The sequence below is a fragment of the Panicum hallii genome, chromosome 3 (genome assembly GCF_002211085.1).
Source record: "Panicum hallii strain FIL2 chromosome 3, PHallii_v3.1, whole genome shotgun sequence".
Taxonomy (NCBI): domain Eukaryota; kingdom Viridiplantae; phylum Streptophyta; class Magnoliopsida; order Poales; family Poaceae; genus Panicum; species Panicum hallii.
Window position 1 is genome coordinate 22,481,558 of NC_038044.1, and position 71,224 is coordinate 22,552,781.

A 71,224-nucleotide genomic window follows, 5' to 3' on the forward strand; every position below is an offset into this window, starting at 1 on the left:
AAAACACGTCGCTTTTATTTGGTCCCATTCCACAAGGACAAGCAAGATCTCTACCTCCAGTGTCGTTATTATTTGTGGTCTCGTCACATCATTGATCGTGCACACGATCGAACACATGCAGCCGTGGTGGGGCAAGGCTTCGTGGCGATGAACATGACGTTCCGGAACACGGCGGGGCCGGCGAAGCACCAGGCGGTGGCGCTCCGTTCCGGCGCCGACCTGTCGGCGTTCTACGGCTGCAGCTTCGAGGCGTTCCAGGACACGCTCTACACGCACTCCCTCCGCCAGTTCTACCGCGGCTGCGACGTCTACGGCACCGTCGACTACGTCTTCGGCAACGCCGCCGTCGTGTTCCAGGGCTGCACCTTCTACTCCCGGCTGCCGATGCAGGGCCAGAGCAACACCGTCACGGCGCAGGGCCGCAGCGACCCCAACCAGAACACCGGCACCTCCATCCAGGGCTGCGCGCTTGTCCCGGCGCCCGAGCTCGCCGCCAACACCGCCTTCACCACGCTCACCTACCTCGGCCGGCCGTGGAAGAACTTCTCGCGCACGGTGGTCATGGAGTCGTACGTCGGCGGGCTCGTCGACCCCGCCGGTTGGATGCCGTGGTCCGGGGACTTCGCGCTCGACACGCTCTACTACGCCGAGTACAACAACACGGGGCCGGGCGCCGACACCAGCCGCCGGGTAGCGTGGCCGGGGTACCACGTCCTCGGCGACGGCACCGACGCCGGGAACTTCACCGTCACCAGCATGGTGCTCGGTGACAACTGGCTGCCGCAGACCGGCGTGCCATTCACCAGCGGCTTGCTTTCTTGAAGATCGAATGCGATGAGCAATCCTTACGTAATTAGCTCTATGCGTATCTGCAATAATTATTAGTTCAGTTAATTATAAGTGGGGAAACTGGAAATGTGGTGGTATGGAGAGAGATTCAGGAATATACGAAAGAATATGTGTACCTAACAAACATGTATTCTTGTTCTGTATCAGACATATGCCGTTACTGCATAAAAGAAGTGTGATAAAAGGGGTGTTTGGTTTGAAGAATGTGATGGTGCACCATCTTCTTACTCTTTCTTTTTAATTTGAAGTTGTGGAATGATATGAATAGATTGGCATTATTCACCCCTTGGACGAAACATTGCATTGGAAAACCAGAAATACCCATTGCATTGGAATGATATGACACTTATACTTTGAGCAAGATCCAGTCAATTCTTTGAGGCTTTGACCATCAATAGCATTCAAAATATTTAATTTGAAAGCATGGAAATAATATGTGTAGATTTATGCACTCCACTGCAACTGTTTTGATTCTACTAGATAATGTTTGTTTTTAGATCTCTTTAGTTTAATGCACTCCACTGCAATTGCTTTGATTTCTTTCTCAACTAGAATGTCTTACATACAACTCTTATTTTTTCAAAATCATTAAACATCATCACGTGCCTATATACATTCCAGGATGAAGGGAGTAATAGCGAAATACTCAAACAAATTAAATGGATTGTTAGATCATGATACTCAGCGCCAAAATAGTATCAGTTTTTATCCAAGATAACATTAGTTGTTTTAAAAAAACATGGCAATGGTACTTAAATCATTGTAATATAGATTGATAGGAACTGCTAATCATCAACTGTGTTCCTAAACTTGGTGAATAAGCGATTTCTTGTCGTTCAGAGATTTTTGTTTTGGATATAATATTCTGTTTAGTGTTTTTTTTATACCGTGTCGGAGCATATTTTTCATCAAGAGGAAGCATATTCTATTCAGGGTTAATAGGAAGATTCATCATTTTGATTTGATAGCAATCAGTTCTCACAGTGATGGCACAACCTGTGGAGGTCAACAAGACAACGCTCCATGCATCGGAAACAAAATAGCTCTGATATATATTGCTAAAACTTAACTAAACATGCATCAAAGACGAGATGAGGCCTCACATGAATTCAAGCGAAGTGGGTGCTGGCCGACTTGTTGATCAACCAGCCCTTGATCTCGCGCATCAACTGAATCTGCGTCCACATGGGCCCCTCGGCGAACTCGCACCACAGCTTGTCGACAGCCGGCGCGTTGCAGAGCAGGAACTTGCCCAGCACCTTCTGTTGGAATAAACCACGCCCTGGTGTTCATGGCCATGGCGGGGTGCGTCGAGTTCGCGAGTGTTCACGGCCGTAAGGGTCTTAGGGTAGATCGAGTCGGAACGCCGGTGTGGCCGCGTTCCAAGGCGGAACGACGTGTGTGCGCTCGTTCCAGCCAGACAGGGCAGCGGGAGGCTGAGCTTGTGGTGCTGTGCGATAACATACGCGAGTATGTGCTTGTGTAGGAGCGTGACGCAGGCGAAGATAGGACGGAACAGGTGCGGCCGTGTTTGGGTCCGTGTCGAGCCATGGCGAGCTCGTGTCCGGCGTGCCTGGCGGAAACAGAGGAGACCAAGTCATGCGGATTGGCAACAGCGGGAAGGGCGCCACTTGGTGATGGGCGAGGATCAAGACCGGGTCTCGCGCAGAGTTTGTTGCTCAAGTCATGGAGGAGGCTGGATCGCCAGGAGAGTGCGTGTGTGCGTGCGTGCGCGGCGAGCTCGGCGGAGTTGTGGTGTGAGTGCTGTTGGGCCTATAAATGGCGATGTAATCCCTCTGTAATTAGCGAGTTGAGTCCCTTGTTAGTTGAATTGAAGCCAACGTACAGGCCGTTGGAGCGGCCAGGGCGTTCGGCGCCAAATCGTGTGCGGGCATTATTCATCTTCCTCCTCCGGCCGGTGCGAGCGAGTGTGAGATTGAGGGCTCAATTCCAACAATTGGTATCAGGGCGAGGTTAGGGCGTTGCGCTGGTGTATGTTCTACGACGGCTCGGTCAGTCCACCTCGACAGCCGGCGTTGAAGAAGCGCAGGATCTCGCGCAAGAGTACGACGGCAACGGACATGGCGGGCGGCGACAAGAAGACCCCTCCAGGCTCTCCGAAGAAGCCGTTCGGCGGCAAGGGCGGCAAGGACGCCGGTGGCAGCGGCAAGGGGGACGTCGTGCGGGTCGTCCGGGAGATAGGCGGGTCGGCGAACTGGCCCATGCTGACCAAGACCAACTACACACAATGGTCGTTGCTCATGAAGCTGAAGATGAAGGCCCGTCATCTGTGGGAAGCAATCGAGCCCGGGAGAGTGGCGCCGCATGAGGATGGCATGGTGCTCGAGGCAATCGCGAGCGCCGTGCCGACGGAGATGGTGGCGTCACTGGCGGCGAAGGGGACTGCGTTGGAGGCGTGGAATGCGGTGAAGGAGCGGCGGGTCGGCAGCGACCAGGTGCAGAGGAGGTGCAGAGGACAGAGGCGCAGCGGCTCCTACGGGAGTTCGAGAACATGAGCTTCAACTCCGGCGAGGGCGTCGACGACTACACACTGCGGCTCCAAAACATCGTCGCTGCGCTCGAGACCGTGGGGGAGATGATCCTGCCACGGAGGGTCGTGGAGAAGTTGCTGCGCACCATCCCCAAGTCGCTCCGGCAGGTGGCCGTGGCGATCCAAGTGTCGGCAAACCTTGCCACGCTGACACTAGAGGATGCCACCGGGCAGCTGCGTGCGGCGGAGGAAGCCAAGGCTGAGGACGACGGTGCTCCGCCTCCAAGCGCCGACGGCAAGCTCCTCCTCACCATGGAGCAGTGGGACGCGTGCCGGCGGGAACACCGTGAGAGGGAGCGCGCGCATGGCGGCGACAGCCGTAAGAAGAAGGGAGGTTGTAGCGGCGGCCGTGACGATAGCAGCGACGACGACGACGACGGAGGCAACAACGTTCGTTCGGGCGCGAGCGGGCGTCGTCGGAGCTCGGGCAAGGGGAAGTGCTTCAACTGTGGCATTCGCAGCCACTTCTCCAGGGAGTGCCCCAAGCTGAGGAAGGAGGAGGCGCTGTACGCCAACGCCGAGGAGGAGGCGACACTTCTATAGGTCGGGAAGCGTTGTGATGTCGTGGTTTAGGGGGAGTTTGTTGGAATAAACCACGCCATGGTGTTCGTGGCCATGCCAGGGCGCGTCGAGTTCGCGAGTGTTCACGGCCGTAAGGGTCTTAGGGTAGATCGAGTCGGAACGCCGGTGTGGCCGCGTTCCAGGGAGGAACGACGCGTGTGCGCTCGTTCCAGCCAGACAGGGCAGCGGGAGGCTGAGCTTGTGGTGCTGTGCGATAACATACGCGAGTATGTGCTTGCGTAGGAGCATGATGCAGGCGAAGATAGGATGGAACAGGTGCGGCCGTGTTTGGGTCCGTGTCGAGCCATGGCGAGCTCGTGTCCGGCGTGCCCGGCGGAAACAGAGGAGACCAAGTCATGCGGATTGGCAACAGCGGGAAGGGCGCCACTTGGTGATGGGCGAGGATCAAGAACGGGTCTCGCGCAGAGTTTGTTGCTCAAGTCGTGGAGGAGGCCGGATCGCCAGGAGAGTGCGTGTGTGCGTGCGTGCGCAGCGAGCTCGGCGGAGTTGTGGCGTGAGTGCTGTTGGGCCTATAAATGGCGATGTAATCCCTCTGTAATTAGCGAGTTGAGTCCCTTGTTAGTTGAATTGAAGCCAACATACAGGCCGTTGGAGCGGCCGGGGCGTTCGAAGCCAAATCGTGTGCGGGCACTGTTCATCTTCCTCCTCCGGCCGGTGCGAGCGAGTGTGAGATTGAGGGCTCAATTCCAACACCCTCTGCACCCTGCCCTCCTGGTAATGCACCAGGTTGATCTCCCTCAACCGGCTCCTCAGGCAAGGGATCATGGCGCTCGGCGCGGCGAGGACCGAGTGCGGATTGTAGCCGAGATGGTGCGCGTCCAGTAGCTGCTCCGCGCAGATGCCAGAAATCTTGTGGTGGGGACCCCAGTCACGCTCGTGGTGGTGAAAGGCCAGCGATAGCGCCTCGAGGTTTGGGGCGTGCTCGAGGATCCTGCTCATGGCGTCGATAACGCCGGCGTCGTGGTCGGGCAGGCATCCCCTCACCTCGAGGTGGCGGAGGCTTGAGAAGGAAGCGGACCACGTCGGCACGTCCTTGCCGAAGCCTGAGCCGAGGCGAGCCGACTCCAGGTGCAGGTGCTTGGCATTCACGAACAGCTGCAGAAGCTGCCTCAGGTTGATGAGCTCCTCCTCCGAGGTGGCCTCCGCGCCGCAGATGTCGACCTTGCAGTAAGCGACCCTCCCGGAGCTGCCGTGCATGGTCAGGAACGAGGAGGCGCGTCTGGCACGGCGCCCCGATACTCGAAGGCTTGCAGCTCGGAGGAGTCGATGGCGACGGTGGCCAGCTTGTGGCAGCAACAGAGGGCCAGCCTTCGGAGCCGCGTGCCGCCGACGACGGTGAGCGCAGTCACCGCGTCGCAGGCCTCGAGCGTCAGGTCGGCGAGGCGCGGGAAGCCTGCGATGAGTCGCTCCACGTCGGCCCCGGGGTTGGGAATGTGGGACAGAAGCAGAGCCACGAGGGACGGCAGGCTGGCGGTGGCCGTCGGGGCAAGCTGGCAGGAGCCCAGGGAGAGCGATCGCAGCTCGGCGCAGGAGAAGAGGAGTCTCAGGACGGAGTACTCCGGCTGAACCCACTGCCACGGTAGGCGGCGATGGTGGAAGTCGCGCTCATCGTCAGCGGAGAAGGCGCTGCTGTTGTCGGAGTCGGACTCAGAGCGGACGTCGGCCGTCGACCTCCGTCTCTGTGCCGGCGGATTGTCTGCCACGTTTACTGGGGCCCTCTTAAACATTGGAGCTGGCGTTTCGAATCGCTGGTTGTTGCCGCGGCGGAGTTCGTAAGGACGCTGGCAGAGCAGGTGACGCTGGCAGAGGCGGAGGTCGAGGTCGAGGCCCTCGGGGGTGGCCTGCTGCACGGCATAGGAGACCCACTGGTCCACCGTGGAGGAGTCGCCACCGCGGTAGTCTTCCATGGCCACGCGGAGGGCGCGCAGGGGGGGCGCGCCTCGCCGTCGTTGGCGGGCGATGATCGCGGCGCTGACGACGCGAGTGAAGGGTGGCAGCACGATGGGCCCGCCTGCGGGCGGCACGACGGGGAGTCGCAGCCACGCCCATCGTCATCGGGGATCGGGCTCTCAGGCTCCTCGAGGGGGACGGTATGGACGGCGGTGAAGACGTGGCGCCACCGCAACAAGAGCAGCGCCCCGCGCGCCGCCTCCTTGGCCGGTAGGAAGGAGAGGATGTTGCCGAGGACCGGTCCTCCAGCTTGCTTCAGGCAGTCGCCGACGCTGGCGGAGGGCTCGGGTTGGAACTGAGAGCGATTCATCGCACCCGATTCCATGGGTCCCGAGGGCGCGGCGCCTTTCTCTATATGCAGCGGTTAGGGTTTGAGTCGGTTGTGTAAAAAACAAAAAAAAAGAGAGAGCAAAATCAGAGTCTTTGCCACCAGATGCACGGCACGTTCCGGCCATATAATCCGGTTTCCGTCAGATCGATCTCCATCGATCAGAGCCAGATAATCTGGTTATGAACGCTGCACAGCGACGCCGCCGACGTTGATCGATCAACGATGCACGGCCGGCGTATCCTCCACTTCGTCCCCTCCAAGGAGGTGGCGTCCACCAGTGTGCTCTCGCGGTGGTGGGGCTCGCTCTGGCGCTCCTCCGGCGCCGTCAACCTCACCGTGCGAATAAGCAAAGAAAACCCTCCTGGTCACGGACGATATCACCAATCCTCATCAGCGAGGGATGAGGCCGACGAGGCCTTCTTCTCCAGGCAGGAATCCTTCGCCCGCGCCACCGCCGAGGCCACCGTCACGAGGCCCACCTTGCGTATGGACACCGACGGCGATGACTACACCGCCATTGGCCAGTTCCTCCACCGCGGCAGGGGTTGGGACACAGATGTGGACGTGGTCGGGGCTGTACTCTCGCACCACAAGGCGCGCCACATCGAGGACCTCCGCGTCACCCTCGCCAACGCCTCCGACACCTTGGTTTTCCTGGACAGGGAGATCGGCTGGAGCCCGGGGATCCATAGTCCCATCTCCCTGCCGTCGTCCCTCCGCGTGCTGGACTTCACCAAGTGCGACCTCGCACCGTTGGCCTTGCCGCGGCTGGCGACGCTATGGCTATGGTTCTGCTCCGTGCTGCACAAGGATCTCCAGGCCCTGGTGGACGCCGCGCAGGAGCTCGCCACCGTGCACCTCGAGTCCGTCTTCTTCACGCAGCCTCCGGACTTAGATACCTCACAAGATTTGACCATTCCCGGTCCGTTCCCGACACGAAGGCATCCGCCCTGTGTATAGTTGGCCATTCGGACCGCCCGAAATAGCTCAGAAGTCCTACCTAAGTACTACACGGATAGTTTCCTTCTGTTTCTACTAGTCCTACTCGTGGCTAAGTAGTCTACATCAAGTATAAGGTATGTGATATGCCCAATCCCTTATTCTAGAATACTTATGCTATGTGCACAGTCCCGTGCCCCCAATTCCGACAAGCCCTCAAACTCTTCATAGCTGAGTACTGTAGCCTTCCGAGTACTTCTGAAGGTATCTTTGAGTTCTTCTGAAACTCCATCTTGAAGGTGTCTTCTGAATACTTTCTTGGCTGCCTCGAGGCTGTGAGATGCTCATGCCCCAAGTAGTCTTCTTTTGTATCGGGTGCGATGAAACTCGCACTCCATATGGAGTAGCCCCTAAGCCTTAGGTTGAATCGAAGAATCAGACGGAGGGTCAAATTAGTCTTGAATCTCCCGGTCTTTATCTTCAAAATGAATTCGAAAAATAAGCCATTGATGACACGTGTCCTGTAGCCCCTGAGTCTTGAATCCAAATCTCGAGGTTTGGAAAAAAAGGATCCAAAAAGTCGTGGCATGCATTGTAAAATAAGTTCTGACTTTGAATTGATGGTTAAAGTCGGCAAATTGGTTTAGAAATTCGAAAAACTCTTTTTTCGGGATGACATCCTTGAAAAAATAGTTAAATAAGTAACTTCCCCAAATGAGCCTTAAATTAACAATTGAATCCAATCTTATCCCGAGAAAAACTCTTCGGCTTCTGCATGGTGACCATTGGCCTTCTACAGTAGCGCCCGCTGGTTACTTAACCGCTCGGTAAATCTAGGGTTTTCACCCATTCACCTGTGGTTTCACTGCCTTGAGCCCTTCATCTTCCAACGTCTCGTAGCCGCCACCGCTTCCAGATTCAGATCTTCGCCATTCTCAGTTCCTCTTCTCGAGCTAGAAGTAGTCGTTGAGAGCTCCCTCCTCCTCCATAGCGCTTCTCTGCCACCTCAATTCTCAGCCCCTGAGCATATGCAAGTGAAACAACTCGTGACAACAAGGATGGCCGGCAAGAAGAGCGCCACCAAGGGTAAAGGGGAGGAATCCAAGCCTGCCACTTTGTTTGGTGATGGGTGGAAGACAAGTAAGTGTTCCGAAGCTGACCTCTATTCCCTGGTAGATCAGTGCCTCCTTCAATCCAACGAGATAATCCAATGGCGTGCTGCCACTGGTGATGCGAGGACGTATGACGGTGCTGAAGAAATAGTCATTTTTCAGCATTATGTCGAGCGAGGACTAGGCATCCCGACTTGCGATTTCCTTCGCGGACTTCTCTTTCACTACGGCATCCAGCTCCATCACCTCAATCCCAACTACGTTCTTCATATAGCCATCTTTGTCCACTTTTGTGAAGCCTTCTTAGGAATAGAGCCCAACTTTGTTCTCTTCTGTCACTTGTTCCATCTAAAGCCATAGCCCAATGACAGCAATATTTATGAAGTTGGTGGAGCCGGCATCCAGCCGAGGCAGGGGATGGAAAAGAAGTACATCCCCTACAAGTTCTCGACTAGTTCATCGGGGTGGAGGGAATGATGGTTTTACATCGAGAACCACCAGCCCTCACTTATAGAGAGGACTACTAGGGGGCCCAAAATTTTCGGCGCGTGGACATTCGGCACCTAAGACATGAGCCAGATCAACTATCTGCTTGACAAGTTCAAGGATCATAGGGATGCTGGAGTCACCGGAGCATTTGTGATGTACTCCTAGGTAGGCAGGAAGATTTAACTACTGCAGAAGCGTGCGTGATTTGGCTTCGAGTACCTTGGCGTCTCACATCCGTCTCGGTTTAATGTAGACAAGATCCATCAGGATGAAGCCTTAAGGCGTGTAAGCCGAGTACTGCTTGATGCCGAGGCAATGCCGTATTTTCCCAAGCTGTTCAATGTCAAGAATTCTCCCAAATAGGTAACTGGAAGTACCCCTTTGTTTCTGTCGAGCACTTGTCATCTGTTTGAATCTGGTTTATACTGATAGAACTTGTATTCTTATCGCAGGATGATGTGAATATGTACAGAAGTATGTCGCTAATGCCAGACATTGCTTGCCCGAACTACCTGGTGCCGTCGGTGTTCCAGGCGCCCAAAATCTCTTGACCCACTATCGATCCAATTAGTGGGGAGAAAGATAAGGGTACCGATGATGACCGCACCCTGGCGGAGGTGATGAAGAGCAAGAAGGCGAAGACCTCCCAAGAGGGCACAAGCTCTCTTGGTGGTGATCTTTTGCCAAGTCTCCCGAATAAGCCGAGTGTCGCCGCTCGGAAGCGCAAGGCTAGCGCCTCACCGAGTGGTGATGAAGACGAAACACCCAAGTAAGTGCTTTTCCTGAACTTGCGAGTGCTTTTATTTGCTGATTTTGATTGATTTCTCCCCTCATCTTGAATCTTCAATGCTTGTTCCCTGAACCCCAAGCGGTCAAAGCAAAGGGTCGGGGATGATGCTATGAAGGGGCAGGATGTGCCCTCTGTTACAGTGGGCCCATCGTCAGAGTTTGTTGGGGCCATGCTGGGACAAGTGCCGCCCTCAGCTGACCCCTAATTGATATCAATTCCATTGACTGCCACACCGAGACAAGCGGTGCCCTCGAGTGGCAAGTCAACGCTGTCAAGTGCTTTGGGTGCTGCTCAAGCGCCTAAAGCACTTAGGATAAAGAAGATCGGTTTTAAGAAATCTTCGTTGTAAGTAGTCAAGTACTTTTTCAGTCGTATTTTGTAGGTTCGTAATGGTATGTGTCGGGTTTTATCTAGCTGCCCACCGAGGGGTATACCCAAGGTGGTAGGTTTTGGGTGGGGATGCGCCGAGATCAGGAACTCGAAGGTGCAGACAACACAAGATTTAGACAGGTTCAGGCCGCAATATGCGTAATGCCCTACGTACTGTATGATGGTTTGTATTGCCTTGATGTTGATCTGGTGTTCTTGAGGGGGGTCCCTGCCCGCCCTTATATATCCGGGGGGATAGGGTTACATGAATCCTAGCCTGATACTAGCTTAGGAATCGTACTCAAGTAAACCTCGAGTTGTTTCCTTCTGTATCGACTAGTCCTACTCCGCATGCGGGTAGAATACAACATAAATAAGACACAGGACACGTCCTATCCCCTAGCCCAATATGGACTCTTTGATGTACACAGCCCCGTGGTTCCGGGTCTGACAAGCCCCCGAGCTCTTCGTAGCTGAGTACCGCAGACTCTTCGAGTACTTCTGAAGTAGTCTTCGACTTCTTTCGAAGCTCTGTGTTGAAATCCTCCTTCGAGTACTCCTTTGGCTGCATCGAAGCTATGAGGTGCTCATGCCCCGAATTCCTTTTTTTTTACATGGGGTGCGATGAATAATCGCACTCCATATGGAGTAGCCCCCGAGCCTTAGGTTGAATCGAAGAATCAGGCTGAGGGTCAAATTAGTCTTGAGTCTTCTTTTCTTCTTATCCTTCGAGTACTTTCGAAAAAATAAGTAGTCGATGCCACGTGTCTCACAGCCCCCGAGCCTTGAATCCAAATCTTTTGGAAAAAAGGATCCCAAAGGTCGTGGCAAAAATGTTCCCTTTTCAGAAAATATAGTCCAATGATGATGTAATTGGCAGAAATTGAGCTCGAAACTCAAAAACCTCTTTTTTCGGGTCGATTAACCCTGAAAAAATGGTTAATCAAGTAACTGCCAAAAAATCCACCAAAAAACTGCTCGTGTTTCAATTATTCACTTGGTGCGACGCTTCACCTTTCGCACAGTAAACCACTACCTGAGCGCTGGTTATTTAACCCCGCAGTCAGTTAGGGTTTTTTCTGTGCCTTCAGATCTTACACCCGCCGCTAGAGAAAAAACAAAACCCCAATTAGAGCTCATCCTGCCGCCGCCCTTCCACCGCCCTGCGTAGTCGAAAATCTTCGAGCCCGCCACCGTAGCCCCCGAGCGTTGTGCAAACAACTCGTGGCTTAGCAGATTTGCAATGGCGCCGAAGAAAACCGACCAGAAGGACTTGAAGGAAGCGCAAGCAGCAGCCGGCGAGTGGTCGATTAGTAAGTGTTCTCGCTACAATCTCGCAAATTTGGTGTTGGGGGGTCTTCTTCAGGAGAGGAATCTCATCAATTGGCGCCTTCCTTTTCGTGACCCGTTCCCCATGGAAAGCGTCGACGAAATCGTTTCTTTTTGCTCTTTTTCTGAACGGGGATTGGCCCTCCCCACTTGTTCGTTCTTCCGTGGCCTTCTCTATTTCTACGGGATTGAGCTGCAACACCTCAACCCGAACTCGATTTGTCACATCTCCATTTTCATTCACTTCTGTGAAGCCTTCCTCGGAATTGAGCCCCATTGGGCTCTTTTCCGCTATCTTTTCCGCGTGAAGCCCCAGCCCACCTCAAAAAATCCATCTGCGATAGGGGGCGCTGGCATCCAGCTTAGGCAACATGCTAGTGAAAAATACATATCTTACAAATTTCCTTCCATTGTCCCCGGGTGGAAACAGCAATGGTTCTACATTGCGAACCACGCCCCCCAACTCCCTGTGCGGTCAGGCAGGCCCCCTGTTCCGCGCGGCGAATGGGCATTGGAACCCGGTGAAGCCGAAATGGACCAAGTAAAAGAGCTGCTAGAGTTGATTGCCGCACACAAAGAGATGGGGGTAACTGGGGCATCTGTAATGTTATCATTCTTCAAACGCCGAATTCAACCCATCCAACAGCGCCATACCTTAGGATTCGAGTACATGGGTACTGAAGACCCATCCCGTATGTGCGCAGAAGAGCTTGGAGACGATGCTGCGCTTGTTCGCGTCAAGCGAATTCTGCTGGATGTGGATGCCGTCCCTTATGTTCCAGCGGGATTTACAGCCCAGAATCGACCACCATCGGTGAGTGTTCGACTTCTCGACTTCTCCTTTGATATGAAGAGTTAAGACTGATTGACTATCTTAACATAGGATTCAACGGCGTTGTATCGGAGTTACCCGCCGCAACCCGATCTGCCTCGCCCTTATCACATGTTGCCTAGCGCTGCAGCCAAAGCACAGAAAGAAAGAATTGCTGGCAGCGAGTCGACCGCGGGCAGCCAGGCAACCGGGGAGAGGGTGCAAGCAAACGACTCCTCCGGATCATCCGTGGAATTATTTGACGACGCACCTCAAATTCCCCAGCGGCGCCGGGAAATGCGGAAACGCAAAGCCAGCACCGCTGACCTCGCCGGGTAAGTACTTGTCAAACTATAAAGGTATCGAGTTGCTTTGCTGAATACTGATAACGATTCTGTTTTGCAGTCCTTCGTCTTCTTTGCCCAGCCCCCCAGCACCAGAGGGTAGCCGAAGTGCCCCCCACCGGGAATGATGCACCAGAAGCTAGACCCACAGAAACTGATAGGGTGGACCCGTCACCGTCTCGTGCAGATGATGTAACGATCACCGTGGCGGGCCCTGTATCGGAGCAGCCCGCACCCTCAACTGAAATAGCTCCACCGCCAGCAGTGGGTGCCGCAGTCATTGCCACGCCAGCGCTGCCAGCCCCCTCAACCTGTACATCTGCACCTCCGGGTACGAGTACTATGGTGAAGAAACCCTTGAAGCTGGTGTGGAGAAAACCAACAATGATCCGATCCCGAGTGTAAGTGACGCTCTGGACCCTGCCTTTAGCTATGCGTGGAAATTACAGTAAAGGTGTTGTGCTACTGTTTTAAACAGATCAACAGCCGGGGTGACGCCAGAACTCGAGTTGGCTCCACCAGCCCCCGAGCCTTCGTCAGAGCAAGCCAACGCACCGGAGCCAGCAGAAAGGGCAGATGTGGCCCTGCCTGACTCACCGCGGCCCGAGCTCCAGCACGCGGAACTCGAAGCCACTGGCGATGAACAAGTCGAGGCCGCCGTTACCGTACCCGCCTAAGTTGCAGGTAAATGACCCAGCTGCCTTCTACCGTAATCGTCGCTATGTTAAACACTTGTCCTTTGCAGAGACCACACAGCCGTCAGTCTTGGAGGGTGCGGGTGCTTCTAACGAAGCAACCGTGGTGCCAACTCCCGGAGGAGAGAACGACGACACACTCCAAATGATGCACCTTCCAAGGGACGACCTGAGCCGCATGCGTCAGATGATCAACATTGCGATCGATAAGTTTGCCCTGGTAAATCTCGTCTAAATTGCTGGTAACTGTACGCTCAATTCGTCTGTCTCTGACGTCCGGGAACGTGCAGGATATGAGCCAAAAAGCTGATGAGCGGGCAGTGAAGCTGGAGGAGTTCACCAAGCGTATCGACGAGCTGACGCAGGAGCGGGCCGGCTTCGAGCAGACCATCACCGAGCTCCAAGGCTGACTCAAGGAGCAGCGGAAAGCCCATCAAGGTATGTTGGATTCGATTCTCGAAATTGTACCCGCAATCGATAACTCCATGGTCTGAAACCTGCTTATCATCGCAGAACTTAAAAAACTCTTAAATTATAAGAGGGATTGCTTACTGATTTGAAGAACATGCTGTATCGCCGCGCAGATGAAGTCGAGAGTCTGCGGAAAGTGATGGCCGACACGGAGAGGCAGTTCGTCGACTGTCTCCAGCAGATCAAGACTTTGGGCGAGGAGAAAGAGCAGCGCCAGAAGGAACTCGATGATTTGAAAACAGCGGCCCAGGAACTTGTAGAGATGGTGGACCCTCGGGAGGACGGTGCTGAAGACGGGCCACCACTACTGGATCGACTTCGCGGGGTGCCGCAAAAGATCCTCAACTTTGTCACCGAGGCGGCCACATCATACGTAGGTCATGCTCTGGGCCTTTTGAAGTCCTTCTGGCCAAAGGCTCGGCTAGAAGTACTCGCGGAGGGTGCAGCTGCTGATTGTACTGATGAAAACTTCCGCGAATATTTGCTAGAGGTCCGGCCGGTAGCTGAAAAAATTGTGGAAAACATGGTCCAGGATTGAACCGTTAGTGTTTATGACTTTTGTAATATAAGAAACCACCTTTGTTGTCTTGTAGCCTTATATGAAGTCTAAGAGCCCCGTCTGCTCTGTAGTGGGGACATGCTACCTCTGAGAGCAGCGACTCAGAAAGTAGTCGATATAGCTCGTGAGCTCATCGGGTAGGCTAGATAAGATTCAACCGAGTGGACCCAACATGCCCGGAACGCGCGGTTTGTGGCGCGATGACTAGGATGCCTCGTAGCAAACAGTCGAGAACTACCCTGAGTGCGACGACTTCAGGAGTAGTCGATATGGCCCACCATGTGGACATGTTAGACAAGTTAGATAGAACCCGAACCGGACGGGCTTAACTAGTTTGACAGAAAACGATTGTTATCGCGTCGACCCATATGCCTGTAGCAAGTAGTCGATTTGTATAACACTTGAACGTGGCCAAAGCCTCCGCATTGTATTAAAAAATTTACATTTCGGGTCGTGTGGCACAAAGCCGCCATATTGACCCAGAAAAGAAGAATGTGCCCTTAGTGCGTACAGGAATTGAAAACGAGTCTGCTTAGGGGTAGAACCGTCGCAGGTGTTGGATATTCCATGAATTGGGTACATCCTGACCATCAGGGTGTTGTAGTCGGTAAGATCCTGGTCTTGTAACCCTCTTGACGATGAACGGTCCTTCCCATCTTGAGTTAAGCTTGTGCAAACCCGACTCATCCTGGACGCGACGAAGGACGAGGTCGCCTATGCTAAATGACCGTTCCTTAATGTTGCGATCATGATATCGCCGGATTCCCTGTAGGTAATGGGCTGACTGAACGAGAGCAGAGCAGCGAGCCTCTTCGACAGAGTCCAGCTCCAGCTGTCGTGCTTCGTCCGTCTCGCCTTCTTTATACATCTCGACCCGTGGGGATTTCCACATGATGTCTGCTGGGAGAATTACCTCGGAGCCATAGACAAGAAAGAACGGGGTCTGCCCTGTGGCCTTGGAAGGTTGAGTCCTGAGCCCCCAGACGACATGTGGCAACTCGTGAATCCACTTCCCGCCCTTCTTGCTATTGGCGTCGTAAAGTCTCTTCTTGAGGCCGTCAATAATCAAGCCGTTTGCCCGTTCGACTTGCCCATTTGCCCTTGGGTGTGCCACCGAAATATATTTGACCTCGATGGAAGAATTTTCATAGAATTCCCAGAATTGGTTGGCCGTGAAATTTGAACCCAAATCAATGATAATAGTGTTGGGAAAGCCAAACCGATGCAAGATATCGGAGATGAAGTCGACCACCCTGTCTGGAGTAAGCTTGGCGATCGGTTTGAACTCGATCCACTTGGTGAACTTGTCGATAGCCACCAAAACATGAGTAAAACCTCCTGGCGCCGTTGCGAAGGGCCCAATCATGTCGAGGCTCCAGCAAGCGAACGGCCAGGAAGGCGGTATAGTAATGAGGTTGTGGGCCGGGACATGAGTTTGCTTGCCAAAGAACTGGCAGTTCTGACATCTTCGCACCAGATCTTCGTCATCGGACACGGCGGTGGGCCACCAGAAGCCAGCTCGAAACGCTTTGCCTACTAGCGTGCGTGACGCTGCATGGTTACCGTATACTCCCTCGTGTATCTCTCGCAAAATATCCTGGCCTTCTTCTGTTGTGACGCACTTCATGAGCACACCAGATCGTGCGCTGCGCCGATAAAGTTTGTCTTCGACTAGGGCGAACCCTTTGCTCCGTTGCATGATGTGGGCAGCAGCAGTGCTCTTGGGATCCACCGCTGCCGGTAATATGAGATCTCGGATGAAGTGGATAAAGGGTCCTCTCCAGTCCTCGCCAACCAGCATAACCTCCCGTTCTGGCCATACAGAGCCAGTACCGATAGAGACCTGTGGTGAAGGGCTGATGGATGGTTGCTTCAACTCTTGTACGAATACCCCTGCTGGGACTTGTGCTCGGGTTGACCCCAGCTTAGATAAGGCATCCGCAGCAATGTTGTGCTCCCGTAGCACATGAAGAATTTCTAGGCCAGAGAATTTGTTTTCTAGCTTGCGTACCTCTTGTACATAGGCTTCCATGGTCTCCTTGTTGCAGTCCCACTCCTTGTTGACTTGCTGAATGACCAAAAGTGAATCGCCGTATACAAGTAGTCGCTTGATCCCTAGTGATATCGCCAAACGAAGCCCGTGAAGCAAGGCTTCATACTCGGCTTCATTGTTGGATACCTCCCAGAGGATTTGGAGGACGTACTTGAGTTGTTCGCCTCTTGGGGAAATGAATAAAACTCCAGCGCCGCCGCCATCGAGCTTGAGTGAACCATCGAAATACATGGTCCAATGCTCTGGCTTGTCAACTGGATTTGGAACTTGATTTTCCCTCCACTCTGCCATGAAGTCGACTAGAGTTTGGGACTTGATTGCGGTACGTGGCTTGAAGTCGATCGACAAAGCCCCCAGTTCTACTGCCCACTTTGAAATACGGCCCGTGGCGTCCTGGTTGTGTAGGATGTCGGCCAGCGGGTAGTCTGTGACCACAGTGATCTGGTACTCTTCAAAGTAGTGACGTAATTTCCTTGAAGTAATCAATATGCCATAGAGAAGCTTTTGGACCGCCGGGTACCGCACCTTTGACTCCGAGAGTACCTCACTGACAAAGTATACGGGCCTCTGCACGCCAAAAGCATGGCCCTCCTCGGATCGTTCGACAACAATGGCACTGCTAATAACATGGGTAGTTGCCGCAATGTAAAGTAAAAGGGTCTCACCCGGCAGTGGAGCTGTGAGGATCAGGGGCGACTGTAGGTGTTGCTTGAGATCCTGCAGGGCCCGCTCGGCTTCCTCTGTCCAGTGAAACTTGTCTTGACGCTTTAAGAGTCTGAAAAAAGGTAGTCCTCTCTCCCCGAGCCGGGAGATGAATCTGTTGAGAGCTGCCATGCACCCTGTAAGCTTCTGCACATCTTTGATTGTGGCAGGTGCCTCCATGTCGGTGATGGCGAAAATCTTTTTAGGGTTGGCCTCAATGCCCCAATTAATGACTATGAACCCGAGCAATTTGCCTGATGGAACACCGAAAACACACTTGGTCGGATTGAGCTTCCATCGGTACTTCCTTAGGCTGGCGAAAGTTTCCTCCAGATCCGCGATCAGGCCCTCGGGTCTTCTGGTCTTCACGACCACGTCGTCCACGTAGGCCTCCACGTTCCGGTGTAACTGATCAGCGAAACACATCTGAATTGCGCGCTGATAGGTAGCGCCTGCGTTCTTCAACCCGAAGGACATGGTTTTATATGCATAAGTTCCAAACGGGGTGATGAACGCGGTTTTGATCTGGTCTTCCTCCTTGAGAGCAATCTGGTGGTACCCTGAGTAACAATCAAGGAAACATAACAGTACGCAACCCGCGGTTGAGTCGACTACCTGATCGATGCGAGGGAGCCCAAAGTGATCTTTTGGGCAATGCTTGTTGAGATCGGTATAATCGACACACATTCTCCATTCTTTATGCTTTTTTAATACAAGAACCGGGTTAGCTACCCACTCTGGGTGGATTACTTCTTTAATGAATCCAGCCGCGAGGAGTTTAGCTATTTCCCGTTTGATAGCCTCCCATTTGTCAGGGGCAAAACGACGAAGTCATTGCTTCTTTGGTACAGCTTGCGGATATACATTAAGACTATGCTCGATCAGCTCCTTGGGCACCCCTGGCATATCCGATGGTTTCCATGCGAATATGTCTCGGTTAGCCCGCAGGAAACTGACGAGCGCGAGTTCCTATTTGTCATCCAAGCCTGCGCCGATAGTGGCTGTCTTGGATGAATCGCCTTCTTGGAGCTGGATCGTCTTGAGAGCCACATCGCCTGTCGACTTGACGCCCGATTGGCTCGCCTTCTTCGTCGGAATTTCCAGCTCGGCTTGAGAAAGTTGCTGTGCGGCTGCGAGTACTTCTTCGGAAGTATCTGGCACGCGGGAAGTCGATGCATACTGGATGGCCTCTTGGTTGCAATCATAGGACTTCTTCAAGTCGCCTCGGAGCGTGAGCACACCGCTGCGTCTTGGCATCTTGAGAAGTAAATAGACGTAATGCGCCACCACCATGAACTTAGCGAGCGCCGGCCTCCCCAGTATAGCATGGTAGGAAGATTCGAAGTTGGCCACCTCGAACTTGATGAACTCGGTTCGGTAATTCTCCCTCGTCCCAAAAGTGACTGGAAGAACGACCATTCCAAGCGGGTGCGCGGCATTGCCAGGGACAATACCATAAAAAGGAGCCTTGCTCGGTGTAAGCTTGTTGGTCAGGTCCAGACCCATCTTCTTTAGTGTACTGGCGAAGATAAGATTAAGTCCGCTCCCACCATCGATAAGAACCCGAGTGAGCTTAACTTCTGCGACCACGGGATCCAACACCAGTGGAAACTTCCCAGGCTCAGAAAAGCTGGTCCACTGGTCAGCACGGGAAAATGATATGGGGACCTCCGACCACCGAAGCGGTCATGGTACCGCTGGCTCAATGGATAGAATTTCCCGTAGCAGCAACTTCTGTTCCCGCCTAGAGCAAAAATCTTCATCACCACCAAAGATGACATTGACGGTCTTGGAGGCATCCTGGAACTTGGGCATCTCAGATTTGTCTTCCAGTTCCTCGTCTTCGGGCTCTTTGCCCGTCGACTTGTTCTTCTTGCCGTTTCCAGGAGAGCCAAAGGTGCGCTTGAGCTGAAAGCAGTCGATCGCTGCGTGTTTGGAGTTGACACACCATGGGCATTTCTTCTGCAGAAGTTTTTCAAACTGCTCCTGCGTAGTCGACTTCTGGCCCCACGAAGGACGATCCACAGCCGCAACAAGATCGTCTGGGTTGCGTTTCCGGGAAGAACCCGGAAAGTCCCGCTGGCCTTTGTCAGCCCGGTTGTTGTTGTTGCGCTTCTGGTTGAGGTCGGTGCGTCTCGGAAACCTCTCGCGCATCTTTTCCTCTTGCTCAGACCAATCGTGCATCATGTCGCGTAGTCCTGCAACTGTCTTCGGCCTGTTACGCCCAAAATCACGATATATACCTGGGTCGGTTAGGCCGTTGTAGAAGCAGTCGATGATGTCCTCCTCCGAGATGTTGGCGATGGTGGCCCGCACATCGAAGAAACGGCGGGTGTAGGATCGGAGGAGTTCATTACGCTCCTGCTTGCATTGGGCGAGGTCGTGCCGGGTTCCTGCTCGGGATATCGCCCCCTGGAAGTTGTCGATGAAAACCTTCTTGAGGCCCTCCCAGGAGTCGATGGAGTCGTTGGGGAGGCTTTCCAGCCAAGTCAATGGTGCAGGCTCCAAAGCCATCGGAAAGTAGACGACTTTGGTAGTGTTGGAGCCACTAGCCACCTCAATGGCAGTGGAGTAACAGCGGAGCCATTGTTGGGGGGCCTGCTTACCATCATACTTGGTGATACCAATCGGCTTGAAACCCTCCGGGTACTTATAGCTCTTGAATCTCGCAGTGAACGCAGGAAAACGATCGCTGCAGTCAGCATCATCCCGCTCGGCTACCTCGCGTTCCCGTCACCTCGAGTCGAGGATTGACCGGGCATCGCACCCCTCATTGATCTTCTGGCGAAGGTCTGGTTGTTGGCGTGGGGGGTTAGGTTGCCTCGGGTTGTTTGCTAGAGGTAGCTGCCGCCTCCCTCCGGTGACCTGACTCCCACCCACACCATCATTGTTATTGCTGCGTTGGGGTCGCGGGCGATTACCTGTTGTTCGACTTGGGCCTGGCTTCCGCTATCCCCGACGTGCTCGTGCCTAACGAGTGATGACGGAGCCTGCTGGTCCAGCTGGACCCACGCCCGTTGGGCGTAGAGGAGCGCTTGTCGAACGTTGGGGTCGTTACTTCGCTCGAGTAGTGCTGTTACCTGAGCGATGTTGGCCACAGGAGTCCTGAAGCCTCGTGCATCTGCCGCGGCGAATTCAGCGTCGAGTTCGCGCTGTGCAGAACGTATGCGCTCGTTGGCCCGCCTTCTACGAACCGCACGAGCTCTGTTCCTGGCATGTCGCGCGTCGCACTCGGCGTCATTCTCGTCCACAGCTTCAGCGGTGTCTTCGTCTTCTGATATCCCGTCAAGTGCGCCAATGGGGATGAGGGCATCATCATCCCCCTCCTCCGCCATCAGAACTTGGCGGGTTGCGAGTTCTTCAGAGGGGGCTTCGACTAGTTCAGTCGAGCCCGCGGTGATGGTAGCCAACGCTCTGCCCTCCTGAAAAGGCAAAGGCTCAAGGTGGGCTACCAAGCGGTCTTCATGTCCGAGTAGATCGGACAGATCCATCCCCTTCCAATGAACGATTCGTCCTTCGGAGGTGGTGGTGATCATCAACCCACAAGTGGCCAGGTGATCCTCAGCCCCCCGACATGCGGTGATGTCGGAGCTCCCAGCCTGGAGCAAAGAGTCCAAGTCCTTTTCCAACGCGGAAAAAGGAATAGTAGTAACAAACTCTGCCTCGGTTTCCCTGGCAGAATCAAAAAACGGCAACTCGTCGAGATTATCGACAAAGTCATCGAGCCTTGAGGCGAGTGCTTTTGGCTTGATGGAGTTGTCGACGATGTGCCGACGGAAACCGCCTGCGCCGTTGGCAACGCAGACCCACGAGCCAAAAACAAAGGTTGTGCCCTCTGGGAGCACGGGACTGGGGAACTTGAAAAGAGCCATCGAGTTCTCCAGCGGATCTCTGATGTGCACCCCTACCTGGCGCGCCAGCTGTCGGGTTTTATCCGGCTGCCCACCGAGGGGTATACCCAAGGTGGTAGGTTTTGGGTGGGGATGCGCCGAGATCACGAACTCGAAGGTGCAGACAACACAAGATTTAGACAGGTTCAGGCCGCAATATGCGTAACGCCCTACGTCCTGTATGATGGTTTGTATTGCCTTGATGTTGATCTGGTGTTCTTGAGGGGGTCCCTGCCCGCCCTTATATATCCGAGGGGACAGGGTTACATGAATCCTAGCCTGATACTAGCTCAGGAATCGTACTCAAGTACAACTCGAGTTGTTTTCTTCTGTATCGACTAGTCCTACTCCGCATGCGGGTAGAATACAACATAAATAAGGCACAGGACACGTCCTATCCCCTAGCCCAATATGGACTCCTTGACGTACACAGCCCCGTGGTCCCGGGTCGGACAGTATGTACCAATCAGACTGTCTGTTGTGTGAAGGAAATCTTTTGCTCTGGGCTTGGAACAACCTAGTAGCGCTGCAACTGGGCCAGCCCCCGAACCGGAATCTGATGCTCCAGTGTTAATTGCAGTAGCTGCTGCTACTCGTGTTGATTCTCCACCGCCACCTGCGATGTCTCCTGCACCCGATGTTACTGAAATCGAGAAAAATGTGGCGGATGCACAACGTGATGCAACAAAAAATCCTAGGCTAGTGGAACTAGCCCCCGAGATCCCATCAGGTAAGCCGATTGTGCCGCCTCCACCCGCGAGTACTTTTCTGCCAGAGGCGATACTAATTACCGCGGTTGATGTGGTAGGTACTCCGCAACAAAGGCCAAGTGTTGAAGAAGCTGGTGCTGCAAGTACTTCAGCGGGTGGAATTTTGGTCACACCACCTAAGTCCCGATATGCTGTCCCGACGGAGCTCGTCGATGATCCAATGCTAACTTCAGATGTCTTGAAATATTTTCAAGATACCTATAAGGAGCTGTACAAGTTCTCCACACTAAGCTTGCTGTCTTGTTGTGATGCACTTAGTTGAGTAGTTTGATTGTTTGACTGACCTCTTCTCTGTTTGATCAGACACTGGCCAATCAATCCAAAGAGAAATCGGACAAGCTGAGAGCTCTTAAGGATGGCCTTCGTCAATTGCAGGCCAAGGACCGCCAAATTGGGGAGCAGATCATGAAGAATGTCGAGTTGCAGAACCAGCTTGATGCAGTCAAGCTAGAGCGCACGAGAGGTCTAGCTCCTCAAAAAGGAGATTGAAAACCTGGAGGAAAAGAACAAATCCCTGGCCGAGGCACACTAAGGTAATAATCTCTCGAGTACTATATGAATTTGTACAAATACTTCTTGCCGTGGAAGGCCTTCTCGAAGCGTTCCTGCGAGCTGAGAGTTGTCTTGCCTCAAGCTAGTTGCTCCATCCTTGCATCAGGGGCGTCGGAAGAGTTTGACTTGTGCTTCCGGGTTTAGCTTAGGTAGTCTTGAGGAATGTGGTAGATTGTGGGGCTGTAGGCCTCCACTTTGACGCATTCTTGCTGCCAGGTGATGATGACGTTGTGGGCGTACCGGCCAACGTTTGCGGAGATCGGTCGTGTAGAGGTCGTAGAGGTCACCAGGCTGATGCTGCTCCAACGTGCGTTGTCTGCGTTTGGCGTTCCTGAGCCTGCGGCGTTCTTTTTGAACATCATCTTCGTCTTCTATCTTCACGGTATCTATGGCGTCGAGAGCATGTTCAGGTAACTCATCATCGTGTCTGTATTTTCAATGGGCGAATCGGGGAAATAGTCATCGTCGTCATCGATGCGATAGTCATCGAATTGGATGGGCTCCAAGCCTTTCATCGTCCGAGTGCTGGATTTTTGGCAATGTGAACCATGAATACTCCACGCTCCGGCGTGAAGTCTTTTTTACTCCGCGTGGTTTGACCTTCTTCTTCGTCGAAAGAATCGAGAGGCCTGCCTTCCTGGAACGGGAGTTCACCAGAGTCGGTAGCGGAGCGTGGTAGGCTGAGATCGAGTAGCTTGGAGGGTTTTGTGCCCTTCTGATACACGAGCTCACTCGATGGAGTTGATGTGATCATTGGACCCTGCTGACAACCCAATATTAGTGTAGTATAATACCCTACGTCCTGTGTGGTGGTTTGTATTGCCTTAGATATAGACTGGTTAAGAGGGGTCCCTACCCGCCCTTATATAGTCTGGAGGGATAGGGTTACAGATATCCTTGCTAGATATTAGCTTAGGAGTCCTACCTGAGTACTACACGGCTAGTTTTCTTCTGCTCCGACTAGTCCTACTCGTGGCCGAGTATCCTACAGCAGGTATAAGGTATGGGACATACCCCATCACTTATTCTAGAATATTCATACCATGTGCGCAGTCTCGTGGTCCCTGGCCTAACACGCCGCACATCGGAGTCGCTACCATCCCAGTGCTCAGCCGTGCTGATCCTTAGACCCTTGTTTTACACAGTAGACCTTCTGTTTATATATATAATTAGATTTTAGCCCTCGGTTTCTTTTTGTTTAGCCCCTAGAAGTTCAATTTCTTCACAATTAAGCCCCTGGAACCCTGTTTTAGCCATATCTTTAGAATTTCTCGTTCGTTTTCATCGATTCTTATGCTCACGTGATACTTGCATTGCGCACAACAACTTTATCACCTTATCTTTCTCTGTTTGTACTGTTTGTTGTGTGTTTCTTATTATGTTGTATGTTTTGCTTATATGATCGTGGACGACGTGCCGTTCGAGGAAGGACAAGAGCGGCAGTTCGAGAAAGAGACACAACAGTTTGATGAGGAAGGCAAGTGGACTTCTCCTCCTGCATATTCTATTTTTGTTCCAATAATAGCATAATAATACACTTTATTTTATTTCCGTATTGCATAACTTGACAGGATACCTATTAAAGATTTACCTAGTCTTTATACCCAAACCTTGAACACCGGGTTTAATCTTCTTGTTGGGTAGAAATGCTCGGTTGCTTAACTTTGGGAATGGTGAAGTCATAAAATTTTGAGAATGTTAATTATGACTTTATTTGTTGTTAAACCTAGATAATTACAAGATCATTTTGTTTAAATGAAACATGGAGAACCACCCAAGAAAACCGTACAACCACAATTGTCATATAGGTCTAACCTTAGCTGATTAATTAGGCATGTGGTTGACTCATAGCCTTACCGAAAAGGCAAGGAGGAGGTCGGTGTTGGGGTATAGCCCGATCTTCTTAAAGTAGTAAGCTTTGCTAAAGTATTAACCATTAGGGAGGGTTATAGACCACACCGCTACTTAAACTCTAGCAGGCTATTTAGTTTTCTGCATGTCTTTGTAAAGGTTTCGTAGTGAACCCCTCGCCACTCACCAAAGAAAGTGTTTAAGGGCCTTGCAAATCCGAGCGATTTTGGGGAACACAAATTGTGGTAAAAGTGTACAACCTGTGCAGAGTGAAAACCGATATATCATCCGTGCTCACGATAAAGAGCGGCTTGGACCCTCACATCATAATTGACTTTAAAGAATAAATCAATTTGTGGTTCTTTGGTTTTGGAATAATGTTGGTTCCTTTATACTTAATTGGATTGGTATAAACTTATAACTAGTTAATAGGTGCTTGCTAATAAAATATAACCAACTAAAAATGCTAACCGCTATCAGCCTCTCTTTGATGGCCTTGCATACTTTCCCCCACTCGCTGAGTACCAACCATAAGAGTACTCACCCTTACCTAAACTGTTGTTTAGAAAAGAATGTGGAAGTGGAGCATTTCAGCGACTTCGAGGAGTTCTAGGCTTGCGTTCACCAGTCAAGTGCCCGTGGAAGAAGCCGTTGCTGCAGAGCTCGTTTAGGATATCGGTGGAACGCTTAAAGACCTTCTGTCTAAACTATCAGAGTGTAATAAAGTTATTTACTCTCTTGTTTATGTTTTGAACATTATCTTTTGATATATTCACTTATGACGTCTATTATATATGTGTAATTTGATCCTGGCACATATATGAGATGCATCTAGTTTCTTTCTAAAACCGGGTGTGACACTCAGTGAATCTCAGCCACCAAGTTCATGGCGTTGCGCCAATTTCATTCTTGTGCTAGGACATGGTGTTGTTATATGTGGTTATGCCATAATTTATTCTTATGCTAGGATGTTCGTACGAGACCTAGTTTAGCTAGGTAGGTTATTATGATTTTTGTCCAGTTTTCCTAAATTAACCGAATGTTGTAGGATTTTATCTTATTTTTCTTAAAAATAAGACCGTTGATACGTGGTTTGTCACACTGTTTTAATAAATTTAGGTGGAAATGTTCTCGCTCCTGTGACCATTAAAAGAAGCTGCATGGAATAAGACCCTGGTAGCAGCCCAACTGTGCTGTCCATGATGGGGAACTTCTTGTCACGATGACATCAACTGTTTCTTCTCTCTCTCAGCGGCGCGTGGGAGACGCGTGCATGGTGATCGGTATAAGATATAGTGCATCGTTTTTGCCGCGCCTCATGAGTCATGACTACGTGTTCAAGGCTTGAAAGCTCTCGCAGGCCGCCAGCATCACAGCATGCGCCGCGGCCAACGGGAACCGAAAACCGCCAACGCCATTACAGCCGCAGCCGTCTCCCTTGGGGCCTGCGCGGCCGTGTCGCGCTCCATCTCCAAGGCTCAAGGCTGCTACAGATGACGACGAGGCGGCGTCGCGTGCACCAAAGGGGGAGCGGACTTCCTCGCCTCCGGTCCGATCCGTGTGCCTGCGCGAGACGGCGGATCGGATGGACGGTCGCCGGCCAGACACTTATCCTCGCCTTCGTACGTGCATCTGCTAGCGTGACGAAGATGCCGCCGTTTCGCCGGCCGGCGCGGCGCGCGATTTCATCTGCTAGCTAGCTGTTTCGCACGAACGCTTTCGAGCCATCTGCTGCTTTGGTTTGCACAAATAAATTAACACGCCATCTATCCGCTACAGCTTTTTGATCAAAGCTCCAGAGATAGATCAGAAACGTAACACGGCTTTAGGCTAGCAAGTTACCATCTTTTCTTCTTTCTTTTCCGGCGATCAGGTCGGAAAGCAAGCAGGTTTAATTTGCTTGCAGTGTCGGATAAGCAAGCGGTGGGATCTCTGGTAGACTACTGTCCACGCGTACAAGCAAGGGGGCATGTCACGGCTAGCTGATTGTGTGATAAGCACTGTATTTTAGCTAGCACTGATAATGCGCAGGACAGTTTGTTTGTCCGAGTTGGAAGAGAAAGTATCTTTTTGTACAACCAAGGTGCTCGGCGCACCGGTTCTCGGAGTTATGATGATTGGAAACAACAATCCGACGTGGATATGACACTAGGAACGAATAGCGGTCCTAGCTCATCAACCGTGTGTGCGTGACACAGACTATAATCATGCGTCATTGAATGTGCATATGCATGGCCATGCTTTATCTCCATGAATGCGTGCAATGCTCTTATGCATGGAACTGAAATGGATAATAAACTTATTTAGCTAAAATAACTGGGTTTGTCGCATGATTTAACCACCCGTAATCGATTAAGGAAATAATCATTGACGCACCTGTGGTGTTTGGTGGTAGCTAACCAACATATAAACAGCATTAGAAAAATTTAGCCATCACTTATGATTGTAAATTAGTGTTAAATTATACTATTGAAGATCTTAGTGAATAGCTTACCTAGATAAGAATATATTGAGGTCTATATGTATCACAAGATGATAAAATTTTCATCCTACAATATTATTATAATAATACTATAGGACACAGAGGGACACTTGAACAAGGAATGAACAAGTGGTTTGCCCATACGTAGCGCCTTCTTTAGTGCAACTACACGACAATTGGCGCCGCAAAATGCGCGTGCGAAAAATATCAACAGTACGCAAACTGCTTTCTTAATAACGACAGCAAACACATGTTATATCTTACTGCTAGACTGTGGCTATAAATAGTCCCCCCCCCCCCTCTCAAACACCCCCCCCCCCCCCCCAACCCAAAAGTGAAGTGCTCTAGTACGCATAGTTATCAATCCCACAACATCGATATCACAATCCTCCCAAGTGAAGGTTATGTACCCTCTTCGGCCTCTTATGTATATGTATGTACCACCTCTCATGCTATTAGCGTCATCCCTTGCTCGGTCATATTTTGCAACAATTGCTAATTAAGATCTCATATTTTTCGGTTTCAAGCTTCTAACTTCTTATTCTCTAGTCTTAATTAATCCATTATTTATTAATTTATCCCTAGATCATGTCCTTGATGTGTTCGTCCATGGCTTCTACACAAGTTCTATCTTATTTTCCGATGTATTGACATATTTGTTGAAAACCAACTACACCTTTTCATTATATTTGTTTTTCTAGGTATTTATTATAAACCCAAACCTTTGTGCTCCACAAAATCATCGTGTGATATTGTATACTCTGTATATTTTGTATTTTTTCTTGAGTGGATGTTTTATGGAGAAAATCTGAACTAAGTAGAAAAACCGACATCCTTTTCCCAATTAAGTGAAAGTTTTTTACATATTAGAATAACAACGATGATTCCGTCAATCTCAAAATTTGCCAAGCCAATGTTCTAGAGGTGCTCATATAGATAGCGCATGCATGTATGTGAACTTATGCGTCTATATTGTGTTTCTGAAAGAACTTCATAGGATGTACGTCAAAAACCTAATTAGGTTGTTTAATTTCAGCCAGGTTCATCCTGCACAGGCGCCACAGATACATACACCATCCTCCATGGTTCATCCAAGCACATAGCATGGGACAAATCTCTCCTACATGACAAGTCTTTTGGGAGAAGTGTCTAGAATGTAGATGCACATCCATGTCACTTGAGATATCCGGTCAAGTCTACAACATCTTGAAGCTACATGAGTACAAAGACAAAATTGCCCTACTGGCAAAACCCCTAGCACTCTATCCGATCCCCTATAAATACAGGCATCGGGGCCTAGAGATTTTCATATACACAGATAAATTGCTTGACATATACTCGGCACACACATCACACCACCTACCATGGTCGTCGAAAGTAAAACCATAGGTCTCACCGTTGCAAGAAACCATAAGAACATAAGCAGATAAGCCAAGTAGCTAGCCATCACTCGGAGCCCAAAACACCATGGCTTCCTGATCTATTCCTATGCATGCTCGGTGGGGCATGCCTCCAACTAACCAAATCCAGTGATTGCAGTAGTGTTACTACCTAGCATTTTCTCTCTCTTTTTTTGTTTGAAAGATCAGTAGTCTATTAGCTAGATATAGTGAGTTAGCATAAGGAATTCTTGATGCCCATGTACTCCATGGCTACGGACGATAGATTCCAGCGACGGACGACGCCGAGCGGTGGCGTGCACCAGAGCGACCCCACGGCGTGGTGCGCGTGGGCGCACCGTGGTCACCGCCTGTGGGCGGCCATGCCGGCGGCGTTCTGGCTGTACGTCTACAAGGTGCAGCGGTGCCCGGAGATGAGCAGCCATGACTGGAAGGCGTGCCCGTACGCGCACATCGGGGAGCGCGCCCGGCGCCGCGACCCGCGCCGGTTCCCGTACCTCGCCGCCCCCTGCGCGGAGTACCTCGCGTCGCGGCGGCAGCACCTCCTGGCCCGGACGGGGGCCGCGCCCAGCTGCGCGCGCGGGCTCTGGTGTCGCCAGGCGCACGGCTCCTTCGAGCTGTGGCTGCATCCATCGCGGTTCCGCACCCGCATGTGCGAGCGCGGGGTGGGGTGCCCGCGGTCGATCTGCTTCTTCGCGCACTTCCCCGCCGAGCTCAGGGGAGGAGGTGAGGACGACCCCGTGCCGCTCGTCGGCCTTCCGCCGACACCGCCCCGTACCCTGAGCGCCCCGGCACCCCTCTCATTCCTTAGTCGGGATGATCTGATCATGCAGGCCATGCCGGGCGAGCTCCGCCTGTACGACGGCGCTGGCGCTCCTCCGTCATTTGCATCCCCTGCCACCGTCGCTGTTGCCACGTCGGCGCGGGTGCCGGCGCTGCTGCAGGCCTCGCCGGACGACGGGGTTCTCGCCGGCAGGAGCGGCAGCTGCTCATCTGAGGACGGCTCTGTGACAGACGACTACGCGCATCTCGATCTTATCATGGACATGGTTAATCACTTAGAAATAAGCTAGCTAGGTAAGAAAGTGGCAATTACCGCACGAGGGTCCGTGAGTGGGGTGGCAAAACTTGTTTGATTCACGCCACTAGCTATAGAGATGGGGCTAGTGTCACAAAATGGAAAAAATTTTACATAATGCTGCCATGCTGGTGGCGTTACTCTATTTTTACTTAACAGTGGTAAATATATGGACACCGTAATTGATACAGTGACACAAATGTGACCCCCAAAAAACAGAGAGGGGCGTCCATAATTGCATTTCTATTTGGATCCATATGTGCAGACCAAAAAACTAATAGTGGGATTTGATTTTCTTCTTTTGTGGAATTGATTTTTATTTTTGATGAAATCATAAAAGGACCCTTCTCCTTTTACAAGTGTTGCGCACTAAATCCAAACACAAGAAGAAAGAAATACACAAGAAAACTCAAAAGAAAACTTTAGCTAGGTAAGTAGGATATGGGATTTCAAGAAAAAGAAAATACAGTCCCCCCCCCCCCAACCCTAAATGATAGCACTTTACTGAAGCTTCTGTGAGATATTGAGATATATATATATATATATATATATATATATATATATATATATATATTGTGCCTGATCGGCACTATTTATTAATCTTTTTTAACTCAGCAACGATGTAACCGAGGTCGGACGATGTATGAATGAATCATGACTCCTGTCTATTTGCATGGAATTATTTTATTAATAATCATGGATTGAATGCATTGTACATCAAACTGATCATCGGTGCTACTCCGTTTCTTCCCAATTTGGTTCACACCGCTGAGCCTGAGCAAGCACCAATACTGATGCTTTTATCCCATCTTCCCTGATAAAGAACTAATTATTGGCTCAAACTTAGTTGGCTTCTTCTACTTTGTGAGAAGAGTAACACCGACACAGAAAGCGTCTCCATTGCTGGGACGAAAGCATGTATGACATCACAAGAAAGGGCACCATAGGTAAGAACCTTTCTGCTCTCAGTTTTTTCGATCCTTAACTGTTTGGAATCAACTTTTTCGCAATCAAACTAAATACGAACAGATACCTCTCATCCAGTTTCACTTCCAACATTTTCATCAGGTATTCATAGTAATAGTGATTTGTAGAAGAATTTCGCATATGTAAATCCGGTCTAAACAATTTGTAAATTAAAGTGGCCGAGAGGTAACTTAAACAAATTTTCAAGCCACCTAAGATGAAAAAAAGAATACCTTTGACGAAATTCTCTACAGCAAAATAGGCACGCATCAAAGGAAGTGGTGCTGGCCGACTTGTTCATCACCCAGCCTTTGATCTCCCGCATCAGCTGTGTCTGCGTCCACAAGGGCCCCTCCGCGAAATCGCACCACAGCTTGTCGATCGCCAGCGCGTTGCAGAGCAGGAACTTGGCCAGCGCCCTCTTCGCCCTGCCCCCCTGGTAGTGCACCAGGTTGATCTCCCTCACGCTGCACCTCAGGCAAGCGATCATGGAGCTCGCCAGGGCAAGGACAGAATGCCTGTTGTACTTCAGGCGGTGCGCGTCGAGGAGCTCCGCCTCGTTGTAAGTGTAGTACCAGGGGTCTGCCCACCGGTCATGTGCTTCAGGATGGAAGACGAGCGACAATGCCTGTAGGTTTGGGGTGTGCCCGAGGATCCGGCTCACCGCGCCGACGACCGCGGTGTCGTCATCGTCGCGGAGGCGTCCCCTCAGCTCGAGGTGGCGGAGGTCCGATAAGGCGGGGAAGGGCACGGGCAGTGCGTTCTTGCCCATGCCTGAGCCGAGGCGAGCAGATTCCAGGTGCAGGCGCTTGGCGTTCTGGAACAGGAGCAGGAGCTCTTTTAGCCTCGTGACCTCCTCCTCCGAGGAGACCTCCGCGCCGCAGATGTCGACCTTGCAGTAGGCAAAGTTTGGGATGCCGCCACCGTGCATGGTCAGGAACGTGCTGGTGGGCGGCACGGCGCCCATGTACTCGAAGGCCACCAGCTCCGACGCGTCGAGGGCGACGGTGGCCAGGCTGTGGCAGCACCGGAGGGCCAGCCTGTGGAGGCGCCGCTGGGCACCTGGAGCGTGGCCACCCCTCTGCAGGCCTCCAGCGTCAGGTCCGCCAGCCGCGGGCTGCCGGCGATGAACCGCTCGACGCGTCCCCCGGGGTCGGAGACGTGCGAGAACGAGCAGGGTCTCGAGGGATGGCAGGTTGACCTTCGCCGGCGGGGTGAGGAGGAAGTGACCGAGCGAGAGCGATCGCAGCGCGGCGCAGGAGAAGAGCACGGTCGACACGGTACGCAGCCTTTGATTAGGGCGAGCATCTTCCTTGTCGTGCCCGCGTGGTGGGCTCGGGCAGAAGAGGGTGTCGTCGGAGGAAGAAGACAGCGGGCTCAGCGAGCGCGTCACGTGACACTGATGCTCGCGGGGGCTCGGCGAGTAGTCATCATTGGAAGGTCGACTGCTGGCGGAGGCCAGCCTTTGCCGTAGCGATAGCGCTCGATCTCCGGCATAGTTGGAATCGGGAGATCCTTCGTTGCTCGAGATAGATCTCCGCCGTCGGGTACGAGGCTCTTCGTCGTCGGACTCGGATCCCATGTCGGAGGATGCCCTTCGCCGTCGGCGACGCGTGTCTGGTGGAGGGCTCTCCGCCTTGTTGCCCGCGGACATGCTGCGGCGATCCTCTTCGTCGGCATCTGGCTTTTGGCCGCCGGATCGGTCGCGGAGGGAGTAGGGGCGGTGGCAGAGCGGGCGGCGGCGGAGGCGGAGGTCGAGGCGGAGGCGCGGCCTGCTGCACGGCGTGCGAGACCCACTGTTCCACCGTGGAGGGGTGCGCGCCCGTGGCGGACGCCGTGTCGAGCGCATCCTCCATGTCGACGCGGAGGGCGCGCAGAGGGGCGGCGCCGCGTCGGCCGCTGCGGGCGAGGAGGGCGTTGCTGACGGTGCAGGGGAAGGGCGGCGGCTAAGAGGACTCCCACCTCGACGTGCGCATCCCCGACGAAGAACGTAACGATCGAAGCTACAGCCAGCGCGAAGAGGACCTGTTCTCCCGCCGCGACGCCTTCGTCCGCGCCGCCCACGCCGCGCTCGACGCCGCCGCCGACGCCCGCGTCACCAGGCTCACCTTGCGCGTGGAGGACCCGAAAGGCGATGACACCTACAAGTTCCTTCACAGGACCAGACATTGGCGCAGTGAGCATGGGCACGACGTGATCGGCGGCCTGGTCTCCCACCCGGCGGCGCGCCGCGTGAAGGAGCTCCGCATCGCCGCCGTCGGTGGCAGGGAAAGAGCCTCTAGCAACGACGAAGAGCCCGACAGCCGACCGTTCTACATGGCAGGGAGGATGTACATCCTTGGATCCCTGCCATTGAAGGCCCTTCGCGTGCTGGACGTCACCCGGTGCAGCGACCTCTCGCCGCCGGCGCGGACGCCTTCCCGCGTCTGGAGACCCTGCCGGCTGCGGCACTGCTCGCTGAAGTCCAGCGACATCCAGGCACTCATGGACGCCGCGCCGGGGCTCGCCAGCGTGCACCTCGAGTCCGTCTTCTTCAAGGGGTTTCGCGCCGGGTCGGGAGAAGCGCCTGGCGTCTGCCTCCGTTGCCGGGCGGTCACCGAGCTGGTTCTGGAGCTCTGCGGCATGGAGGGGCAAGAAGACGACGGCGGCGACCGAGGCTCCGTCGAGTTCGACGCGCCAAGGCTGCGACACTTGAGGTACAAGGGCACCGAGCGCCGCCTCTCCCTGACATCGCCGGCGCCGGACATGGCGGTTCTGGAGCTGCACTTCGTCCAGTGCCGCTACCACTACCAGAGCCGCGATTACGACCCGGACAAGACGCGAGTGCTGTTCTGGCAGTCCGTCCGGAGCTTCACCAACGCCAGGGTCCTCAAGCTCAGGGTCAACAGCCTCAAGGACATCGCCGTCGGCAAGGCGAGGCGAGGCAAGCTCCTGTGCACGTTCCGCGACGCCGTGCGCCTGGAGCTGGAAGGCGCGCATCATCCCACCACGAGCAAGGCGGCGGCGGTGGCCATTGCCAACCTGCTCCGCTGCTGCCCTGCTGTTCGGGACCTCAGGCTGAAGCTCAGCGCTGTGCCATCTAACTCTGTCAAGAATTCTGATTACGGACCGGCATTCTTGGAAAGGAAGGACCGGCTGGACTACGAAAAATCAATCGGCCGCTTCATGCGCCTCAGATTGAATCCAGTGATTTCCTTGGATGGTAATGACGAACATGATGAGGTTCCTGATGATGACATACCTGGCTTGAGTGGGCACTCGCTCATCTGCTTGGAAAGTAGCCTGAGAAGAGTTGGCCTGCAGTTTCGCCTGGAAAATAATTCAAGCTGCTTTGGAACCCGGCTGGTAAAATTCTTCACCGGCAATGCAAAGGTTCTTGAAGAGATGTGTTGACAGCGGCAACCGGAAACTATGCGAGCACTGAGCACATGAATCTCAATGTCGAGAGATGGATTGCGCCTACCTCATCAAAGGTTTGCTTGAAACGCAAGAATCTTGCAGAAAGCTCATGGGAATTTTCTGAAAATCCTAGAAAATCCCCCAGTTCCAGAACAGATCTCAATAGGCTTCCCACCAGATTTACACTCTTACCACTTGAAAGGTGAATCCAGATCAATTGCGAGTTTTGATGCTTAAACATATGGAGTTCTGGATTAACATATGGATTGGAATAACAAGCTGTCCATGATGAATTGAACTTTTTTTCCATTTCATGATTATTTTGTAAAATATTTTCTGAAATGAAAACAGGTATATGTACTTGAGTTATCTACAGATTATGCTGGCGTGATGTATGGCAGGTGATATTAACCAAGAAATTTTTTTAAGTTTAAGCTCAATTTGATAGATGTGAAATTGACAAACCGCAAAGAAAAACACTAAAGGCAGGATAACATTGTTTTGTTATAAAATTTGTCTCGATCTTCTTTGCCGTTTGCCAATTTCTATCTCACAATTGAATATCGAGCTTCATCTTCGTATATAGGGCATGTTTGGCATGGCTCGGAAGCTGAACTTCACCAACTCTAACCAATTTTCTAGGCAAACAACCTAGCTCAAAACTCCATGGAGCGCCCCCAACTCTATAACTGTAGTGCACCTCTTTTGTAGTTCCAAAATCCTCAAATATGGACTAGACATGCAGTTCAATGATAATTACCCGCCACTGTCACTCGTTACACAACATACCGGTTGTTTTCTTTTTTTTTTCAGCCCCCACCGCCTCCTCCCTCCCTTGCGTTCTTCTCCATTGCTCCTCCCACACGGCCTGGGGAAGAAACCGACCGCGCCGCCTCCATCCTTGTGCCTCCGTCGCCCCCCCCCCCCCACACACACACACACCCACCTCAGCGCCACCGCCGACCCTCGCCTTGGGCCTCCATCGTTGGCGCCAGCCATCGCACCTCCACTAGACCGACCCTGCTCCTCCCCTACCGCCGCCGCCCTTGCTCCTCCCTAGCCCGCCGCCGCCGCTTGCAGGCTGCCTTTCACCGCTGGTGCCGCCCATCGACTCGCCACCACTGCTCGCTACCGCCGGCCCTCTACGATGGCGCGTCGTCCAGCAACGACGAGAAGATAAGGTAGAAAAAGAAAAAAAGGAAAAAAGAGCATGACATGTGGGTCCCATGAACCAAGCGCAACAATGGTAATACACCCTGAAAACCATGATTTTTGGAGTTGAGAGCAACCTCGTAGCCAAACATCCCATCTAGACAGCTCCAACTCCACTCAGAGCTAGCTTTACCTGAAGTTTTGGAGTGGAGCTGCTCCAGGCAGAGTCGGAGCCATGCCAAACAGGCCCATAGTACAGGTTGTATTCCACAATCTGGTGGTTGAAGATGATTTATTTTCTTCATGTTATTTTAACGTTGCAAAAGATGAGTCAAAATGTTGCGGGCTATGTTTTTCTAATGTTGCAACTGCAACCGCTGGGATTAATTTTCTTCAAGGTGATTGCCTGTTGGAAAAGGAGATTTGAAATTTTGTATCTTTCGTCAGAGTGATTTTTTGGCTCCATATGATTTCTAGCGCCAAAGGACATTCAAATAACTGATGATCAAGTGTTTCTTCAACAATGTATGTGCAGAGATCATAATTAAATTTATGATGTCAAGTCCATGTTCTTACGTATCAAGAGAAATTATCTCTGTCCAAAGGTAGAAGCTAAAAGAAGAATTTGTGTTTGTTTCGACAGGATGACTCCCACAACCATTTGAAGGGTTGCTCAGCATTAGCTGAACCGATTAAATTTTTATAGCCGTTTCTGGAAGAGTATTCAGGTCTGCCTCAAATGTAGTGCCACTTATCATTGCATACAAGGCGCCAGTATCAAGGTTACCAATTAACTATTGTCATGTGCAAAGGAACCGACCACTTATATGTTTTGTTTCCTATCATTAGAGAAAAGCTGCAGGAGAGTGATCTTCTGAAATCCGAAATTCCAAACACCCTCCCACATTATGACAGTAGTAATGCCATCAGCTGTAGAGCACGAGGTAATTGCTCTAAAAGAGTAGATCAACCATTGACGACATCTCTCAACCAGAACGATCTGTTACATCATGTCCTATTCATATGGTTCCACACAATTCAAACAGAATAATCTTTAAAAGTCTTCAGTTTTTTGCACACATTCCACGAAATGCGGGAAGTTATAATCAAACTGATTTGGCACCGTGGTGTTGTGATGCAGGCCGAAATGAAGCGAAATGCCAATCATGGCCGAAAGGCATCTATCATCCCGAAAATAAATAAAAGATTTCCCATCTCATGAAGGTCTTCCTTCCTTTCTTTCTTTCTTTTTTGTTTTCCATGAATGAATGAGGGGACAAATTAAGCTCCTCGTTTCCTTGACGTCCACTGCACTTGTACTACTGACATCTTATCAATTAATCAATCATCCAGAACTGTGATGGCTCACTAGAACTTCTACAGATGCCACACTTACCACCGTTGGCAAAACTGTTTGCCCACGGATGGAACAACGACGATGATGAGCCTTGCCACCCTATCCTTGTCGCTGATTTGGTGACGTGGTGTAGTGTATATGCAAGCCAAACGAAGCCAACTGACTGATCAAAGCCAAAGACGGCATTAATTATTATTTATCCCAAAAATTAAATAAGCTCATCCTCTTTTTTCTTTCTTTCCATCTGATGAAACAAAGCTCCTCATTTGCTTGATGTGCACTGTACTCACACTGATTTGTTTATTAGTTAATCAATCATCCTAGATGCCGCTGTATCTGATCGTACAGTACCAGGAGTCCTGTCCAGGATACCATGAAAAGACGCTCATGTTAGTTTATCTCAGCGCGTCACATGAAGAGCCTGTCAGCCTGACATAATCCATGGAAAAGGTTTATCGTCCATCGATAGTGTAGCACACAAATACGGCCGCACGTAGCGTTCTGCATGATGATTTCTACAACCATTTAAAGGGTTGTTCAACATTAGCTGAACAATAACCTCTGTAACTGTAGCGTTCTGCATGATGATTTTTTTTTCCTTCTATACCCAAAACTAGTTATCGGATAGGTCTTTTGGGTACTCTTGGAGATGCTAAGGACCTGAAATTCCGAACATCCTCCCACATTGCGATAGTAGTAGTGCCATCAGCAACAGAGCATGAGGCAACTGCTCTGAAAGAGTTAACCATTGACATGATATCTCTCCACCACAATGATCTGGTCACCTAACATGCGGGGTATTGCTATTAGAGAAGAATTGTTGCCAGGTGATGAGCTGCACCCATGGTTAGATTTATTACATTGTTGCTTACACATTTATTTATGTTGCAGCCGTCCATATTTCTGTTGCCGTAGGACTTTTTGTTTATTCATGTAGAGAGGAATCATCAGAAGATTATTACCGTCCCCCATCTTACCGCCAGGCGCCAGCAATAATCCACCATCCCAACTCTGAGTGGGCATTTGCTAGCAATAAAGATTTATTACCCGGAATCCGAAACTTGTAGCACTGAAAGGTTGATGGGCACACACCTCATCAGGAGACAGGCCCGAATAAAAAACAGTTCTTATTAGAAAAAAGTACTTACACTGATAACCTATCAATTAATCAATCATCGCGGATGCCGCTGTACCTGATCGTACACTACCAGGACACAAGATGCTCCTGCATCCTTAGTTAATCTAAGCACGTCACTCGAAGACGAGAACACATTTGCAGCGTGGACAAAACTCAGGATAGAAAAGGTGCGTGCACGCATGGCCCCAGCCCCCAGCTACTACTCGCCAAAGGTTCGTGTAGCAACCAGATATTCGGCCGTACGCAGCTTTGGAAAAAGAAAAAACACGGAGGCGACGGCGAGATTGTTCCATGGCTGGGGCCATGGCGGATGGACGACGGCGACGCGTGTCGCTGTCCTTGGCGTACGAACCGGTATCATCTGAGGAAGGCCAGATCTGATCGGCTTGCTCGGCGTGGTCGAAACAGATAGAGATCTTTTTCATGCGGATTCGATTAGCGAGCGTGGGAAGACGACGACTGTCCTGTGATCCTGTCCTTTGAAACCGTGAGAGACTACTAGACTTAACTTGCCCAGGAATTCATCATCAGGCAGCAACAATTCCAAAGCTGTAGACAGCTGCGACTGATAGCTGCTTTGCTTGTGTCTGTGTGTGTGTGTTTGTGGATAGGTTATAGAATACATGAGCTGTTGTTGTTTGGAGCCTACTGTGCTGCAGCTAGCTGTACTGAAACTGATGGCTGGTGAACAGCGTACACAGACACAGATAGGATTCTGCAAGGCAAACTACTTTTTTCTTTTTGATAAGGAGGCAGGCCTCCATTTGAGCTGGTACCAAGAACCCGAGGAACCCAAAGGGGACGTACGGAAAAAGATTGTCGGAACTGCCCGGCCAGACCTGATAGCTGCTTAGATGGGATAGCTAGTGCTGCCACTGTCGCACACACTGACTGAACGCGACCGATCCACATAGGTGGAGCTTTGCTACCTAGAGCTTCCTACCTGGCTTTGTGGACTGGCAGGGGAAAAGGGAGTTGAGGACGGTGGCCACTTAATACCTTTTTGCAGAGACCGTGGAAAGGTCTAAGAGTTGTGTGCTTGGATTATTAGTTTAGGGAATCATTGTAAGTAGTAGGGATAAATATAGATGGGATACGGATCGATATATATAAATACAAGTACATATATTTTTTTATTTGGATTCGGATACAAATTGTGTCATATGTATTCACATAGCATATATCCCGCTTGAGTATTCGGATACCCCATTACAGATACGATCTATTCCATTTAGTCTCTCAACCTCTTCGGTTGGATGGACGGAAAATATTCGTACCGTTTTCATCCCTAGGAAGCAGTATGTCGACCTAATTTACAACAGCTAGCTAGCAGGTTAAAACTAAATTACTCCTACATTCCATCCGACGATAAGATGCTACTCTTGTTTATTTACCAGCAGGGATGAAAACAGATGTATATGAACCAATATATACAAATAGGAATACTAATAGTTATGTTTTCTTGGACTTAAATCCAGGAACGGAAAGTGCAAGATATTTCAGGTACAAGGGATAGTTGTGGCCTAAAGACACTGAACCAAGATGCAGCAAGCTACATGGATACTTGTCCAGATACTGAGTAAAAACAAATTGTTTCACACTTTGCATATATATTAACTAAAAAAGACAAAAGTGTAAAATTTTATGAACTCAAAATTTATAAAATCCTCCTAAATTTAGAAATAAAACTCTTTGTATTCTATTTTTAATTTGAACTTTTCTTACTATGTGTAGGGAAGTTAAGATTTCAAATTTTCTTTTCTAGATTTATTTTGTACTTTTGGAATATTTTAGTGATTACTTCATTATTGGAATATATTTTCAATTCCAGTGAAGTTAAATTTATAACTATGAGTTTTTATATTTATTTTTTATTTGTGAAATTTTTCTTCTAAATATTTTTTACATTTTTTTGCATTATTAGAATTTTTTAGATTATTATCTTTTATTTGCTAAAACTTATAGTGATGATAGATATTAACTTTGAACTTTTTTTGTTAATTCTAAACATTTGATAATACTGTTGGAAGACCAACTATCCAAATCTGATATCGAACCCAATTGTCACGATGTTATCTAAGAAACTTATCAGATATGCATTTTATATCAGGATCAAACATTCAACTTTGGGTATCTGGAGTAGGATATAATATCAGATAGATATTGAATATTCGGATTCGAATATGAATGTAGATTCATATATATAGACGGATCCAAACTCCTTCAAATAGACTATTGAAACATCCATCCAATTTTTACTCCTACTTACCTATTGTCTTACTAGGTTTGTGCTTACTAACTCACATTAGTTTCTTTAAATAGAGATGCAAATACTCACACACGGGCGCGTATTTACTCATACGAATGCATGGAGGCATATGCACATCCTACCCCTATCAACCTCCTCATGTAGGTGTCCCATGTCACTCTATACTATCTACAAAACCAAGTTAGAAGAAACTCCTAGTGATTTGCTATGCCTCTTGTGTAAAAAGACAAACTGCTTCATATACTATATCGCTTCATTCCCTCCATTTTACCAACCCATAATTTTGACACTCTGCATGGAACTTGTCTGGCACAGTCTCTTATCCTTCTTCCGTTTCTCACCGCCCATCTCTTTACTACTTTTCACAATCAGTAATTTGATGCACATGCATGCGTTGAATTTATCACAGTGTGATAGATAGCCGTGACAACTACCACTGATGCAGATGGTCCATACACCCAAGTTGCTAATTAAGGTTGACAATTCATCGTACTATTCCAAAGCCATATATATCACAAGCACAGGATGCGGAAATATGTTCTCCCAGTCCCAGCCCAGTTCGCCACGATCCATCATCATGTGCATGAAAATATAATAAGCATAGCATATGGAAATTACAGAAGGAGAAATTCAATCATTAGTCGCTATTCATCAATTTATGAGGTATTTGGTTTGAGTAGCCAATTAAACTTAGGTGGTATTTAATTTGGTTGGCAAACCGTAACGCTAACGCAAACGGTAAGAGCATCTCCAGCAGATTGCTCACATCTCTCCCCAGTACCAAAAAATTATCCTTTTGGCAATGGGAGGTGCTCCAGCAGATTACCAATTCCATCGCCAATACCAAAAATTTTTTGGTAATCGCCAAAATATACCTCCCTCCTGCTCAAATGTAGGGGGATTGCTCCCTCCACCCTATCCATTGAGTAATCTGTTATAGCATTCATTATCAAAAATATAAAAAGTGGTATTGACAATAGAGAGAGAACATATATAGAATATAAAAGATAAATATAGAATATAAAAGATAAATAATCTGTTCGAGATGCTCTGACCGATCGAGCGCCGCGAAACCGGACCTGATACACATTACTTTCAGGGGTAAACGACTTTGTATTGGACTGTAATCCCTATATGCAATGGCTCATCATAGATCCACGCGGTGCGATGATGATCCTTGTACTTGTACCACATATGTGATCAAGAATCAGATGATTCATCATCTTTTCACTCCTCACATCGAACAAGCTTTGAATGTTCGAGCAAAACATAATCATAACCAGTACACATGCATAGTTAAAAACTTAAAATTAACCCACCATGTCGTCTCACAAGATCCAACTAACCATACACACACAATCTCTCATACTTAAGGAAGAAGAAGACTCCAATCGATGAGGATATTTATATGACTCGATGTATCTAATCCCAAGACCATGCAAAAATATACCTGACAATTCAGAACGCATCGCACAACAGGACGAGAAGGAACCGATCGTCTCACCAACCTTTCCCAGATGGTCATGCACTCAGCAGCAAGCTGCTATACACAAGGACGCCAACGCCGAAAGATGCTGTCGCCATCCGCCGTTTACGTGCGCCGCTTGCTTGCTCGAGCTGGCCTCGCCTCGGCGTCGGTCGGAGCGCCGCCACCGCGCCTCATAAGGGACAGTCCGCGCCGCCGACGCCGACGTCGTCCTTGGCGTTCCTGGCCTCGCCGCCGGCCGCGGGGGCCATGACGGTGGCGCGGCAGAGCGGGCACGTGGCGTGGAGCCGCAGCCACGCGCCCACGCAGTCGGCGTGGAACCGGTGCCCGCACCGCGGGAGGCTGCGGGCGGAGTCGCCGTCGCGGAGCTCCACGATGCACACCGCGCACTCGGGGGCCTTCTTCCCTCCTCCGTCGGCGTCGGCGCTGCTGGAGTACACGTACACGGGCAGGGCTAACGCCACGTCTTCCAGGGCCCGCGCGGCGGGGGCCTCGCGCCGGCGGCGGCGGTGGGACGCCCAAGGGGAGGCCACGGGCAGCTCGCCGTCGTCGGTGTCGTCTGATGCGGAATCCCCTCCTTTCCCGGAGAAGAACCGGCAGAAGAAAAAGAAGATGAGGACGATCACGAGCACGTTGATGCCCACGACGAAGGCCGTCAGCACCGCGCCGTGCGGAGCCCAGTGGCCGCTCGTGTCCTCCACCTCCGGCGCCGGCGCCGCGGCCGCCGGGCTAAGGCTGCCGAACCCGAGCGTGGACATGGCTTCTGCGCCGACGAGATGGTTCCGGACAGCCCCAACAGCAGAGAGTAGCTGCCAATGGTGTGCATAAACCACAAAACCTAAAACCGCTTTCGAAGAAGATGGTCACACGCTCGCAAATCGAGTCGGTAAGAAAAGATCGCAAGTTCCAAAAGTTCTCCGAGGAAAGAATCGCAAAACGAGATATGAGGCAAAGAGGAAATGAAAGCAAAGAAATGCTAGAGAGGAAGGGGGAGAATGCGGTGTGACGGAAACCGGAACAGAGGAGGGTCTATAAAGAGGTAGAAGCGGGGGAGGTAGCTTTGGCTCTTGGGGTGGCGCAATGGCGATGACATTGTTAAATGCCAAAATGGTTTAGACTGTTGTGGTTTGGGACATGTTGTTGCAACGTTAGCTCTTGATGCTCATTGCACCGTGCTATGACTGACTGAATTATGATAGAGCTTGCTGCATTTTGTTTAGTATTTTAATTTCTGGGGCTCCTCATTCACCAAGAGATGAGAAAAATGTTATTCTTTTCTTGTCGGCATACGGCACGTCAACCAGAGGTTATTTTCACTCGCCGTATGCCTAAAGACGAGGGATGTGGTGGAAGGAGTCGTGGAAATGCAATTTCAGAGAGAATTGAAAGTTGGCAACACTATCGGTGAATGTACGACTTCCTGTATTAGGAGTTTAGGACTAACATTTTGGGTCTGAATTTAACCAACTCTGAAGCTATTTTTTCTGCATTTTTTCAGGATCCCCATTCTATAGGTTCCTAGACTTTAAATAGGATTTTTTTTCTTCGTAAAGTAGAAATCTTTTGCATTCTGTAAGGAGAAAGTTGTAATTCTGTCAGTCTCATATGCATTTGTGAATGAAGTGTAAACTTTGCATATTGTTCTTTTTTTTCTTTTTCAACTTAAGTCTATATGCGCTGATTTTTTTTTTGCAAATGGTGTTAAGGATGGATTTTCCCCTTTAGCCTAATGAGAGAGGAGGCTAAGTTTGACTTCACAAAAATTTTGGAATGTCAATAAAAATATATAGAAGGAATAAAATCCATAGAAAACAAGATAATATTCTCGCTCAAATGGGCATCGTTTCTCAAAAAAGAAAATATAGGTGTCCCTAAACTGAGAAGGAAACACATATAAGCTAAAACATGGAGACCTACAAGAAAAGGAAAGGACAAATTATTCTTTTTAAAGAAATATTACAGTTTAAAATAATTTCCATGGAACAATTCAAAATGTAGTTGTCCTTAGGGCACCCCGAGAGTGTATAGATGACAACCCTATGACCTGTCCATGGAGTAAATATATTATGGTTTATACCATATTTTAATGGGAGTCCTTGTGAGGTTCTCTATTCTCTTGCATTTTCCTTCTTCTAGTCATTTACATATGAGATGAGAGTATGAGACAAGAGATGCGGTAAGCCAAACATTATCACGGTATTGAACTCAGTATGGCACAAGGGATGGCCAAGGATGCAATATGTAGGTAGGCAGAGCATAGGTTTCGGTTAAATAATAAATATATTCGTAGGCGACTCATATCTTCATAGAGGTGGAGTAAGAATTAATATGCGTACATAGAACTTTAAATTACTTGTAGAGCATGCAATAGAATACAACAACTATTTTCGTTCCCATAAGAATGGTTAAAGTTATAAGTTTCTGATTCCGGGCAACCAATACAAGTTGGCTGACTCGTTGGATCTGACACTGCTGGTGTGTCAATGATTCAGTGGGCCTCACCATTTTTAAAGAATCCAGGTCACCATGAGCGCCCTGCTGATGTGTCTATATATTAGTGGCTGGGCAAAAGTTCTGCCAATAGGTTTTGAGCCTAAGATCTTGTTTTAATGGTTTTTAATAGTAAGTTATGTTCACAAGAAGAAAAATATTCAGAATGCAAGACTCTGCATGGTCCCCCTTCCAATGCTGACAGCATCTTAGTAGAAAAATTAAGAACAAGGACCCCCTTACATTTAAAATCAGTACTGTTGTAGTGCCTTCAGAAAAATATTAGACAAATTTGAAAAGGTTCGTAATTATATTGGCAGTGTAACTTGAGATTGAATATGTGTCTTGTGAGACAAATACACACCTTGGTTTCTACCGCTAAAGTCAGAGAAAAAAAATTACATTAGAAAAGAGGGAATGTGTTTAAACAGCCACACGTCACATAATAAAAAAAAGAAGGCAAAGAGCATTTGGGCTTTAGCACTTGGCTAGCTAAGCTATATAGATATGCCATAAAAATTACAGTTGTGTATTGGTAAGTAATTATGCTCGTTTCTGAAAATATGCGGCTAATTAATGGGATTAAATAACAAATGAGGGCACAACAAGCTGAGATTAGTGACTTGCATGTGATGTTTTATCAGCGATTAATCATAATTTCTTGAAGTATATTGTTTTAGTTTATGACTCAAGTCCCAAAGTTTTAGGCTATCTTTAAAATACAATATCTACCCTATTGACTACTCCATCTACCCGTGCTCCTGCATGGGCTTGTAATTTTAAAAGACAAAGGGTAAATGCTTTCTTTTGATGTATTCATGTTCTAATATAATATTTATGTACGAGTACTTTGGGGTATTTTTTATAATGACACTGTTAGGTAATTTCGATGGAGATTTCAGGGTTTTTTTACATTATTTCTTAATGAAACATGTGTATAATTAGATTAAGATTATGGGATTATTTAAGATTATTTTGTAATATCAGAGATGGGTAAATTTTTTTTGAAAAATTGAATAGCTTTAATGGATGTTATTATCATTTCTAATTACACCATTGAATTGACGGCTGGAAGTTTCAATTTTTATGAGAATTTTTAGAATTTGTCTTTTTTTAGTGTCTTTCAGGTGACTTAATATGGACACTCTAAAATGATATTCCTATGCAATTATTAGTACTAGTAAGATAAGATGCTCTTTTAGGTTCATCTCTTTTCATGGATAATTAAGTCAAACGTAAAATGAAAACAATATAAAAAATAGAACAACATATAGGAACATTAGCATCAAACAGGATGAGAACCAAACACTATATTAGTATCAGATTCAATGTTTAAAATAGCAGACTATAGCAGTTTAGCGGCTCTGTAGCGGTTTCGTGGAGCTGCCGCTATGACTACTGCAATAGAAAAAATACGCTATAGCGGACTATAGCGGCGCTAATAGCATTTTTTTTTACCCTACCGCTAAATCCTACAGCCCACTCTGTTAAATATTGATCAAATTTGAGCTCTGCTAATTTGCTACCCGAATCCGCAACCAGCAATTATATATTTACATGCTAGTTTCTCCTTATTAGTTTCTCACTACACAAATTTTCATTCAACATTAAATTCATGAAAATGTAATGCTTGCATGCTCTGTCTGTCCATTTCTTTGGATAAATTTCGATGCATGTTTAGGGATGTGGTAGCAACTAAACTTTCCTCGGAGGGATTGATGTGGCCGGTGGGGAAGCAGTGGATGGTGCAACCAGCTTGCCGTTTGCTGTCATAATAACGGCGTCTCGTGACGATTAACCAGTCCTAGATTCTATCAAACCAGAGCTCTTCCGCTGCCTGACTGACTACCTAGAGATCATGTTCATACACCAAGCCTCTACTGCCTGTTCGGAGCGTTGGAATTATTCATAATGATTTTTGTAAAGGAAAATTCATAATGATGGTTTGCAAGACTCGGACGAATTTCCACGAGTCGTATCCAGCTAAACTAAAAGTACAAGTATGCAACAGCAACTCCAGCAAATTCTCTAAACAACTACTATCTCAAGTTTAGAGGCTTAAATAAAAAAGATGCACTCCAGCAAACTATTTATTGGATCCTCTATTTTGGGAGGCTTTCAAATCACCTCCTCCACCGTCCATTCCTAGAGGGTCTTTAGGGAATCCTATATTATAAGTTTTGATAGGTTATTGCTAGAGCTGAATTAAATTTAGAAATTTCTAAAAAGTAAAGGCAGTCCCCATTTAGCATCTAGAGAATCCGATTTAGGAGCTATTGCTGAATTTGCTCGTGACCCAAAAAGTAAACTAAACCAAAGATTCTTCGTCTCGTCGATAGCTCGATCTACTTTTCCTTATTTCCATTTCTTATCAGAGGGGGAACAATGCAATTATCATCTCTTCCTAGCTTTTTGCTTGACATCTACTAAACATCAATCATCCCCGAGATGCCGCAGCACCTGATCATACGTACAACCGCAAGAGATCAGGACAGTTGGCACACCATCTTCTCTTGTGCTCGGATACAGACGGTGTGCCGCGCCGTGCGTGCATGGCGCGGCTCGCCGAGGAATCACGTCGGTCTCAGCCCCGGCCGCAAAAATACTCGATAGGCCGTACGTAGCTTTCGTGCCTCTGCGACCGGCCGACTTCGTTGATCCGAACCATCGCCTTTGTCGCGCCCGCTTAGAAAAATGGCCAAGAGGTGGTCGTTCCAAATGGTTTTAATATTCTCTTCTTCCTTTCTCCTCCCATCCGACGAAAGATAGATGATGCGCGTCGTTGTCCGTGTACGAACCGGTACGATCTGAGGGCGGTACATCTGACGCGCTGACGCACTACGTGGTGGAAAGAGACGTCTGATAACTTTGATGTGACCTTTTTTTCGAGGGTCCTATAACTTTAATTAGTAGACTTTCCTAGGGATTTTTGGAGCAACTGTTTCAAGCTAGACAGACAGGGATGGCTGCTGTGCATGGATAAACAGAGAAGGATGGATGAGCTGTTGCTGCTTGGAGCACACTGTGCATTGCATCTGTGCTGAAAACCGACAGCCGCAGCTATGTAGCTAGCTACATGCATGAACAGTACTGTGCAGTACTGCGCATGGACAAGCTAGCAGTTAGCTTATTATCTTGCTTCGTTCTGATCAGTGGTACGACGAAGAAGGAAGAACACACAAGAAGTTGAAGATGACGACGTGCACAAAATTGAAGGAGTGACAAGTGATAGCTGCCTTCTTTGTGGAGAAAAGCGAAGCGTGAGAGTTGCCAGATGTGTAGCTAGTGCCGTCAACTGTTGCATGCAGTGACTCCACATCCGATCACTGGAGGTAGCTAGCTAGCTAGGCTGTATGTCCGGGGAAAAGGGAGGAGCGAAGTAATATAACCACTTGAAAACCTGGCACCCCGGCCATGGAAAGGCCAAATCTAGGCGGAATTCTTTTCAAAGAAAACTCTAGGCGGAATTGTACTTGGATGAATAGATCATAGATGATTGTTGTTTTAGGGAATCTTGGTATAATATAAGCAGCAGTTTCACCCGAACTTTTACATCAACTAGCTAGGTAAAAAAATAATAACAAAATTTCAAGTGAAGCATGCATCCGATCTATGTCAACAACAACATAGCTAGGAAATTCAAGTCAACTATACTTAAGGTCGAATTTAGTTAGCCACTAAAGTTAGTTTCTTGGCACTTTGCCAGTCCCTACACATGCGCATAGCGCAAGGCATAATGGCATATGCCAACAACATACTATATAAATATTTAACATGAATTTCATTATTTCGAGGAAAGGGTACAGTTCCTACTAGGAAAAAGGAAATTTAATTTGTACCGTGGAACAACAAAAGACATCGTTCCATATCATCAATCATGCCATCAAAACTAAAAAAAATGGCGAGTTGAGCGTAGCTTAACTTGGTATGACTACTCGCATTTTTCTAAATTTATTTCGGAATTTAGCGGCGCTATTCTTTCAGTAGTAGACGACATGCTCGTCGACAACCATTGTTGCCTCTTGTTTAGAAAGAAAAACTGTCACCCAATACATTTACCAGCATGTGGTTAATTTTTAGTTTTATCTATATTTACCCGTAGATGATTAATTATTTAATCTTTTCGCTACTTTTTGCCATCATTAATAACTAATAAGATGCAGACGCATGCATTCTTCGGCTTATCACAGCAATAGCAGTGACAACTGACAGGTACGATACGACGATTGATACACAGATGAATCCATTCGTCCACATGGATGAGGACACACACACACACACACAACCCCCGGGTCCTTCCCAAAGCACAGCATGCACATTATGTGTTTTCCTAACCCGTTCCACCAATCCTGTTTGTGGGGTGTTTGGTCGTTGAAGGAGACAACTGCACTACAGAAATCATTTTTCGTGACACTGGGTTTTCTTTTTCTTTTTCTAGTGGCGGATATCCTGATGGGACTAGTCCAACCCGTGCTCTTCACAGTCTAGTAACTTTTCAAGTAAGATAAGTATTTTAAAATAAAGTGTATCAGAAGATTGTGGATATATTTTAACCTAGAGTTGATCAAAATAGCTTATTTTCTCTATCTCATTTTTTTATTTTCTAGTACATAAATGTTCATATGAGTACCATGTATCACTACTACAGATCGAGTCATCACCGCCGGTTCCATAATCTCATCACCGCCGGTTCCATAATCTCATCACCGCCGGTTCAGGTTCCCGTTAGATTAGGGTCGACGGTGATAGGTTAGGCCATCACCGCTGCGTCTAGAACCGGCGGTGATAGCCTTCCGAGAAAAAAAAATTAGGCGTTGCGCTGCCCACGCTGCTCCGCTGCGCCTGCACCCACACTGCTCCACTGTGCCTGCGCCCGCGCGTTGCCCCACGCTTGCGCCGACACGCCGCGCGCCGCCTCGCACCTGCGCCCACGCGCCTGATCAGCCACGCCGCATGCCACGCCTGTGCCCCGCGCGCTGCCTCGCGCCTCCGCGCCACATGCTGCATCGCGCCGCCTCAGGCCTCCGCGCTGCCGCACCGCGTGCTTCTGTTTGGAGAGTGGGAGGGGAGGGATGGAAGGGGAAGCTAGTGGAGGGGAGGTGAAGGTGGTAGGCGAGGGGGTGGAGGCGGCGGCGGAACGGAGGGGGTGATGGGGGTGGCGGCGAGGGAAGTGAGGGAGGACGGCAGCGGTGGTGGCTGGGGATGGGATGGAGGATGGTGGCGGTGGTGGCGGCCGTGGAAGGGGGAGATGGTGATGTGGGAGGCAAGGGACGGTGGGTGAAGGAAGAGAAGGACCGGAAGAGGAGGGGAGGCGTGGGGGAGAAAGAGAGGTGGATTGGGAGAGAAGTAATGAGAGGGAGAGAACTTCAAGAGAGAGAGAGAGGGAAAATGTGATAGGGTAAGATGGTATCACTGCCGGACCGTATTACAAACCGATGGTGATGCTCTCGAAGGCTATCACCGTCGGGTCGTATTACGAACCGACGGTGATATTCACTATCATGCCGGTTCCAAAGGGACCCGGCGGTGATAGACTATCACTGCCAGTTCTGTTCAAACCGAAACCGGCGGTGATAGAGCATTTGCAATGATAGATTCTGCAGTAGTGTATATAAACTTTATCAGCTTAGGATGGACTTCAATTACCACTTATATGTATTGTATATGCTTTTTCATTCTTATTCATAGTTTTCCCTTTGTATCACACCTTCGTGAGTGTGTTCAACATGTATTTAGTTCAAATCTTAGATAGAGTTATGTCACCAACCCACCATCTTTGGCATACCTTTTGATTGCTAAACCTTGTGCTCTGTGTGTTTATCGCTCCCTATTATACGCATGGTTTGCATGATAGCATGCATCACGCGTGTATACTTAAGTTACTTTTTCTTATACATTAATGAATAATGAAGGCAGGACTGCGTAATTTCGAGGTTATATATGGGTTTCTTTGGGCTTACTTTTATAATGATTAGGTATATTTGATGCAAATTTAGAGCCATTACTAGAAAACGAGCCTTTCATACCGGGTAGAAAGGGTCTTAGGCACCGGTTCTAGAACCGGTACTACAAAGCCAAGACTAAAAGTCACAGTTTTCGTCACAGGTAAAATACCCGGTACCAAAATCCCTCTTTAGTACTGGGTGAAGATTACACCCGGTACCAAAGTCCCTCTTTAGTACCAGGTGAAGATTCCACCCGGTACATTTTTGTTCAAAAAATATATATTAAACTTGGGAAGAGGCCCGCACATGTGATTTTTTCACGCGAAATACTTGCACATGCGGTGGATGGGATTTCAAACCTGCGACCTCTTGCCTCACACGTACCTCTCTTACCATCTCACCTACATAGCAATTATGTTTGAATGGGAGATATTTATTTTTAAGTAACCCGTGGAGGACCCATTAGTACCGGATGTTAACACCACTTGATACTAAAAGTAACACATTAACACTAGATGGTCTTACCAACCGGTACTATTAGTATGGCTGGAGATATTAGTACCAGATGGTAACACCATCCGAAACTAAAAGGTCCTTGGACCTTTCCATCCACCTCAAAAGTACCGGAAAGAAAATGATCCGGTACTAATGCTGGAATTAGTGCCGGATCATCTTCCCCTTCTAGTACTTTTGAGGTGGATCTTTGGTGTATTTTCTAGCAGTGAACGTTACATTCCCTGCAGAAAGGTTGTTAGAGTTTGGTTTCTCGAACCCCCTTCTTTCTCTTCTTCCTCGTGGCTGGCGTCCGTTTCCTTCTTCCTTGCGACCGGCGCCCCTTCCCTTCTTCCTCACAACCGGCGCCCCTTCCCTTTTTCCTCCACGAGCAGCAGTTCTTGGTGGTGGTTTCCATGGACACATCTTGCTTCATGGGCAGTTGTTGCTTGACGGGGTGTCTAGATGGCGGCGAGGTGGGCGGTGGGCTAGAGGACGAACATGTGACTTGTGGCGACGTTGAGTAGTCCTCGGCTATGGCGGAAGATGACGGAATAAATACATGCTCTATTTGTTTCAGCTTATGGTCGATTTTGAGAAATTTAGAAGTTAGATGACTCCCAAAATATAGAATCAAGAATTCATAATCAGCTAGATTCTCAATTCTCGATTATGAGAGTCATCTGATTTTTGAATTTTCCAAAACCAAATCTTCAAAATCGGTCAGAAACTCAAAACAAATGGGGCCAGAATTCAATACTTTTGTTCATCCAAACATGAGTCGAATTGTTCATCCAAACATGAATTGAATTGGGGTGCTTCATATAGGATTCTAAAATTCAATTCAATGGTCATCCAAACAATAGAATTTCAATTGTAGCCCATTCAATACCATATCTAATTTAGTATTGAACTCAATTCAGTTCCATGCCCTCCGATATCGACATCCAAATGGAGCTAAGAATTTTAAAGAAATTCTATTTTTCTAGTGCATCGTATAAGGATTAACGTAGAGGCTCCGAAACAGATCTTCGGTTAGCATTAGAAAGATCATATGATGATGAACATCCAACAAGCTTCAGTGAAACAGGGCATTAATTTACAACCGACTCGATCAGAACTGGTAATTCCGTATTACATATGATGCATGCTAAATTCTAGCAAATCGGCGCATACTATCTTACATAAGTGAAATCACGCAGACCTGAACCTGACATACACATAGAAGAAGACTCCAATCAAGATATATATATATGACGCGATATATCCAATCCCAAACCATCCAGAAATGTACGTGACACAATTAACAACGCAGCAGAACAGGACGAAGGAACCGATCGCCTCACCAACCTTTTTTCCAGCTGGTCATCAGGAGAGCATGCCGGCCGTCAGCAAAGCTAGGCGACAAGGACGCCGACGCTGAAAGGTGCCTGTCACCTTCCGCCATTCACGCGATCCACTTGCTTGCTCGCCACCGCCAGATCGTGCGCGCGAGCTGGCCGGCCGGCCTCGGCGTCGGTCGGCCGGGGCGGCGCCTCACACGGGGCAATCCGGGGCGACGTCGCCGTCTTCCTTGGCGTTCCTGGACTCGCCGGCGACGGCGCCCGTGGCGGCGGGGGCTACGACGCTGGCGCGGCATAGCGGGCACGTGGCGTGGAGCCGCAGCCAGGCGCCCACGCAGTCCGCGTGGAACCGGTGGCTGCACCGAGGGAGCAGGCGCGCCGAGTCGCCGTCGCGGAGCTCCACGATGCAGACCGCGCACTCGTCCGCCGGCAGCTTCCCTCCGTCGTCGGCGCCGGCGCTGGAGTAGGTGTACACGGGCACGGCTAGCGCCACGTCTTCCAGCGGCGGCGCACCGAGGTCTTCCTCGTGCCGCCAACGAGACGCCCACGGGGAGGCCACGGGCCGCGAATCGTCCTCGTCGGCGGCGGCGTCGGCTGAGGTGGATGGCCCCTCTTTCCCGGACAAGAATCTCCAGAACAAAAAGAAGATGAGGACGATCATCAGCACGTTGACGCCCACAACGCAGGCCGTCAGCATGGGGCCGTGCGGCACCCAGTTGCCGTTTGTGTCCACCGACGCCGACGCCGCTGCGGGTCTAGGGCCGCCGCTCCCGAGCGTGGACATGGCTTCTGCGCCGACGGGATGGCTTGGGACAGCACAAACAGCAGAGAGCAGCTCCAATGGCGTGCATAAACCACAGAATTTAAGACTCTTTAAGAAATCAATACGCCCGTACTAACAAGAAGATGACCAAGATTGCAAATTGAGATGGCAAAGTAGAAGAGGGAGAGAGATCTACGGAGAGGTCTGTGAGAAGAAAGAATCGCAAATGCGATATGAAGGGGAAGAGGAAAAGATGGCAAAGAATTGCAAAAGAGGAAGGAAGGGATGTGGTGTAGGAAGGTCGAGGAGGGACGGGTCTATAAACGGTAGAAGCGGGGGAGGTAGCGTTGGCTCTTTTGTTTTCTGATGATGGAGTAGCATTGGCTCTTGGGGCGTACAATGGTGATAGACTTTGTTAAATGACAAAATGGTTTGACTCGGGTGGTTTGGAACTAGTGGCAAGGGTGCCTCTTGATGCTCATTGCATCGTACTCTGACTGAATGAATCATGATAGAGCAAGGTGAATTCATTTTCTTTGTTTTCATGTGTTTCCTTATTCACTAAGAGAAAAAAGATATCCTATTTTCTCGGGGGCGTGACATGCCACCTAGGTTTAGTTTCAAACCATCATATGCCAAAGACGGCGGGGTTTAGTGAGAGTCATTCAAAAGGCTAGAATCGACCGCAATACCTCCAAACCTTAAACTTTGGTTTAAGGGCGACCATTTCGAGTTCAACAGGATCAAACCTCAAAATTTATACTTGTGTATTTTATTAGAGCCCAATTCTAGATATATCACCTTTGTAAAAATATAATTCTATAAGTATTAGATGCTATTGAATATAAAAAACAAAGTTAATTCTTCTTTTTCATACCACTTAAGTCATGTTCCGTGCTTGAATGATATTTCGGATTGGCTTCTTTGTTCCCCTTAATTAGCTTCACGAGTGAGAAGCTAAAGTTTGATGTCACCGTAATTATAGAAAATTATAGAAAACCTATAGCACAAACGAAGTCCATAGGAAAAAAAAAGGAAACAGGTGGATCACATTGACACGTACTCTGTGGAAACAAATTTACGGTGCTCCTACATTTAAGGTAAAATTTGATCGGTTTCTGTTTATTCTGTAAGCGTTGATGCTATCGAATATAAAAAGAGAAGTTGATTCTTCTTTTTTCCTTCTACTTAAGTCAAATATGATTCGGGTTTTCATGGTTGATATTTTGGATGCGCTTCTTTTACATTAATTTTCCTAACAAGAGAGAAGGTAAAATTTGATGTCACCATAATTATAGAATTTCAATAGAAACTATTAAAAACTGTGGCCTAGACATGGAAATGCACATGTTTTCAGAAACATAATATATGTTATTTCGGATTTTCTAGGTACATAATTTTTTAATATGCACATAAATATATATTATGTCTAGATAAATATAGTAAAACTTATTACTTAGAAAAGCTAAAACGGCCTATAACTTGGAGTGGAGGGAGTATATGTTATTTCTGTTCTGTCCAAGGAATATGATAAGTTACTATGGTTACATTACATTTGTGAGATTCTATATTCTTGAGGCAATTCCTTCTCATGTCATTTTCGGATCAGACGTATGCAAGATATAGTAAGCGAAAGGTTGTCACTGTAAATGAGCTCAATGTGGTACTAGGGAGCAGCTACGGGACTCAATTGGTTGGTAGACCACATAAATTTCGCTTATACCCAGCAAATTTTTTTTTTTGACCAACGTCATATCCCCAACAGATAGCATAAGGGTTTTCATGCATTCTAAAATTTTAGATTACTTGAAGGAAATACAAGACATGCAACACCAGAAGAAAACACACTGAGTGATTATTTTTCTCCACGATTTTTTAAAAGTGGCCAAGAGAACTGTGCGTAATGAGTTTGTGGGGAATTATGTTGTTGGCAATTTGCTAAAACTGTAACACTAGAAATCATACTAATAAAATTGTTTGTCAATCCGCTAAAAATACTATTGGATACTAATCGTTGGCTACTTGCAAAAAAAAACTGATGGGGGAGATAATAATTCTTGGTCTTCTTTTATTAATATTAAAGACAGCTTTTTATTTCTCTAACATATAACAGAACTATTATATATATTACGACTTATTAAGGTTGGGACAATCCTATTCTGGACAACCAATACAAAGCGAACCATTAAATCCTTAAACAATCCTCAAGAGAAGGTTCGAGTAGGCTGACTCGTCGAAGCTGAAACTGCCAATGTGTCAAGTCTGACTGTTTCTGAACAATCCAACTCATCAGCTGTGCTGCTGATGTGTCTATGTATTAGAGGCTGGGCAAAATTTCTGCCAATAAAGACTGAGCTTAAGATCCTGTTAGAATAGTTTATAAAGTTGTAAATTATGTTCACATGGGAGAAAAATATTCGCAAGATTCTGCATGATCCCCTTCTAATGCTGACGGCATCATTGTAGACTTGCAAATGAAACAAATTAAATAAGAACATTAACCACTGAATCCTACCAATCAGTAATATTGTACTGTCGTTGAGAAGAACATGATCATTGATCATACAACTATCAAAGGGCCTTCCTAGAAGAATAATATGAGATCCAATATGTTTCTTGTTGTGCCAATAAAATAAGAGAAATATGTCCTAACAGCCAGAGTGCCACACCTTACAATGCTTGAAAACATATATGACATTATGGGACTGAGGTGACCTGAAGCCGCTCGTATTATGGACCACACAACACAAGCATAGCGGCATTCAAAAAATAGATGCTTAATCGTTTCGTCTATATGATAGAAGCAGTAAGTTCTGTCTCCTTGCCACTTGCCAGTCACGTTTAAGCAAGTTATCTTTTGTTATTACTACCACTACGCAAATACCATATGAAAATCTGTATCTTCAATGGGGCCTTTAATCTCCATATTAATTTCAAATTAAGGTTGGGTACCTTCGCTCTGTTTGGCTCTAGCTGCATTAGCCAACAAGCTGTGGCAGAACCAACCTGAATTATACCGGCTCAAGTACGCGAGTCCACTCCCGAGGGCTCCAACGTGCTTCAAACGGTATAATCCCTTGGCCTGTCGGGTAACGTCCCGATAAACCACCGATACAGGATCGAATAAGGTTACCTCACACGAAGGTGAGTCCAGAGATACAGTCACCATCATATTTTACATCACAGGGGATTACATTACAAGAGTTTCTAAAAATAGTACGAAGTTTCAAATCTAGAGAAATTATTACCAGCTGTTAAAGTTATGGTTTTTGGCAGCGGAAAACATACACGATGATTTACAACACGTCGTCAAGATGGATGTCATGCTAAGCCCGGGCACGACATCACTCGGTGTCCTCAGTGTTGGCCGGGGACGGATCCCATTCCACGGACCAACCATCTGGAAGAGCACAGGGCCGAGATAGGGAAGAGTAGGGTCTTCAAAGACTTTACCTGAAAAACATATAACTAGCAAGACTGAGTATACTAATACTCAGCAAGGCTTATCCGGGATTAGGTATACTTTAGCCCATAACTGGACTCATGAACGCATTATAAAGGCTCTGGGTTTATTTTCAACTGAAAAGCAACAAAGAGTATAACCTACTTTCAAGTTTTAGCTTTCAGATTCCAGCTTGATTAGCCATTCTAGGTAAGCACCTATACTAAACAAGTAAGATAGAGATTATCATCCATCAAGATTATTCCATCAATAATTACACTTTTTACTCGATGTGGCAGAAGGGATAAGCAGTCTCAATCATCGTGAGAAGCGGACGATTTCTGAATCGAATTCAACCTTGTAAGGTAAACCTAACTCACACGCTTGGAACATCCAAAGATTGTTCCTAAGCAACCGTTTCCCTCATATTCCGGGTTATGGATCAGGGCCACCACAAGCGACTACAGGACCGTACGCACACCAATTGTGCAGGACATACGTCTGTAGCGCGACTACAAAACCCGTATTCCTGTCTGCCATGCAGAACGTACTCCCACACGTCGGTGCGTGTAAACATAAAATAAAAGTCAAGTGGTGGAGACGTGTTCCATTTGCCGGGCCATTCGGGTACTAGGCTTACCGCTTACCATATTTCGCGGCATGTGGCTAGTACTTTCAAACGCTTAGCCACCACTACCACACATTTCGACCTTAACCACTTTTAACAAAACAGACAGGGTAAACCTCCAGGTCATGATACAGCACATGACCCTGTCCATTATCCTTATAGTGGTTGCAGAATTGTAAACAAGCAACTCCTATATCGCGCGAGTGACTGGAAATCACCCGACTTTTACCGGTCCTATTTAGCAGAGCATCTAAGCGATAAGGACTCGGGTACAATACATTGGATTCCTAAGATTTTATGCAACTAGGGTTTCATTTCAACTCCTAGACGTAATGCAAGATATATAATATATAAGTGAAATGGTAACAAATTGAAATACTGGGATATGCATCGGGGCTTGCCTTTACTAGTGGGGCCGAAGTCAGGGATGTTAGTATTTTGTCTTCCAAACTTTGGTTCAGGGCTTCCGATAATCCCTTGGTGACGTTCACTTGGTCTTCAGAAACATCTTCTGCAGACTCCTGGGAGACCTCGCGGGTACCATTGAGGAAGTAGTCGTATCTACATGCAATGCAACATTACATTCAAAGTGTGCACATAAAACTATCTTACTTCACAATAAAGTTGCAATCCAACACTTATTTCACATATTACTCGTATAACAATCAAAAAGATCTGATCTAAACTTAGACAGAGCTTTAGGGGGACAACTAATTAAGATGGATTATTTGTTGAAGACTACAACAGAGTCGATTGGAAATAACAAATGTTTAGTCGATAGAATTGGCAAAGGAGGGAGCTCTCTATATAGTTTTAGGAAATCTGCTGATTTCATTTCGGGAGAGAAATCGGCAGGAGTAATCTCAATATATGAGTAGAAAGGATTAGCCGATTTGGTTCACTTGAGGTTAAATCGGCTGATATAGAGAGGAACATTGAAAGTATAGTACTTCAAGTACAGAAAAAGGAAGGATCTTGCCGATTAGATTATCAGCGTGTCTTTGGTCTATCGAATTGGTTGGTGTATTGATCTTGGCCTTAACCAAAGAGGATGTATCAGGTTTAGCCGATTGATGTGCTTAGGTTGTGCCTAACAAAGGCGTGTCTACTGTGCTATCTTACTGATCTAGGGTTGGGTACTTTGGTCTGAGTAGCCGACTGAAAGGTGCATCGGTTCCCTAATTGATCGATGAAAGCATCGATTACTTTAGCAGAGGAGTGATTCCTTAAGTAGCTATGTCTTAATTGAGATGTGCTTAAGTGTCATCCTAGGTAACTAGGTGTGGTTGTATCGACTTGATTACGTCAGCACAACAATTGAGTGACGTACAGCCGATGGGTTTATCTAAGCCAGATTTGTTACAAAAACTAGGTGGAACAGAACACTAATATCGGATTGGGCTGATGAGACTACAAGTGCGGAACTAGATTGAGAAGGATGTAGCTGATGTGTTTGTGCCGATGGGGATATGTTCTACAGATGTGCAACTGATTGGAGTGTGGTTGTGGATATGTGACCGATAGGTAGATAGCTGATTGCTCAGCCGATAAATCGGCTGATAGAAGTGTGTGAATAAGGATGGGAGAAACTAAGGATTGATCGGCCATATTTGACCGATATGGAAAACAACTAGAATCGGCTTGGATCGGCCGATAGCAAGAATCCTAAGATTGTGTGTACACCTTTGATACATTGACTATGTGCAGCCGATGTAGGATAGAACAACAGAATTGTATCGGCAGTAGCCGACATTAGCAAGATATCAACCGTATCAGCTAACCAGCCGATGGTAGAAGCATATCAAAAGAAAAGCATCGGCTGATAGCTGTTACACAGAAATATCATAGACTCAAAGGAAACGGATGCTTAGCGGCTGAGCTGATAGCCGACGCTGAAGCATACCTGCAGAGGTGTATTAGCTAAGTAGTAGATATACACGAACTAACAAGGATCCTTATACAAAAAGGACCTTAAGAAAACGGCAATCAAAACAAGGACAATATCTTGATGGCAGGGACATGAGCACTCGTGTGAAAGGATTAACTAAATATCACACATCTCCACTTAAGACAGGCATCCTATGATTTACCTTCCAGCTACAACACATGCATATAACATAAGGTACGAATAAAGCATTCATTCCCTAATATTTAATCTAGACCACAAATCAAAGACTTTCCACTCAAAATCACAACATAAAACTTGTAGATTTTGACCTAAGGATTTAAACACAACTGATTTTGTATTTTTATGAATTTTCTACGAATTTCTATGGAATGTAGAAGTTCACTGATTTGAAATAAAGAAGGCTCTGGAAATTTTTACAAAGAACACCCTAGAACTTTCTAAATCAAAGCAATTAAGTCCCTGGTCGGGGAAAACAGAGAACAGGTTGAAGACAACGATGTTCTGGCAAAGGGGTCGTCGGCATTAGGAAGATTCAGTTGGTCAGGGCAAACCTTGGGGTAACCTTAGTTGTGGAGAAGAACGAGTGGAAAGTGAATTCCCGTGGCAAACAAGATTGGCGATGAGAAGAGCTCGACGGTGACGAGGTTCCGTGGGTGACGAAGAAGCTTGCTAGGGAATTGTAGTGGGTGAAGAATGACCGGAGGGATATTCCTCACGGTGACCCGTGGTGATGGCGGTTGGCTTTGCCATGGCGATGATGTTCTGGCATACAGGGATCGAAGAAGCTCGATAAGAGGGTTAACGAGCTTTCTCGAGGTGTTGTGGTCTTGCTCGGACGATCGGCAAGGAATAGGAGTTGCTGGATGTCGTGGACCATGGGACAAGACGATGGAGCCGGATTGGTTCGCTATGCCAACTCCTTCGCGAACCTTAGGGTTTTCCTGCTCACGGGCTAAACCTCCACTGCTCACGCGCGTGTGCTACAGAAACACGGTCGGCACACCCGCGTAGCCTCCTGCAGGATCGCCACGCTTGGTCGCATCTCCTGCGCGCTGTTCATGTACTGCTCTCACACCACTGGCTCTTAACCTGCTCGCGCGTGGCCTGTTGCCTTGCACGCGCACTCGCCTGCGGAATCGAGCCGAGCCGGCCACCGGCAAAACACTTCTGCTCGCACTCGCGAACGCGCCGGTTCAATCCCGCTCGGAACTCCGGGTCCTGTAACTCCGCCGCCCTCTCCATCTGCTGTGACGCCATCCGGGTTGACCTACCACCGCCGCCGATCTTGCGCTGCGCGTCGAACCTGCGCCACGTTGCTTCTACCCTGACCGCCTTGCCGCTGCGCAACTGCTCCTTCCGAATTCGCCGCGCTATAACCGCTGCTTCGCTTCGCCATCTCACCTTCCGGCTCGCCGCCCCTCGTGCATCTCACGAGCGAGCGAGCTTGCGTCCTACCTTCCCGGCCACCGCCCGTCCTCTGCATCACGCGTGCGCCGCTTGCCTCCTCCCTTCCAATCCGTCGGCCTTCGTCGTGCGTGCTCCATTTGTGGCGGTGCCCCTGACTGGCGGCCGTCTCCTTCCCATGCTTGCCCGCGTCGGCGCTGGCCTGAAGATCGGGTTCCCGTCCCGGAACAGCAGCCGCCAGCGCCACATCCACTCCAGCGCCGCCAGTCCCGCATCCGCACACGCACGCCTGCACGTCGCCGTCCTGCACGACTACCTCTCCTAGCGCATGGCCCCTGCACGCACCGCCCGTGTGCCGCTCACGCCGTCACCTGCGCTGTGCCCTTGGTCCGTTCGCGCCGCGCTCTAGTGCTGCCCGCGCTACGCCGGCTCACGCGTGCTCCGCGCCACCGGTCCCATGCACGCCGCGCCTGCTCCGCGCCTGCACAGCCCGCTCTGCTCCGCACCTGCCGTGCCCGCGCCAGCTGCCGCAGAGCCGCTCGCGCTCCGCCCGAGCGCCTACGCCGGGCCCCGCTCGCGCGCCCGAGCCGAGCCGCCCCCGTGGCCCGCTTGCACCGCGCCCGAGCCGCCGCGCCTGCCGGTTCCACGCCGCCGCCTGCTGCCGCAGCTGCACGCCCCCGCCGCCCAGCGTCCGCTTGCGCCGCAGCCGCCCGCGCGCCGCGCCCGCGCCGGCGCCGCACGCGCGCCCCGCACGCCAGCGCCTGCACGCCCACGCCGCGGCCGCCCGCCCTACGCTGCGCCCCGCGAGCCGGCCTCGCTCCAGCGCGCCCCTGTGCCGAGCCGGGTGGAGGAGGAGAGAGAGAAGGGGGGTGGATAAGGATAGAGCCAGAGAAATGACGCCGGCGGTGGGGAAAAAGAAGGTGCCAGAGAGAAGAGAAACAGAGGAAGGGGAATTGGAATACTCCCAAGGACTTATGCGCAAATTCAGAAAACTGCAGGGACCTTTCTGTAAAGCATAATTTCACATTAATCCAAAACCCTAATGAAGAAATGTACAAAACGAAAGTTGGAGAGTTTTTCAAACTCTACAACATTGCTTTAGGGCTCAAGTTCAAAAACTCAAAACTTATATCTTTACACGTGAAATTTTGAACAAAAGTTGGATTTTAATTACTTTTGTCCTAAAGAGTATAACTTCATAACATTTAGGACCTAAATGCAAGTATTTATGACACGTCATGATGATGGGATAGACCCGTCATAATGATTGGATAGACATGTCATGATGACTTGCACCTTTTACACTTTAGTCCTGAGTAATTTTGAAAGTTACTTTTGTAAATCAAATACTTGCATAAAAGGACTTGTACTTTTATAAAATTACATAAATACCCTTATTTTCACAACTTTACCCAAAAGTTTTACACACTTCAACACATACATTTCAAATGAAACTTTTGGATAAATATATATATATTTTTCTTACAGGGGATAAAGTAGGAAAAACTTGTTTACAAAACCACCCTTCACTTATTTTGAAGTTACCTCCTATCCAAATACATTTTGCAAAAACAACCCTAGATTTTTCTGCAATTATAAAAATACCCTTTTTACTTGCACTTTAAATTTTCAAAAACTTCACACAAACACACACAAGCTTTACACTAACAAGCACATACTTCACACTAACAAATAATATGCCTAGATTACAATTAATTGAACTGTCACACAAGCCTTGTTAAGCCAGTTTCGGTGTATAGTTTCATAACACAGTTATCAAGACTAAGAACTTAATAACCAAACTAGAGGAGTATCATTGGGATAAAACTCCTCTCTCGTTCTATGAAACTCCCCTACTCTTTTCTCATAAATAACCCTGCTATATCAGCAAATTTACTAATATTTAATGCTCATAAATTTTTTATGAAACTTTCATTAAAACTGACCGTATAGTAAATATAGTCCGTTGTCTGCTACAACTGCAACCAGAGGCGAGGTATGACGATCGCCCCAATCAAAAAAAAGTATGGCGTCGCTATACCTTGATTCTGCCACGATACCTGCAAATATTACCCTTCTATGGCTGCAGTCCACGCTGGCTGCCTGTCCGAGCTGCAAATGGCTGAGCGAGAGGCTACGAACTGTTATAAGGCTGAGTGCCTTTTGTCGCCTGCTTGCAAGAGACATCCAATCCACCCACCGTGTCGCTAACACTGGTACATAAGCTATCAATATATCAATAGTGCCGGTTGGAAAACCACGACGGTACGTTTTCCAACCGAAACCACAATTTAAAACTAAAGGTTCCAACCTTTAGTCCCGGTTATATCAACCGGGACTAAGAAAACTTTTAATCCCGGTGAGTAGCTGCAATCGGGATTAAATATTAAAAAAATAAAAAGAAAAGCTCTACGCCCCGCTCTAGCTCTGCTTGCGGCCGGCCCCCGCACCGCCCGGCTGTACCACCACTCGTCGTGGCCCGCGCCGCCGTCGCGCGCTTCGGCCTCCACTGCACGCTGCAGCTCTGAGCTGCCCTGCACCGCCGCCGCTACCCGCGGGCTCGACCCGCCACCGTGTGCTGCGGACGCCGCTCGCCGGGCCCCGCACTATCATCGCGCGCCGCTCGCCGTGGCCCTCGCCGCCCTTGGCCGGGCCCTTAATGCTCCGCCGCTCCTGCTGGCTTCACCAGCCGCTAAGGAAGTAAATAGAGGAAGAGAAAAAGGAGAGAGGAAAGGACAGGAGAGATCGAGAGATGAGAGTGATAAGTAGATAGGAGGTATGCGTGGAAAAGAAAAGAAAAACTCTGATCAGCTTTTAGTTCCGGGGCTGGTCTCCATCCGGAACTAATATGCTCATTTTAGTTCCGGTTAGAAGCTCCAACCGGGACGAATGTGCACGGGACCATTAGTTTCGGTTGGAGCCACCAACCGCGACTAATTTGTGGATTTAATCAGGACAAAAGATCCCTCCCTGCTCGTCTATAGTCCCTAACAGTTGGACCCGAAACTAATACCTTTATTAGTCCGGACCCGTAGGGACAAATAAGAAGGATTAAAGACCATTTCTTTAGTAGTGTGAGCGTGTGCGTAATCCTAGCACTAGAGCATGCTGCGACAGGTGCAGCGTGAGCGCGTAGGCTGCAGGCGTGCAGGTGCGGCCGTTCGGTGCCTTCACCGGACGGCAAGCAGAAGCAGCGCGCTGCGCCCGGCGCGGGGAGGCAGATCTGCAGAGGCTAACATCGCTTTGAAGGGAGAGGTAAATTGCACGAGCAAGGCCAAATTGACAGGTGCATGTTGCAATTTACAACCTTTTGCATCTCGTTGGCGCTAAATCATTTGGCCTTTTCGTAATTGTTTTGATCAACTGGTGGTGGCGGATGGTAAAATTGAGGACCTTTTGGTCATCTGTTCGCTTACATGTTATGTGTTCTAGCTAAATGTCAGATCATCTCTGTATATGTGTGTTATAAACTTCTAAGTCTAACGCTTGAAAGATCATTGTATTTTACATGTCTTTATATTGTTTCTAATTTGAATCTTACCTTATCGTCTATATGATTTTGCTGTACCTTAAATTTATTTCGTCCTCCGCTACTGGCTGCAGCTGCTAGCACAATTGAACAGGCTGATTATCATTGCCAGGTAGTGATATTTTACTGAGAGCTGACCGTGTAAGTTCCACCGAAACTCATCTTGATCCTAGCATAACACAATGTTAGCTATACACAGAAATAACTCATTCCATGCCACTAGTTTGTGTCTTATGAGATCTCTTCGTCATGAGAGGTATGTTATTTGTGTCGGGCTATGTTGTATTAACAAGGCTAGTGTTTTCTAGCCACCTGTTTTCCTAAAATATTATGCCACCTATCTTCCTAAAATCTTATTTATGACCAAGTATGAAGGTTCCAAATGTAGGAAATCTCGTTTACTTTTATTAGGCGGCAAAAAATGTGAGTCTCCATGTTTCCATTGGACATGAGTTAGAGGCTTAGATTATATATATTTGTGGGCTCGTAAAGTCTAAGAGGAAGTGGGGTGCATTAGGCTAATTCAAAATCTTAATATATGGTTTCCACTATTTTGTACAAAATATAAGATAGATCATACTATTTAAATGTACAACTAAGGTTCAACTAGGCACCCACCCATAAAGAGTTTTGAAATTTCATAGATTGTGGGTATCCATAAAGCATCTCCAAAAGACTCTTCACATCTTTTCTAATTTATAGGAATAGAGATTTTGGTGGAAAAATACCTTCCAACAGCCTCTTCAATTGGATATCTAAATATAGACATTCTCTATTCCGAATTTCTCGCTAGCCAAAGATGGAGAGCAAGAATGACTCTCTAGACTATGCACAAAGATATAGAAAATAATTTTTACTCAAATGACTCTCTAAATGATGATTTAGAGAATGACTCTCTAAACGATGATTTAGGGAGTAGATTTTAGAAACGCTCTTGGAGATGCTTGACCGAAATAGATCTTAATCTAACTGTATCGGCTTGATGTAATTGCCAAACATTAACAAAACTTCCCTTGTCAAAAAGAAGGGAATGTTTGTGTGTGGAGCGGTAAAGGTACTGTGAGAGAGCATGAAGCTGCGTGCTATCAATTGGATCCAAATTCCTGGCGACTCGTGACTTTTATTAATCGCTGCTACCATATTACAGGGAGGTTGGTCACATGGACATACCCCTGAGTATAATCCAGCTGCTTGGGGTGCCGTCCATGGAACCCTCTGAACAATTTTCAACCATGAACGAAGAAGATAAGAAGAAAAGAAGGAAGAAAAAGAAGAAGAGGGGAGAGAGGAAGAGGAAAATAAGTCCCCCTAGTTTAGATCTTAGATCCGCCCCTGCCTATATATCACCCAGTTAATAACACTACTGCAAATGCATGCATCGGTGTATGTGAATGAATGCTTTGGTGATAATATTTGCAAAGCGTGTGATGGGGAGGCACCTTTGTAGTTTGTGAGTGTTAGCGTGAATATGCAGCATTGTTTACGAGTGTACACCATCGTTTGTATGTACTACTAAAATAAAGTGTATCACAGAAGAAAACTTGACATCTTTGTTCTTCTTACTTTATCAAAAAAGCATATACTAAAGACAGGATGTCACACTATCAAGTTTCTGCGTACATCACTCGTGCCCAAAGACTTGCACTAGCGATAACACTCCAAACCAGTAGACTCCATTATATTAGAAATCTGTCATATATTGTTCAGTGAGGTGTGTGCAAACAATAATTATCGAACCACAACGCGGCTCCTAATCGCTTCAAGCGACAGAGTGTTCGTCGCATGGTCTTTCATGCCTATCCAAACATACATGCCGACACGATTAAGAAATGAATTGAAATCTTCTTCACAATCCATAACAAGAGAAGAACACAGCTACCACGTATGAATCCCAAAAGTACGTAGGAGTAGTTGAGTGTTCGATCAATTAATCCTTGTTAAAAAATCAATTTGTAAATAAAAAGAAGAAGAACTGAGGTTCTTATCGTACAATCTATCCATCCGAGTTTGAGATATAAATTTAGAAGAGTGCTTACTTTTTCTAAATTTATTTTAAAAATAAATAAAGTTAGCAGGCGATGTGCCGATCGACGGTGAAATGATCTGCCGGCCCAGTTTTAGAGGTAGCGATACAGGAGCAGGGCATGCGTATGGTGGCGGATTGTATTTTTCGCTTGCTACGTAGTACCGAAAGAGCAGAGCTATTTTTTTTCATGATCATTTAGATCTGTTTTGTAAAGAATAATAATTCGTTTTTCCTCGGTGCTGGGGCTGGGGCCGTGGCCGTGCATGCATGTCGCCGGCGGCGAGCTTTAGAGGAGCGAGCAATCCACAATAATAATATAATACTCGCGGTTGCTGTCATGCGGCGCACGTACGCCACCCGTTCCGGCCGGACAGACGGATAGAAAATTGCAGGAGCTCGCTAGGTAGCTAGCGCTTTGGTCTCTGGGTTTTTTCTAAGCTCGTCGCGGTCAATGTACGAAATGGTACGATCTGAGGGAGGCACATGCGCTGGGATTAAACTACGCGCTCTGGGGAACGCTAACCTGGCGATCGATTTGAATAAGCCGGTATCGCCCAGGTTCCAAATAGAAATCCATTGATGCTGCCGTGGCTCGCTCTCTGGATTTGCCTGTAGGAATTTCAGCAGGTTCCGATTAGAAACTTTTATAAACAGATTTTATTCAATACTTTTAAATAAAAAGATTTTATTTAATTTGATATGGTTAAATTTTAGCCCCGCGGAGCTGAACGGAGTTCAATGTATCTCTACTGTAACAGCTGCCACATACTGTACTTGCATAGCCAAGACGGGTCCAACTTGTACCCTGCATGCATTTACACCTAGAGCTATTAGCTCACACTGTATACACACCATGAAAATGCCAGCTAGCACGTACTGGCGTACTACAGACTACCGAGGTGGGGAAGAAGAAGGAACGAATTGAAGAAGCTAAAGCGAAATGTCTCGATCGATCCAACCAAAAACAAGCATGAACTGATGAGGTGCTGCTTGCATCAGCAGCCTGTCGCCCTGTCCTTTCTCCGAATCCACGGACAGCCTCAAAAACTGATCGCTGGCGGCCGGTTGTCACACCGGAGAATCCGAATCCGCGTCCGTTCTCGGGCGATCCGTACTGTCCTCATGACGCGACGGCTGGCTCGTCGTCGTGGCAGCAGGCTCCGCTGGCGCCGCAGCGGGCGGGGCGGCATCGTCGTCTGCGACGAGGACGGTGGCGCGGCAGAGCGGGCAGGTGGTGTGGAAAAGGAACCACGCGTCGACGCAGCGCGCGTGGAACCGGTGCCCGCACCGCGGCAGCAGCCGGCCCTCCTCGCCGTCCGCCAGCTCCGCGATGCAGATCGCGCACTCCGCGCTGCCGCCGGAGGAGTGCGCGACGAAGACGGGCAGCGCGGTGATGGCGCGCTCCACCTCCCGGCGGTCCCGGGCCTTGGGCGACGCCGGCGGCGACGAGGCCGCGGAGGAGGTCGCCGCCTCGGCGTCCCCGCCGCCGCGCGAGCGGGAGAAGAAGCGCCAGAAGTAGACGTAGACGAGGAGGACGAGGAAGACGTTGAGCGCGACCAGGCACGCCGTCAGCACCCGCCCGTGCGGCTCCCAGCGGATGCCGGACCCGCCGCCGGCGGCGGCGCGCGCGCTCGGGGTGGGGCTCAGGTGGTCCTGATGATCCATGCCGCCCTGCCGCCGTAGGATAGGATCAAACAGCTCTCGGGATCGATCAGAGAAGCACGCGCGGGGTACAATGCGCGCGAGAACACGGAAAAGATGATCGGGGATGGAGAGATCAAGGGGCTCCGGCGGCCGAAGATAGATCAGACGCCCAGCAAACTAGAGAACGGAATGGAAGGTTACGGGGATGGATCGATCCAGGAGCTAGCTAGGTAGGAGTGGCGATGGATGGACGGGACGTGGAGGCGTGGCTTTGCTTATACTCCTCCAACAGCGGCGCGAGTTGGAGTCGGCGGTTGCTCATTAACCGGCTCTTCAGTTCCCCTGCGGCGTAGGAGTAGGCGATGAGGCCGCTGCCACGCCGGCCGCCGATAGGACCGGATGCTCGGCTCCGCTCTGGGGGGGCTGGGGCGCTGGCTCTTGGCGACGCTGGACGGGCGGCCGCGCGCGCGGCGGAGGGGAAAAAATCACGGAGCGGATCAGAAGGGAATGAGGAGCTAGCGCTGCGTATATCATGCATGCATCCGCGGCGGCATCTCTGCAATCTAGCCGGGGAGAAAAAGGAGAAAGAGGCCAGCCAGCGTATGCGTATCTGCCGCCTAGTGGCCACTATATTTTGTCCTTGCGGCCGGGCCGACCGGGGATGGCGGCGTGCCGCAGCATTTTCTGTTCCGGCGCCGCTGGTCGACCCGAGCCCGGGCGGGAATCCGTTGCCTGGCGTGCGAGTGCGAGTGCGAGGCGCTTGACCCGCGCGCCCGCGGGATTGGATTTCCGTTCCGCCCACAGGGTTTGGAGGCTTGCGACGCAAACTTGCCGGCCACTCTCAGTCTCTTGCGCCCACAGGTAGCTAGATCAATAATCCACCCCATTAGCGGTGGATTTGCCGGGACAACTATAATTTTACTTTTACTACTTACTGATGGCCTTTTTCTTATAAGGTCTTATTAGTGATGGTCCTAGGAGCTCCTTTTAATTCTCTCGAGACGCTGGCTAGGGAAAAAAAGCAAATCCTAGCAAACTTTTCCATTAAATCTAAAATGTATTGCACTATCAATTCGGTAAATTATAATCGCCGTTAATAATAGTATCTATCGTATATATTTTATTTTATGAAAAATACAACACAAAGTAACCACTAAATCAGCATCTACATTATTACCATTTCTCATTATAAAGAAAATGCCTTAAAGTTTTTCTACATATGCTCCGAAATCACCCACTTATGACATTGTTAGTGTAAAAGCAACAATCATATCAATTTTCATTTCGAACACACAGCTCAAGCTTATGTTTCTACTAAGTACATGCTAAGAGCACATGGATAACGATGGAAAAGGATTGGGATGAAAGAGCATGTGTATAGAGCAATTGGTAACTAAAACTTTTGACTTTGCTAAAATATATAAAAAATACAAAGTAAAGATAAGAAATTTTAATTTTAATTGGTTGCAAGGCTAAATTCATCCATAAGGTTCCGGTGCTAATTTCTCTTAAAAACACTAGCCCGTGCAAAAGCATAAGGTGATGGACTGGTCAAAGTGGAATGGTTACCTTTGTTTAACACTTCAACCTTAAGATTAAATTTTACACAAGGAAAGATCGATTTGCCTTTTTGCCTATAACAAGAATAATCAATAACCTAATATATCCATATACTCCATCCGTCCCAAAATAAGTGTTCATTTAGAAAATTTCAGATATATTACTAGTAGTGAGAAATGATCTTGTTACCCCGAATTAACTATAAAAGTTTTGAATGAAATTTGTGTTGTTTATTTGGTTTCCTAATCCTCAAGAATCAGAAAAGTAGCATCTGCTTAAGTGCTTAAGCATTCGATTGGATCCATGCTCTCCTCTATACAATTTTTTTAGGTATTTAATATTGCTTTAATTAGATGAACCTTACAACAATCTAAAAGAACACTTTTTATGGGATAAAATCCGGATGCTAAACGAACACGTATTTTTTGAGACGGTGAGAGTATGTCGTGGAAATTCACAGAGAAAATATTGCCGGCGATATATGAGATAATAGATTTACAACTACCAATTATCTTCCATCGCGATTATAAAAAAAAGAACCCCTTGTTTCTGGACAGGTAGGAGAACTACCACCTCAAATAAACTAGCATATGAACAAATGAATGAACTACCACCGTTCCGGTCCTGTTCTGTATGTTCATATATACAAATGGCATTATACTGGCGCTTCGTTGAAAGTTTCTGATCGATTAAATCATTTGCATTTCTATCGCACGTACATTGTCTGGTGAAATCATATGCATGGGGAAGTCTTAACACCCATCGTATTACAAATACAATAGGCGATTGGTCTAGCTGCTTAGAATAGGCACCTTGTCATCATATATGTTCAAGTATAATATTTGAGGTCATTTCGTCCCCTCATCACACCTTCCTCTTCAAGCCAAAGCACAGATTATCTTACAGAGCCACTTGGCGTATACAATCGCATCAGTCCACCGTGGCAGCTGATTTGGCATCCGAGTCACTGCCGACGTGTCTATACCTGACTGGCCGAGCAGACCCGCAGCCAATCGGGATCGGGAAAGAGATCGCGCCGGCATTTATTGTTTACGTGGTTTTTTTTATTCGCATCCACGCGGATAAAAATAATTTCCGCAAGGCTCGGCATGTGATGGTGGCTCTGCTAATGACGGCTTAGTAAACTAACAATTCGTAGCAGACGACCTTTCTGGAAGCTGAGTGGTGATCATATAGAATTGTAGATTTGTCGAGCGGATTGACAATGCCATTTGGGAGGGTTTCAAAATAAGGCGACCGAGTTAGGTAGGACGAATCCGTTGGCGCAAATATAAAAAATATGGAGCAATTTTTTATGTCATCCTTTCTGCATAGTAAACACCCAAGTTGTTGGAAAGTAGTGCACTGCATTTTTATTTCAGAGAATCACATCCAGAAAGAGAGGAAGGGAATTGCGACGGGAAGACCAAACGCCGGTGCAGTGCGAGGTCAATTTTGAATTTTGTGTACAGATCTTTTTTTAATTCTTTTTATTGGAAAAGTCAACATACTTGGGTTCTTTATTTCTTGGAAAAACTGCAAAACCGTCTCGCTTGGAGTTTGAGATTCCTCAAAAAGCCGTCTCGTTGTTAGTACCCACTTGTGCTTGATTTGGTTGCTAAAACCATCCTAGCAAACACACCCTTAATTGATCCGGACCTTTTTAGCTAAATACGGAGCCGCCAAATGTAGTTTTTTTTGGAGTGATACTTTTGAAAGTATGATCTCGATGCTTTGGGGGGATTCCACAAAAAAGAATTGGTGATGATGAGAGCTTAAAGTTGTCGCAACAAGTTTTTCTTTTTTTAAAAAAAATCATTGCAAAATGATGGATAAGTATAATATAAGCAATTAAACAAATTTGACTGTCTAGATTGGCCTTTTGTGGCTCTACTCTAGCGAAACAAATTAAACAAAATGTAGTAGGAGGTTGGCGAAAAAGACTTAGGGGGGATCTCACACTATGGTATCTCCGAGAGAGACAGACAGGGGCCCCAGTACACACACAGACAACAAAAAAATGAACTCGATGCGCATGTCTGGTTTGAGGAAAGCGTACTTCCTTCCTGTGGTTGATGGGCCGTATATCAAAGCAGAGCTCAATTTGGGCCCAACGTATTATAAGATGACAGCCAATACTAACTCAGTAGGTCCAGCCAAAACCCACATCATCTCTCTAGGATATGCAGGCCGTAGCCCATGGGCTTTCCCATAGGCTAAGCCCAAAGCCTCGAACACACAACTGAAGCACTCCAATCCATTCGGCCCTGTATCTGCTTATTTCGGTTCCGACACCTGACCGACTGGATGCTGCGAGAGGCTTCGAGGTCGTGGTCAGCCCGTAAGCCTGTTTGGCAATGGCGCGGCGAGGCCCTGCCGTACCAGTTGCTGTACAGTGGAGTGCCGCACATCGGCGAACCCAGGGCTCGGCGACCCTGGCGCCAGCCCGGGCTCCGTAGTCATGCCTGTAAGAAGCTTGTGCGTTTTGAAAAGCACTAGAATTGTGCCCAGGCTCCTTTCGATTCTGGGTCCGCCACTACTGCAGCGACATAATACCAGGCACTTCAGCATGTTCAGAGTGGGATGACAGCTCTGTAAAATTTGAGTATGAGACCGGTAGAAGTAGAAACGCACCCATCGCTCGTGGCTGTGAACAGGTGCATGGCCGGCACGCCGGTTGGGGTGGTCAAAAAGGCGAAGAGACAGGCGACCAACCTTTTTTTACAGCCTTTTTAACTAGCCCAAGGCCCCCGAGCGAACGAGAGGGAGCGGAGAAGGGCGGCCGGTCCTGGGTAAAGGCCTGAAAAGGGGGCAGGAAAGAGACGGGCGGGCGGGGAGCGCCGCTGCCCATTGATGAGGCGCGCGCTCACGGGGACCGCGCGTGGGTGGGAGCAGGAACACTTGCTGCAACGGTCACTTTGCTCGCTGTGTGTGGCCGGTGCCTCTGCCCACCAGGCCACCAAATCATCTCTCGCTCATCGAGCAAGCTAGCCTGCCCGGCTCCCCAAACATCCGCAGCGCTCCCCAGGCACGATAGGAACTCCGATCGCGGCGAGTCCTTCCAAGGGAGCGTGCAGCGAGATCGCAGCTTCCGCTGCCTTCTTATCTACGTTTAGATTGCAAATTTGTATAACATTTGGAACTTTTTGCTACTGTAGCGTTTTCGTTTGTATTTGACAAATTTTATCTAATCATGGTCTAACTAGGCTTAAAAGATTCGTCTCGTGATGTACAATTAAACTGTGCAATTAGTTATTTTTTTACATACATTTACTGCTCCATGCATGTGTCCCAAAATTGATGTGATGGAGAGAGAGTGTAAAAATTATAACA

General features: G+C 48.5%; 6 protein-coding genes across 6 annotated transcripts in view; 3 read left to right on the forward strand and 3 right to left on the reverse strand.

Moving 5' to 3' along the window:
- LOC112886478 (probable pectinesterase/pectinesterase inhibitor 20) overlaps window positions 1-1,083 on the forward strand; it is a 2,393-nt gene extending 1,310 nt beyond the window's left edge. The window contains exon 2 of the mRNA XM_025952384.1: window positions 122-1,083. Within this exon, the coding sequence (XP_025808169.1) occupies window positions 122-822 (701 nt within the window). The 3' untranslated portion in view covers window positions 823-1,083. The remainder of the gene's footprint in view (window positions 1-121) is intronic.
- A 27,036-nt stretch (window positions 1,084-28,119) lies between these two features.
- Window positions 28,120-28,944, forward strand: LOC112885354 (zinc finger CCCH domain-containing protein 10-like). Its single transcript, XM_025950989.1, has one exon. It carries the CDS (start codon window positions 28,120-28,122, stop codon window positions 28,942-28,944), a length of 825 nt encoding a protein of 274 aa, XP_025806774.1.
- A 2,921-nt stretch (window positions 28,945-31,865) lies between these two features.
- Window positions 31,866-33,602, forward strand: LOC112885355 (the record flags this gene model as incomplete). The annotated part of the gene is made up of 1 exon (XM_025950990.1): window positions 31,866-33,602. A coding segment is annotated over one exon (1,443 nt), but the record flags the coding sequence as incomplete, so codon positions are not given.
- Window positions 33,603-40,427: 6,825 nt separating this feature from the next.
- Window positions 40,428-41,847, reverse strand: LOC112886286 (RING-H2 finger protein ATL64-like). Its single transcript, XM_025952143.1, has one exon. The coding sequence runs from the start codon at window positions 41,472-41,474 to the stop codon at window positions 40,890-40,892; it is 585 nt and encodes a 194-aa protein (XP_025807928.1). The 5' UTR covers window positions 41,475-41,847; the 3' UTR covers window positions 40,428-40,889.
- Window positions 41,848-50,655: 8,808 nt separating this feature from the next.
- Window positions 50,656-52,217, reverse strand: LOC112886710 (RING-H2 finger protein ATL3-like). Its single transcript, XM_025952686.1, has one exon. It carries the CDS (start codon window positions 51,768-51,770, stop codon window positions 51,180-51,182), a length of 591 nt encoding a protein of 196 aa, XP_025808471.1. The 5' UTR covers window positions 51,771-52,217; the 3' UTR covers window positions 50,656-51,179.
- Window positions 52,218-65,352: 13,135 nt separating this feature from the next.
- On the reverse strand, window positions 65,353-66,907 carry LOC112887087 (RING-H2 finger protein ATL39-like). The gene has a single exon (XM_025953171.1). The coding sequence runs from the start codon at window positions 66,350-66,352 to the stop codon at window positions 65,756-65,758; it is 597 nt and encodes a 198-aa protein (XP_025808956.1). The 5' UTR covers window positions 66,353-66,907; the 3' UTR covers window positions 65,353-65,755.
- Window positions 66,908-71,224: the final 4,317 nt, after the last annotated feature.

Coding starts and splice junctions, on each gene's coding strand:
- LOC112886710 (XM_025952686.1), bottom strand. CDS start 51,770: ATGTCCACGCTCGGGAGCGGCGGCCCTAGACCCGCAGCGGCGTCGGCG.
- LOC112885354 (XM_025950989.1), top strand. CDS start 28,120: ATGGCTACGGACGATAGATTCCAGCGACGGACGACGCCGAGCGGTGGC.
- LOC112886286 (XM_025952143.1), bottom strand. CDS start 41,474: ATGTCCACGCTCGGGTTCGGCAGCCTTAGCCCGGCGGCCGCGGCGCCG.
- LOC112887087 (XM_025953171.1), bottom strand. CDS start 66,352: ATGGATCATCAGGACCACCTGAGCCCCACCCCGAGCGCGCGCGCCGCC.